This window comes from Nuphar pumila, chromosome 5 (assembly GCF_984573655.1).
Source record: "Nuphar pumila chromosome 5, dmNupPumi1.hap1.1, whole genome shotgun sequence".
Taxonomy (NCBI): Eukaryota; Viridiplantae; Streptophyta; class Magnoliopsida; order Nymphaeales; family Nymphaeaceae; genus Nuphar; species Nuphar pumila.
In genome coordinates, this window is record NC_143253.1 from 126,687,692 (window position 1) to 126,759,780 (window position 72,089).

The window sequence follows — 72,089 nt, forward strand, 5'->3', positions numbered from 1 at the left end:
ACTAATTAGCAAAGGATAAGTCGTGACAATATATATATATATATATAGGGGTGGGTGGGTGTGTGTGTGTGTGTGTTTATACTTTAGAAATTTGGTTTAATAAGTTTAAAAAAAAATCTAAGCATTAAACCAAGTTCTTGCGTACATGAGCTCTACGCACTTGGCTAGGTGAGTCGGCTTAAAGGATTCAAGTTGAAGGATGTCAAGAGTTCTATACCCGAGGTATGTGTCCTATGCCGCAAGGCCAAAGCCAAATGGAAAACTATCCCCAATAGGCAGGAGGGGAGTATTGGTGGAGTTTTATACTATAGACTTGACTCAGTTCCACAGTCAACCTGAAACCTCTCAACCTACGACGGGATATTCAAACCATAGTGGTGGTTTCTCCACATCAACAACAACAACTACTACGCCTTCATCCCAAAACAATTGGGGTCGGCGATATGAACCAAAAAAAGAAAATCATTCTGGGTCTTCCACATGAATCCTTCTCCTCCAATCATTTCTATCCAATGCCATGTCCTCGGTGAGGTTCAAAGCATTCATATCCTTTCCTATCATCTCCATCCAAGTCTTCTTAGGCCTACCCCGACCTCTTTTAACTAGTATATTTTCTCATTTCTCCATCCTTCTAACATGAGCATCATTAGGCATTCGCCGAATATGTCCAAACCACCGTAAACGATTCTCTCTCATCTTATTTTCAATGGATGCAACGCCTACCTTATGTATCTCCTCGTTTCGAATCTTATCTTTTATTGTATTTCTACACATTCATCTAAGCATACACATCTAAGCTACACTCATTTTTTAAATATGATGTCTCTTGGCAGCCCAACATTCCGTACCATATAGTAAAGTGGACCTAATTGTCGTCCTATAAAACTTTTTCTTCAACCGCAAAGACATTCTACGATCGGACAACACTCCAATTGCACTCTTTCATTTCATTCACCCAACCTTTATCCTATGATTTACATCTCCATCAATTTCTTCATACTTTTGAATGATAGATCTAAAATATTTGAAACAGTCATCCACCGGTATTTCTTGCTCACCAAGCTTCACTACACTCCCATCACTACTTTGTTGCTTACTAAACCGACATTCCATATATTCTGGTCTAAAAATGTCTATAGAATAAGTCGTACATGGTTTTGATCCATGGCATCAGGAAGAGCCCTTAGGATGTGGAATCAGCCTTCTCTACATTCTAGGGATGCATACTTGCAGCAATCCATCTTTGTCCAAGCAGGACAATATAGTGGTCAAACAAACATTAAAGTATGTCAACTAGCATTATATGCATAAGTTGGTAGATTTTCCTTGTCCCCTATTAAGGGTGAGTTGTACCAAGTACTACTTTTTCAACCATTCCAAGGAGTGAGATGAGATGTAAGTCCACCTAGACCTAGGCCTAGGCCTTTTACAAGCAATTGTGATGTTTTTGGATTTTTAAGGCAGACATACTTGCAGTACAAGGCTTGTTATGTATCTAACTGGACATCTGTATGTTGGTGTATCTACATGTGCCCATAGACAGAGGACCCCCGGTCATACGCATCTTGTGCATAGTGTTTTCAACATTGCATGACTTGCATCACGTGTGCATGTGCATCTGCACGGTGGCCTTGTACCCACTTCAGATTCAACTCCAAATATTCCACCATGCATCTCTATCGAATAAAAGAATCCATAATTGGGATCTTTAAATCTTGGAAAATGTTTGGGGTACAGTACTTTTGGCATAACAACAAAGGCTGTACATGGGTAAACGAGCCGAACGAACCAATTGCAGGTTGTTTGAGCTCAGCTCTTTCACAATTACACAATGTTTGGTGCTCACTCAAGCCCGAGCCAAACGAGCTGAACTTTAGCTAGCCCGTTTAAGATGAGAATGAAGCCCCTGACTTGTTGGTTACAAGGATGCCATCCCACTAATTGAGTTATGTTATTTTTGACATGGATACATACAAATATTATACGAGCTGAATCATGCCAAACATCCATTGTTCATGCTCAGCTTGATTATACTACACGAGCAGATTGTAGCTCAGCTCACATAGCTCACTTGACAAGCTCAGATGAGCTTCATGTGAGCCGAACTTCTCGGTTCATTTAGCAGCCCCACACATGGGCCATTGCCTATCTGACATACGATGCTTCAAATTGGAAGCATCGAGGACCAAAGTCTACAGCGGTTCCTTTTTAACAGACTAGATACTTTTGATGAAAGCAATAAAACAAGAGGGCATTTTTTATGTAGTGGTGCTGCATGAGCCGCTGACAGCTACCCATCTTGGCATTTCTTAAGACCACTCCCATCTCGAGAAAATGCCAAGATGGGTGGCTGTCAGTGCTGCTGCATATAATGTGAACACACAACAAACAGCTGCTAAATTACAAAAAGGAATGTACATTTTAGATCCACTCTTCAAAATTGCAGCACGTCTTGCTACAGCATACAAGGAGATGTTTCACTTGACACCAGCGAGGATAAATTTCTCCAGCTTATTACAACTTTCAAGCTATTTTAACAATCTGTACAATTGTATTGAACATTGATAAATACACATCGATAACATCTGGCCAGATTTGACCCCTTCAATCTGGCAGAACATAAGCATAATATACATATTAAACTGCTTTTCTTCTTCTTCTCAAGGATGGCATTGACCTTAAGCTTACATCAGATTGGAGAGTATGAACATCTGCTGCTTCGTTTCCCCCAATTTTGCAGTCAGAAGAATCTCCACCGAATTCACACTCTTCCTGTAACGCTTGTGGTTCAAGTTGCTTGGTATCCATAATGGGGCTGTTAGATGGTTCACCATCTGGCAATTCTTGGCGAGGACTCTCGTTTCTAACAGACGCATTTGAATCATCTTCATCCAGGCAAAATCCACCTCCTGAAAACAGGTAGTCCCTGGAGATGCTATTTTCATGAAGAGTTTCAGCAGAACCCTTCTTACTAATATCCTCACTGGGAAAGGGTTCTTGATCCATTTTATCTTGACAGTTTACATAACTTTGTTGTGAAGAATGAGGGCTCCCAGTATCCAAATCATCCACTGCATACACCACAGCCTTCCGAGGCCGTCCTGACTGTTACATAAGCAGAGATTAGGATGAAGGCAAGGATACAAAGCAACAAACTAACGGTAAAGTTTTAGATTCACATAATAGAAAATTGTTCTGGATGAGAAAAGACAAGAAAAAAAAATGCTTACTCTACGTAGTTGAAACTGATCTATCTCCATGCTTGATTGTTTCTCATTTTCATAATGATCATTATCAACATCGTCATCACTGGAGCTGGAATCCACCGCTTTCATTTCAGGGCATCCCTTTTGTCGCTTTCCCCTACCTCTCCCATGCCCTTTTTGTTGTTTTTGGAGATCCACCTGATAGCTTTCAAGCTCTTCACTCTCAATAAATGTTTCTGATCCCACTGAGCCAGCACTCGTGGGTTTCCTTTTGGTCCCACGTCCACTTGGTTGCTTCAAAGCTTGCCTGTCAGAGACCTTGCTTTTGTTTGCAACAGAATCACTCTTTCCCTTGGAAGCCACAGCAGATTCATCTTCCACAGATCCAGAAAGCACTGTCCTCCTTTTACCTGATTTGCTGGAACCAGAATCAACCATTATATCCAAGGATTGTTTCCCCGTTAAACCCTTAACCACCTTTTGAATCCTCTGACTACGAATTTTTGCAAATCTCTCATTGAATGTATAAAATGCCTCCAACCGTAATTGTGTCTGCATCAAAATGCAACCAAACCAAACACTTCTTCAGGGTTGGATTCGCGAAAATAAGTGTAGGAAATACCCAGATGGTTTGTAGGGTGTGTCATTTGTATAAATCCATATTGTGTCATTCAAAAAAAAGATCATTCTTTGTTCTTCCTTCAGAAAACTCCACACCACACTATTATGTATTATGATTGTGTTGACTGGATGAATCCACCTTTTAGGGAATGGGTCAAGGTTTCGGTCCATATAAGGAGTCAGGTCCTGTTGAGTTCTTACTCTTTCATATCTAGTCTGGTTTATCCGACTATTACAGGACTGATCCCAATCTGGAATATGAGACATAAAAGAAAATACTCATTAACCGATCACAAGAATGCCAGTTATAGTACTCATTAGCTAAAGAGGAATACTTCCAGTAGTATCGGCCATTTACTTCACTTCCCTCCCTATTTCATCAAGCGGTCATGCTAGAGACAAAAGTAGTAATGAATAGTTATGGGTATGATATCCTTTCGAATGAGATAAGAGAATTTCCTTTTTTTCTCTCGTTTGAAGAAATTATTGGAAAATAAAATTGCAAGTAAAAATGAGTAATAACCCTTAGTAGAGACTGGTATGATTCAATTCAGCTTTCTGTTCATTGGATTTGATTGTGTCTTAGCTCTATGGTTCAGATTAGATTTATTTACTTTTGGATGAATTGCATTGCTGATATTGACCCAAAAAAGAAATGGTAGGTACAGCTGGTCTGTGAACAGCCAACCATCTCACTGTGAAAATTGGATAGGACATTTGTGGAAACAAGCTGGATTCTGCCACTGATACCATACCTATTTAATCTTATTAGAGAATATAAAAAGAGTGGCCTATTTGATCCAATTTCTTTATCTGTGTTCTATCTTTATCTAACAATTATGAAATTATGATCAGGTTGAGTATCAAAAACTGGATTGATTCAGGATTTAATTTGCTCTCTCTCTCTCTCTCTCTCTCTCTCTCTCTCTCTCTCTCTCTCTCTCTCTCTCTCTATATATATATATATATATATATATATATATATATATATATATATGCCAAAAAACAATGAAGTATTTTTTTCATTTAATTCTAAGATCAATCAAAGAGAAAAACAAACTACATAAAAATATAGCCTGAACAAAAGGAAAAAGAAGAAAAAATAGGCAGCAATATGAACAAAAGAAGGAAAAAGATAGGAAATAAGCAGCAAAATGTAAAGGAAACAAATCCAGGAAAGGAGAGATCAACTTCTCCCGTTAAGAGAACAATGATGTAAAAATCAATTCCAATTTCAGTGGCAGATCTATGGATATTCATCCTGCTCCAATACTATAACAGAATGGTGGCAGATGTGCAACAAACTTGGACATAAAAAATGTGAATAACTGCAGTCAAATAATAACCTGCCTAAATCACTCGCATGCAATTAACAAATGAAAAAGACATCTGAAGATGATACATCTATGCAGAAAGTGTACTAATATCCATCCTTGAAGATAATCAGACATCAAATTTTGAACCAAATAGTTGTTCCTATCCTAACAGCATTAACAGCTTTAGTTATGGAAATTAATCAACTAATAACAGAACCATTCATCCAAACAAATACAAGGTTCCAAAACAACAAACTAATGGTCAAATCAATATCAATTTAAAAATAAGCTCAATTATAACCACCAATAATTAGAAGAGCAATTTCAAACCTCATGTCTGTTGTATTCCTTCAATACAGGAAGGAGCAATTCGTCGGACTTCTGGTTAGCCCACCCAAACTTTTCCCAACACAGCCTGAAAGCATACAAGTGTAGTCATCAAATTCATAGAATAACACAATTTCATGGATTTGATACAAGAGCCAAAAATCCTGACACATTTCTCAATTCATTCATGATCAACTACTGAAACAAATGCAATATTATAAGTATTTTTAGTATAATAGATTGCCAACTCTACAACTGGTCCTAAGTTCCTAACATATTTTTTAACATGGAATCTTGTACCCAACAACTATGAGTTGAAATTTGAACATTACAATCATGATGATTTATCTCACACAGACAACCTTGCCTTGCATGTTGCAAGTCCATGGCGACATGAAACAGATATCATATAGAATAGACATGGAACAAAAAGGGGGAGATAAAGATTATTAGTGTAGAATAGATTGCAAACTCTATAACTGGTCCTAAAATATTATTTTCACATGGAGTCTTGCACCAAAAACATGAGTAGAAATTTGGAAACATTACAATCACAGTCAAAATTTTGAAAATCAAAAAAAAAATTTATAGCTAACTGATGGCCATTACAACAAGCAACAATGGAACCAATGTCTGTAGTTATTTTCTTACCATCCTCTTCTAACTCTTAAGTTTAGCCTCGAGCAGAAGATCGGCACCCTAGTACTGAATTTCCCTTATAACATGGCAATGCAAAAGACGAATTGAGTTTCTCTTTTACTAAAGTTGAACCAAGGGTGATGGCCACCACTACCACAGATTAAATTTCTCTACCTCTTGACAGATATAGGTATCCAGTTATCATGTTCAACCCCACCATTAAGTTACAATACAATCGTCATCTATATTCAAGTCAGAATACATTTTATGAACACACAAAACATATAGAGATGGACAGTTTTTGGAAACCATAAATGCATAAAGAAGACAATATTGTGCTTTTAAATAGACCTTAGAATAAACACTGCTGATGAAAAAGACATGGCCAACCTAGATCAGCAAACTAGTCTAGATGGGTCCATTCAACTATGGATCACCTAGCGTGGCATTTGATTGCATAACTAATTAATCTAGAATTTTTCCTTTTGAAAGTCAATTTCATGCTCCATGTGATACTGACAATGGATGAAGTTATCGGCACAAAATCATCCTCTCATACCATCAAGTCTGGATAAAGATGTGACTAGTAGTTAACCAAGTTATTCCATGATCACCATGAACTTGTTGCCCTGATTGATCCTAAATCGGTTTTGAAAGGAAGATACCATATGGCTCAACCATATCTCATTCAATTTAGTTTTCCCATTTTTGTTCTCATATGAAGTATGGTTTTTTCAGCACTGAAGAATGTGACAAATACTAGGTTAGTAGGATATTTCATTTTTAGTTCCAAGCACAACTTTAGATGTTAATGGCAAACTGTTGTCAAGAATCAGCTGAGCCACGGATTAATTTACACTCCCCAAACATTGTCAGCTATGTTACATGGCCAGTTCACCTAAGCTAAAGTGTCGGTGTTGGACACTTCCCAACACGGACACTCCTGAACATGCATCGACACACCATTTTTCAAATTAGAAGTGTCCAAAATTGATGCAGAGCAGGATAGACCCAGGTCCATACAGCCTGACCCAGGCAGCGGACCCGATTTGCATGAAGGGATTGAGGATCGGACCCATGCAGTGGATCCGATCCAGAACACGGTACCGAGACGAGGGGAAGTGGCACCCCTGCGTACCTACTCCAGACAAGCATCAGGCACGCCGACCCGGACGACCCAGATCCAGCAGAAAGAAAGCCTGGATCCCGTCTCGGGCCCACGACTGGACCCGAGACCCGGATTCGCCAGCCGACTTTATAAAATCCTCTCCTAGGGTTTTGTGCGCGGAGAACTTTGAAGATTAGCAGCAGCTTATCTTTGTTTATTTTTCAAAAATGTCTTTTCCTTCCAGCCGTACCCCTTTTCCCTATTTTATTTTCATTTCGTTGTTCGTTCCCTGTCATTCTACATTTATTTACATTGTTCATTGGATTTTATTATCAAATAAAGTTTAAGGCCCATCATTCACGTTGGGCATTCTCTCCTTTTTTGCACAACGCACGACCGTGAGGGTCATGCCTTCATCAGTCGACAACAACACCGTAACAGCCAATCCTCCTGACTGCATCAAATGGTATCAGAGCACCGGGTATCCTCCGTCGCCGACAACATGCCTCCAGACGCGAGGAACGATTCGGTAACCGGAAAGGAGCAGGAGGACAACGGCAGCGAGGGTCCAATGTCGCGTATGATGGAAATGATGACTCGAATAGAAGAAAATTTGTTGCATGTCAGCCGGAATGTGGCCAGCATGTCGAAACGACTCGATGGGGTTGAAATTAGGATCGCGGTCATTGAGTCGTGGGTGGAACCACACACGGCGTCTACACAGCAAATGGATATAGGAGTGGGCGACGATGTTGTCGTCCTCGTCGAAGCTACGGCATTCGACCCAGCCCAACAAGCCCATCGGCCTGTTGTGCCACCGGAAAACACAAGAAGGGAATTGCGCAGGGGTGCCAGCCACGTGACACTCCAGCAGGGAGTACCGTCCTTTGGCGCGACTGCCACTCGGGTGGGGGAAGAAGGGCCTCCCAGCGGCAGCCTAGGTGCACAGGCCTAGCACCGACCCACGCAGCAGGGGCTGCAAGCCGGGCACGGCCTGCGTGACCCGAGTGTGATGCCGGATCAGGCAGCAGGTGTGCCAACACCAGCCCGAGCCGGGGTGGGTCTGTCGACCTTCCCAGCACCTGTGCACGGGAACTCTGTCGCAGCCCACTCGCAAGCTAGGGGGACTGATCCCCTTTGGATCGGGCATGACCCCTCAGGGTCTGGTCAAGGGCCCTCCTTAATTGGGCCCAGACCCGGCTACCGAGGACCATCCTTTGGGTTCCCGAGAGCGGGTCCGGGCCTAACAGCCCAATACCTGGTTGGGCTCAGTTCGCAGTTCGCTTCGAATCCTACCCAGCCCGTTACTTTTGAACCCCAAAATGGATCTTACACTGACCCAAACCGGTATTGGACCCGGACGGAGCTCCAGCTTGATTTTGAGTCGGGTCCAAACCAGACCCATAACCATATGGATCGTGGATCGAGTTCAAACCAAGTTTTTTATCCCCACAACTCGATCCCCGATCCAACCTACCCAAATCTGGGTCCGACGAGTAGTTTAGGATTAGGCCCGATCCATATCCCGTCGGGAGAATCACCCCAATCTTATACCAACCCGACCCGATACCCGAACCCGAACCAACTCATTAACCCTCTCCCGATCCAAAACCCAATACCTCACCCGATCCAACACCACTATCATAACCCAAACCCGTATTACCCCATTCCTACCCACTTAGAGCTCGAGACCCAACAAACCCGTCCACCTTTAGTAGGACCTCCTCACATACTGGTGCAACAACGCCAGCCACAGATGGCCTCCATCCGCGGGCAAGACAGACCGCAGCAGAATCAGCAGGGACCGACGCGACCTGAGTGTCAACCACACTTCAGTGGAGTTCGTCAGCACCAGCAGCCAGGCGAGCAGTACCGCGCGGAGAGCGATGAAGCAGTATGGGACGACGACGCTTTCTGGTATGAACATCCTGCAAGAATGGTGGAGACTCGTCAGCAGAGAGCACCAGAGCACTCCTCCACTTACGGGGTAAAGTTGGACCTTCCGGAATTCGTCGGACGATTTGATGCAGAGCAGTTCTTCGATTGGTCATATGTCGTACAGTTTTTCTTTGACTACCACACTGTTGTTGAGCATCGTCGTGTCTCTCTAGCGTCCACTCGGTTGAAAGGCCTAGCGCAGACATGGTGGGTTAAGCTGCAGAAGTCGAGGGAGCGGCAAAAACTAGGGCGCATCCAGACATGGGAGGAGATGCAGAGGTTGATGCAATCAAAGTTCGTGCTTTCGGACCATGCCGAGCGAGCCTACAAGGAGTACCTAACCCTGCGTCAAGGCACCCGAACTGTGGCAGAGTACACTACTGAGTTTCATCGTCTATCCCTGCGAGTGCAAGTCGAGGAGACCGCTCGCCAGCAGGTCGCAAGGTATATTTCTGGTCTATGTCCTGTTATTTCTGACAATTTTAGTTGTATCACAGTTGAGACATTAGATCAGGCAAGCAGTTATGCCATGAACGCCGAGGAAAAGTTGAAAAAGATGCAAGAATATAGGACCACCCGTAGTGAACAGTCCAGTCGGCCTAAGTCGAGTTTCCCAATCAGGGGAGCAAACTCCCCTCTCAAGAAGGACTCAAAGTTGACCCCTAGAGCAGACCCTAGCAAACCTCACCCGTCTGAACCCGCATACAATACCCTGTCCAAAGCCAAGCCTAGTGAGTCTACCATCCGTTGTTTTAGGTGTCAGGAATTAGGACATGTCGCATCTAAGTGCCCCACTGTGGGCAAAAATACCCATCTCGTCGAGGGTATTATGGAGTCAGCATCCGAGAGTGAGAGTGAGTCGTTGGTCGAGGACGAGGATGAGAGGGAAGTTGTAGAGTTCGACGGCAACGTCAAAAATTTATTGTCCATCCGTCATGTTTTGACCGCACCCCGTGAGTCGACTCCTGCAAAATGGTTGCGGAACGACATTTTTAGAACCCGATGCAACTGTGAAGGTCACGCGTGTGATGTTATTATCGACACTGGTGCTTGTGAGAATATGGTGTCCAAGAGTGTTGTGTCTACTTTGAACCTGAAAACCGAGAAGTTGTCCCACCCATACAAGATGGTGTGGTTCAAGAAAGGAAACGAAGTTCCCATAACCCAGCGTTGTTTAGTTCGGTTCTCCATGGGGGAGCATTACCACGATGAGGTATGGTGTGATGTAGCCCCTATGAGTGTGTGTCACATCCTTTTGGGTCGTCTTTGGCAGTTTGATCGCAAGACCATTCATGATGGCCGTAGGAACACGTACTCGTTCATATTTAAGGGTCATAAGATAGTCCTTCTCCCCATCAAGGAGACGGGGTTCACCACGATAGATAAGCCTGAGCGAGTTTCCCGGCTTGCAGGCCTATCCTACCGATCTTTCTTGAGCCATTGTCAGGAGGGTGGTTATTGTTATGCCCTGGTGGCTAAGCCGTCGACGAGTACAAAATTACCAGTTCCTACGGACATCGCGCCCCTTGTTAAGGAGTTTAGCGACATTATGCCAAATGACCTTCCAGATGGCCTTCATTTCACACGTGTTGTGCAGCATGCTATTGATTTCGTGCCAGGGTCGAGTCTCCCCAAACTCTTCGCGTATCGCATGAACCCATCCGAGCATGCCGAGTTGTTGAGGCAAGTCCAGGAGTTAATGCAAAAGGGGTTTATTCGTGAGAGTGTGAGCCCTTGCGCAGTACCCGCCTTGCTCACCCCTAAGAAAGATGGGTCCATGCGCATGTATGTAGACAGTCGAGCGATAAATCGCATCACTGTCAAATACCGCTTTCTCATCCCTCGCTTGGATGATATGTTTGATATGTTGGTTGGTGCTTCTATTTTCTCCAAAATCGATTTAAAAAGCGGGTATCACCAGATTCGTATCCGAGAAGGGGATGAGTGGAAGATAGCATTCAAGACACGTGATAGGTTGTATGAGTGGTTAGTCATGCCATTTGGGTTATCTAATGCCCCAAGTACTTTCATGAATATGATGACCCAAGTGTTTCGTCCTTGTATAGGGAAGTTTGTCGTTATATACCCTTATGATATTTTGATTTATAGTTCGTCTTTGTTTGATCATTTGAGTCACCTGCGTCAGGTCTTAGAGATTTTAAGGAGAGAAAAATTGTATGTCAATGCAAAAAAATGCGAGTTCATGACGTCCAGTGTCGTGTTAGGTTTTATTATGTCATCTGATGGAGTTAAGGCAGATCCCGAGAAAGTTGGTACGATTGGCCCACCCCAAAGACTATAGGAGAGATCCATAGTTTCCACAAGTAGGCCACTTTTTACCGACGTTTCGTGAGAAACTTCAGCACCCTCATGGCCCCCATCACGGAGTGCCTAAAGGGTACTAGTTTCCATTGGACGCCTGATGCGGGAAAGGCCTTTACGATCATCAAATAGAAAATGACTAGTGCCCCCTTGTTTTAGCCCTTATTGATTTTAGTGCAGTCTTTGAGGTTGAGTACGATGCCTCTAAAGTGGGAATTCGCGCAGTCTTGAGTCAGAACCGTAGACCGGTTGCCTTCTTCAGTAAGAAGCTGACCGAGGCCAGGTGCCAGTACTCCACTTATGATGTTGAGCTTTATGTCATGGTACAAGCCCTTCGTTATTGGAGACATTATCTTATTTATAAGGAGTTTGTCTTGTACACGGATCATGAGGCTTTGAAGTATCTGAATAGTCAAAAGAAGTTGAGTGTTCATCATGCCAAGTGAGTCAGTTTCTTGCAAGAGTACACCTTCACGATTCGCCATCAATCTGGTACTCTGAACAAGGTAGTTGATGTCCTTAGCAGAAAAGACAGCCTTCTGATGACTATGTCAGTGCAGGTTATTGGGTTCAAGTAGTGTAAGGAGTTGTACCCGACAGATCCGGATTTCCAACAACTCTGGGAAGGGTGCCACTCCTTTGGCCACACGGTCGACTCACGATTTAGTATACATAACAGTTACCTCTTTCGCGGTAACAAGTTATGTGTGTCTGACTTCTCTCTGAGACTTCTGTTGATTTTCGAGTTACATGAAGGGGGACTAACAGGGCATTTTGGCCATGATAAGACGTTCGCTCTGTTAAATGAATGCTACTTTTGGCCCAAAATGCGCAAAGATGTTGTCAAGTTTATTCAAAGTTGTTGAGCATATCAAGTGTCTAAGGGTCATCGTCAGAATAGTGGTCTTTATACTCCGTTACCCATCCCGGAATGTCCCTAGGAGCATGTGTCCATGGATTTTATTGTAGGTGTAAAACCCACGTTTTTCAAAAAAAAAAATTTATTTTATCGGACCCAGGCCGGGTCGGGTCCGGACCCGACCCGGGCCCGCCTATGATAGGGTTTTAATAACCCGACTCAGGAAGAGAATTTTAAATCCTCTTCCCGAGCGCCGCCCCCCTTCCACCTTCGTTTTCGGAAGATTAGGGAAACCCATCGGGGTTTCCCCATTCGTCGCCCCCCTGAGGCTTTTAAAAGCACTGCAGGGGGCGGGGGAAGGCACACAGCCCTTCGGCCCCCCTGTGCGTCTCCTCCTTCCCTGCGCACGCCGTCGATCGCCAGCCACCTCGCCTCCCAGGTACGCCCTCTATCTCAGTCTCCTCCTCCCTCTTCTCCCCCTCCCATCTCCCTCTCTGACACCTCGTCGGGATGCCGGCAGGCGGCGCACGGCCCCTGCCGCGCCCTCCCACCTTCCTCCTTGCCTTTGGAGACCCGACAGGAGGCCTACAGGGCCCCTGTCGTCCCCTTCCCTCTTTTGGGGGTTCGCCGGAGTGCCGGCAGGGGGCCAAGGGCCCCTGCGACACCCCTTCGCCCCGATCTCTCTCTCTCTCTCTTCGGCAGGGGTTTGTTCCCCTGCCATTGTCCTTTCGCCGGACGGCAGGGGCTCGGCCCCTGCCGATTCGCTGTCGTCGGCAGGGGTGCGACCCCCTACCGTCTCTGTGTTGTCGGCAGGGGAGCGACCCCTGCCGATTCGTGGTTGTCGGCAGGGGCTAGCCCCTTGCCGATTCGTAGTCGTCGGCAGGGGTGCGACCCCCTGCCGTTTCAGTGTGGTCGGCAGGGGAGCGACCCCTGCCGATTCATTTCTGTCAGCAGGGGCTAGCCCCCTGCCGATTCGCAGTCGTCGGCAGGGGTGCGACCCCCTGCCGTTTCAGTGTGGTCGGCAGGGGAGCGACCCCTGCCGATTCGTTGCTGTCGGCAGGGGCTAGCCCCCTGCCACTTCGCTGTCGTCGGCAGGGGTGCGACCCCTGCCGCTTTAGTATGGTCGGTAGGGGCTAGCCCCCCTGCCGATTCGTTGTTGTCGGCAGTGGCTAGCCCCTGCCACTTCAGTGCTGTCTGCAGGGGCTGACCCCCTGCCGCCCCTGCCACTTCAGTGCTGTCTGCAGGGGCTGACCCCCTGCCGCCTCGCTGTTTTTTTGACAGGCTCATTCCCTGTCGCTCCGTTGTCGTCGGTGCCGCCATTGCCTAATTCTACCCTTGCCCCGTTGCACCATTAATTATATTAACATAATTGAATATTTAACACTCTTGCCTATTTACGCAACAGGTTCCGATCGTGCTCCACGGCTCAACCCTCGTATTATCCTCTCGCGTAGGCGTACGCAGCTGCACGACATCCCAAGGTAGGGTAAAGTCGCACAAGGGGCAATAAGATCTAATTAAGTTGGAATAATTAAAATGTCTATGCTAGTTGTACTTAGATTTATACTGCTGTTGCGTGACTAATTATTCTTGTCTCCATGATTATGAGTCGAGGTACGGTTTTACTCTTCGAGTATTAATTTGTGTATTTGCTTACGTGTTGAAGGTGGTTTCGCACTTTTTGCAATACTTATACCCTAAATTGCTTGCATGTATACTTGCCCGTACCTTTCTATGGGTGGATGTACAATTTCATTATTCGATTATTATTTTGCGTAGTGTTTATGAATTTGAGGTGTGGTTTCATATTTCTTGAAATACATATGCCCTTGTTTGCTTGCATCCATTTTTGCCTGCACGTTTCCTTTGAGTGAGGTACGACCTTGTGTCTCGTGTATTACTTATGACCTTATGTGTTTGCCTGTCTAAGTGGTCAATGTATGGTGTTGGTACCTCATGTATTACTTATGTGCTTTTCCCTCGATGTGCGGCATCGCAAGTCGAGAGTTGTTTGTTGACATGTTATAACCTGCATATGCTCACACTCATGGTAAATATGTACTTACATAAATGTAGTCTTGTGCCTATCCTGTTATCACCTGTTTGCAAAACACCAGAAGTTGCACTTGTGCACTATAGTTCTTTTAAAGAGGATTTCCTTCTGCAAACCCAGGGCTCTTCAAAATGCACAACTTTTGCAAAGTATGATTAAGTCTTGCAGGATTGCGAAGTCACATTTGGCCCCTCCCAAGTCCACACACTTGGGAGAAATGTTTTATAACCTTGACTCAAGTTGCGGCTCATTTTGAATAACCCTGATCATGGGCATGAGCATATGAATGAGTGGGGTTCTGTTGAAGGACCCATTCCTTATGTATCAATCTAGTGTAACATGTCGATACTAAGATAAATTTTGGATGTAAGATTGATAGTGTTGTGTCTTGTGTGAATGACTTAATGTGCCATTATGGCTTTTAAGGATGAATCGTGCCAAATGAGCACTCCTATATTCTTTGAATTGTTTTGAAGTTGGGTGTTGGGTATTCCTTTTGAGAAGCCCACAGACCTCCCTGGTTCAGTATGGCGTACTTTTAGACATGCACAACATGTTAAGTACTTTGTTGATCGGACGAGAGATCCGAGATGACCTTGCATCATGAAATATGAAAAATGTTGTTGAAGTGAATTCAAGATTTATCTTGCCAGGCTGTGTTGTATTAATTCTTTTGCAGATAACATCTGTTGGGGTTTCTTTTGTGGAACCATATCCCTTTCATCGTAGTCGTACTTATGACATATACGACCGTACTTTTTGACAAGTACGTCTTCTTACGTTGCGATGATTGGATGAGTAGGTTGTGGCAACCTCGATGAGCGCAAATAACAAAATGTTGTGATCACCTAAATAAGTGATGTTTTCGCCTTCACCGGCAAGATACTCGAGTGGGTCGAAAGACCAGAGTATGTAGAATGAGTCTTCAGTTAACTACCCCTGATGTACTCATTCGAATCGCTGACTCCTGTCAGGAGAGAGGACAGGAAGGTACAAAACTTCGATGGACAGGCCATTAATGGCAGTTACGAGCAAAAGACTCGGCTTCCCCAGTCATCGGAGTTAGGGGAATGAGACTACCATAATTATCCTAGGTGGTAGCTCTCCATGTTTGGGATGCATCCATTGTTTATGCTGCTTTGGGGATTTCTCTCTTGGTCACCGACCGTCCCCTTAGGTGCGGACTCAGTCAGCTATCCGGGTTATCATAAAATACATAGCATAATAAACCCTCGGATCAGTCTAGGTTGTTTCTAGAGTCGTGCCTTGTGCGTACCCGCTTGGCCAGTTAATATCGAAACATAAGTTAAATCTGATCGCAATGTGTTCAGTTATGCACGTATGAAAGTTATAGGGTACAACAGGTTCAATACTTATGGAATTGTGTGTATGGTTGATGAAGCATTGTATTTTGCTAGTTAACTTTCTTGTGCAGTGCTTTGCTTGTAATAGTTAGCCTACTGGTGCCAGTAAAATGCGTGTAATAATTTTAACATTGTGTTCATGATAGTTGCTCTGTGAATCTGTTGAAATTAAATTGCTATATAATTGTCTGTCTACTTGACATATTAAATTATTCTGCTTAATTATGTTCAATATTGTCATGTCTGTGCACCTACCAGTTTTTAGTGAAACTGACCCATTTTATGGGCAGGTTTTGGATAGGTAATACAGTCTGCGATGGCACGATGGCGTGATGAGAGCAAGATAGAGCTTTTTCCTTGACGTTCCGCTCCTGAGGACATGTTGGTAAATTGGGTATAAAGGGTATTCCAAAATTTCTCTTTTTATTAAACCTTGAGTTACTAAAGCTGTTTTAGTAAACTTCTTTTCGGTTTCAACAAACAAATTCTCCATCATTGAAATTGCATTTCAAAACCATTTGATTTCAATAGTTGTGCCAGATTTGACAAAGGAAAGTTTACACTGTAATGCGCTCAAGGTCCATTGACTTGTGGTTTTAAAAATATTATTTTCCGCTGAAGTATTATTTAAACTCTGATAATTGTATGATTTCAAAGCTTTCTAAACTATTCTAAAAGTTACAAGTCCTGGATTTTTGGGGCGTTACAGTAAGTCTGCCCAAAACCCCGCGTCGTTTTGATTCCATTTTAGTCGTCGTTGACCGGTTCTCCAAAATGGTTATTTTTGTCCTATGCAAGCGAACCACTGATGCCTCATTAGTCACCTCATACTACTTCAAAGACGTGGCCCGCTTTCATGGGTTACCCCACACGATCACCTTAGATCGTGACACGCGTTTCATGAGTCATTTTTGGAAATCGTTATGGACCCTGTTGAGGACAAAGCTTCAGTTCAGTAGTGCTTACCACCCTCAAACAGATGGTCAAACCAAAGTTGTCAACCGCACCTTAGGAAACCTGTTGTGGAGTCTAATAGGGGGAAACGTCAAAACTTGGAACCTAGTTTTGCCTCAAGCCGAGTTCGCATATAACAGCTCCATCAACCGGTCTACAGGCAAATCCTTGTTCCAAGTGGTTTATGGTCGGTCGCTCACCCATGTAGTAGACCTAGCACCTGTATCTAGCATTCCAGACCCAGCCCTAGACGCATTTGATGCCATCGAGTACATGTGTGATATCCACAGACAGGTTCGAACCAAACTTGTTGAGAGCTACGAAGCCTACAAGACTTTCGTAAACCAAAGTCGTCGTGATGTCCAATTTCAAGTTGGTCAGTTAGTATGGGTTTACTTGCGTCCTGAGCGTTTTTCAGTAGGTACCTATAGCAAGTTGAGTCCTAAGAAGTACGACCCATTCAAGATTCTTCGACGATTGGGCCCGAATGCCTACCTCCTTGAGCTACCCGATGATTGACATATTTCGCCTATTTTCAGTGTCTGTCTTTATGATTACTGTGGAGACAACAAGTCGTCAGAGCCGACTTCTTCCCAACCAGGGAAGAATGATGCAGAGCAGGATGGACCCAGGTCCATACAGCTTGACCCAGGCAGCGGACACGATTTGCATGAAGGGATTGAGGATCGGACTCATGCAATGGATCCGATCCAAAACACGGTACCGAGACGCGGGGAAGTGGCACCCCTGCATACCTACTCCAGACGAGCACGAGGCACGCCGACCCGGACGACCCAGATCCAGCAGGAAGAAAGCCCGGATCCCGTCTCGGGCCCACGACTGGACCCGAGACCCGGATCCGCCAGCCAACTTTATAAAACCCTCTCCTAGGGTTTTGTGCGCGGAGAACTTTGAAGATTAGCGGCAACCTCTCTTTGTTTATTTTTCAGAATTGTCTTTTCCTTCCGGTCGTGCCCCTTTTCCCTATTTTATTTTCATTTCGTTGTTCATTCCATGTCATTCTACATTTATTTACATTGTTCATTGGATTTTATTATCAAATAAAGTTTAAGGCCCATCATTCACGTTGGGCATTCTCTCCTTTTTTGCACAACGCACGACCGTGAGGGTCGTGCCTTCATCAGTCGACAACAACAGCGTAACAGCCAATCCTCCTGACTGCATCAAATTTTGGACATGTGTGTCGGGTGCCCGACACCTTAAATTGTTTTGTGGACACACCATGTCCAAGGAGTGCCCATACGATTGTCCAGTTTCCTGCATAAAGAACAGAGGTGTCCAGCTTTATGGACACTTCCTTGTTAAACAAGGACTATTCTATGGTGCGGAAGAAGTATCCATCACACATTGACACTCTCATTAGTCTTGATGATTTGTTTTTGACTTTTACTTACAATCTTACATGTTCATAAAACTGTAAATTATCAAGCATCAAATTACAAATGGGAAAGAAATGTGCATTTTATGGTTTTGTTTGCATAATCTTTTAAATATCTCTTATATATATATATATATATATATATATATATATATATATATATATATATATATATATGTTGCTGTGTCCAAATATCTAGTTTTTTAAGACACGCCATGTCTGGCACTTCTTCCTGTGTCCGACACCGACACCCGTGTCAATGTCAAAGTAACATAGATTGACAGACACCATATACTAAGTCCAAAATATTTCATATCAGGCAGCATCAATTTAGTTGAGCTAACCTGGTTTTGAAAACATGCAAAAACCGATCAGGCATGAATACAGAGTTCAACTAGTGCATTTTAGAGATCGATTGGTCCATTCTTAGTGAGTCACCCCTTGAAATTGCATTAAAAGAATGCCAGTATGAAACCATACTTGATCAAATCATCATCAAGAAGAAACTGTCAGGGTCATTAAACCTCAAATATAAAAAGCAATACAGCAAAGAAAATATTAGTCATACCAGCAACATAGCAAAACATTGAATACATATACATAGCCAGTTAACTAATGAAGCACAGTTCAGGTAAGAACACTGTTATATTGACTAAAGAATGTGCAAACAGACAGACTTATAAAGAAATGACAAATATTTGGACAAACGTATACTATGTTGACAGAACTTACTTGCGAAGTAGTGATAAGTCTGGCTTTCCCCAGGAGAAAGGCTCTGATGACTTGTCAATTTGTGGGGATGTGTAAGCAGAGATGACTGATTCACTTGGAAAGGATGCTGGCATATGCCAGTTCTTGCTCACGTTCCTCTGTGTCCAGAAGAAATGATATCAAGACATAACCTTATAGGATGAATACAATGCATATATCAAGACTTCAGTCAAGATAGAATCACTGGGAGTACATGTTTTTCCATAAATATCTGCTTCAGCTTTGGGATATTATCCTGATGGAGTTCATTCTCATGGCTTCCAGGCACATTCTCCTTGACTGGAGAGATATCAGCATTGGTTTTGAAGTCATCATCATCATTACTGCCTTCCCTTGAAGGCCTTTTCCTTGAAGCCTTTCCATTTTGAGAATGGACCTTTTCTATAATTGCTGGATCTGGAGAATCAAACCATTCCCTAAATTTCTGAAGACCACCTTCCTCTGGGAATGCATGAACAACTTCAATTGCATTAACAATGCCAATGCCACTGTTCTCAGACCAAAACAGGAAATGCAAGAAACCGAAGTTAAAAATGTGCACTATCTAAATGCCAAGAATCAATGCATAGCAATCACACTTGTATCCAATTGATTGAAATCCAAGTGTTATAACAATAGGTGATAGGATTCTCAAACTAGAAATGATAAGTGCTTTGACAACAATTCTGTGGGAATCAGAAGAATGCATTACTTGGTTCAATCATTATTAAATAATTCCCATTCTAACCTGACACCTTCAGTATAATCACTTCCAAGAAGCAAGGCCATCCGAATCAGTTTTTCCCTTGTTAATCCCAGCTCAGTCTCTATGTCCTGAATAACATATATTGTCAATTTACAGCCAAATGCATCAAAATTTGCTCTTTAACTAAATAAGACAGACAACTAAGATCGCCATGCTACTTAAAGAGCATTTCCAAAAACTTTAAAATTCAGTGCAATCCACTAACCAATCAAAAGAAGTATCAGTTAAAAACTGCCAAATGGAAAGAACAGCCGAAAAGATAGAGAACTTTATAAGAATTATTAGACATGAAATGGAAGTTGAAAACTTTTTAACACAAATTAATTGAAACAAATGACAAACCTTCATGAAGTATGTCTCAACATATTTGCGATCATCAAATATATTCTTGTATACATTTCTAGCTCCAAATAAAAATGTGTCAGAGTCATCAGTTACAACACCATCAACAAGACCTATAAGCTCCATATAGGCACACTGTGCTTCTGCCTCCATAGGTGCAATGATATAGGGCAGGCCAAACATTTGGAGTAATTCCTATTAAGTAACAAACAACATTAGGCGAATACGCAATGAACCAGAATATAAGATATACATTGTACTTCCACATACACCAAGTGTTCAAAATTATCAAGCAGATATTTCAATACATAAAATTTCACTAAATTTTGAACTTTTGTTTTTTCTTTTTCTTTTTTTCTATTCAGACACCAAGATGAAAAACTTAGTTGACATGAACCAGAAATATAGTTACACACCCATGGCTTTTACAAACTACTGACATTCAGCCAACATATTGTTAAAATACAATGTGTATATATATGATATACATATATTTATAGAAATATATCAGGGGTATTTTGATCATTTTATGTCATGTAATAAATACAGTCCAACAGGGACTGTATAGTCCTTTTTGTTTTTACTTTATTTTTATTTTTTATTGTAATTCTAATATGACTGTTAGGAAGCAGTCCAAAGACTGTTGGATTGCCTCCCTTTTCCTCCTTTCTTTACTCAATGTAATGCTCTATAAATAGAGCTTCTTGTTGTATTGTAAGTATGCTTTTACAAGCATATTTGTTGTGGTTATAAAATCATTTTATTTTACATTGTGTTCTTGTGAAGTTTGTGCTTTTGTGTCTCTTTTGTGAGATTGTAATCGGTCCATATTGTATTTGTGCACTTGTGTAGCCCTTTGTTGGCATTGTGATTGTGCACATCTTGTTTCATTTCATGGTGTCATGAGCAAGGCTCTTTTAGTGTTGAAAATCATCTTGAGTGTGCTCTCTTTGTGGTGGTGGTCATCTTCAAGCTTTGCTCTTCAACTTTAAGTCAATCCCTTCACCGTGATTGTTAGTGTAAGATCCTCAATTTTTCAGTAAAATTCTGAATAAAAATAAGAGGTATTTTTATATAAATCTATCATATTAACCTGAAATGCGAAACAAAGAAATTTCGCAGAGCCAATTATACTTAGGATGTATATATCCTCAGAGATATACACTCAAACGATCAGGATGCCATATCTCACTCACTGGGTAAAATTGGATAATTTCGCTGAGTCAATCCGCTTCATCTCGTCGAGACGAAGAGAATGGTATACTCACTTTTTTCGTGAAAAATATCAGCAAAATCCCGAAAATGCGCCAGCCCCACAAAAATATCTAGCAGGCCCCACATAAATATCTTATGAAAATATCAAGTGGGCCCCAAAGAGATATGGATGTCATTATGTTACTTTAGCCTTAAGTTTGGATCTAAATCAGATAGGCTAGATGGATCAGATCCAGGCTATACACATCCAAAATCCAAAATTTTGGCTATAAATAAGAGACCCCTTTAAAAAAATTGCCCCCCCCCATCTCTCTACTTTCACTCTCTCAATCTCTCATCTTTCTCTCTCTTGGTTCTAGTTTAGACCAAGCCCACTTGAGGTGAGCTTGGACCTGCCTGACCTAGCCTGAGGCCCCCTAGTTCAAGTCCACCTGACTTACCAAGTTAGCATTTCTCTCTCTTCTTTTGTTTTTGGTCTTAGCCTAGGTCAAGCCCACTTGACCTAGACTGAACCCACTTGAAGTGAGCTTAGACCCACCTGACCTAGACTTAACCTAATTGAGTTAAAACCCCTTGGCCTTGACAGCTTGACCTCCTCTATCTTTTCCTTGACTAGGTCCAACCCATCTGACCTAGTTTAGCCACTTGAGGTAGGTTTGAACCCATTTGGACTTAAACTAGGTCCAATCTAGTTTTGGCTTATACCTCATCGTTTAACAGTGCCAACAAATTTTGCACAAGACGCTCTTTGTTGTGACCATACCAAACGTAAGGATGTCGGCCACAACCTAGGAACGCCTCTATGTTGCGTTGAGACACCGTTGCCAAATTTTGATAAGTTTGCATGTTGTTTTCTCTCTCTTTCAAGTTATTTGTTGGATTAATTGTCGTATACGGTAGGGTTTTCGTTACCGTACAGCTTTCTAAAACAATATTTGGTCCTAGTCATTGGTTTACGCCCTCTAGAGCACAACAAGCTTGCTTTGATATTCATGTGTGCATCCTTACGACTATCGCTCGATATTTACGGTGAATTAAGTGTCATACGGTCTTAGTTGTTGGTTTATGTCCTCTAGAGCACCGCAAGCTTGCTTGAATGTCCACGGGCGTATCTTTACGATTACTTCTCTATTTTTTTATTTATTTATTTATTATTATTATTATTATTATTATTATTATTATTATTATATACATATATGTTGCTTGATGCATTTTACTTAGCCCGATGTGTGGTTTCATTCACCAGGCTCAGCTTTACACACTTTACTTTGTTGTTACGCTGTTATGTGCACAGGTTTCTGCTTTACGCAATTTACTTTAGCCCGATGCATGGTTTCATTCACCAGGCCTATGCTTACGCACTTTACTTAGCCTAATGCGTGGTTTTATTTACTGGGCCTTACTTTACGCACTTTACATTGTCGTCGTATTGTTATGTGCACAGGCACCTGCTTTTACTAAATATAATTATGTTATAATAAGCGTACAAATGGTGACTAATCTCTATCGCTCAAAGCGATTACAAACGCCTTGTCTCGTTTAAAACATTGTTTGGCATAAAAACCCTTATTGGAAAGGTTTCGGATTTACACAAAACCGCATTTGCGTAAATATCTAAGTCACCAGTGTAAGGCCTAACTAAGGACTAGGTTTTCAATAAATCATGGAAGATAAAAAAAAGTACGCACAACGATGCGCATCTATCAAAAAATGAACGTAATAATTTTTCCGTTAAATATGAGAGATGCTGCCAAAATTTCTGACAAGATGCTCTTCGAGCTAAAAAGAACGTGTTTTCCCCATTAAACAGGGAAAATGTTGCCGAAATTTCTGACAAATATTCACCTAAGCTAGTATGGATGGCACGATGATGCCCTCATTGTTGAAACCCTGTCTGAATGGCTCGTTCCATTTCCGCCTTCAAGGGCTACTACGTCAGAGTAGTTGTTGCACCTTTTTAGGCCAGTGCTCGATGCGGCTAAATACATCGAGCAGTTGATCCAAAGTGATCATTGTTTATGCATGCCTCTGTACAATAATAACACTCGTAAGAGTCATTGTGTCAGAATTGGTTATCCACCCGCAAAGGGTGAAGCACTCGTGTAGGTCATAGACGCCAAGAGCGATATTTGCATGCACATAAACAAAACATAAAGGTAGTCCCTAACCACACAGGAACCGATCCATGCTTCAGAAAACTGATTGGGGTTAGGTTCATATTCCCTTAGTGCAGAATGCACTGGATTGCCTATATGCCACTTGACGTTCTAATAAGAAAGATTATACCGTCGAACTCCTTCAAGAATTTACGCTCATCGAGGCAGACGATGATGGTACCACCTCAAGTGACATACATTATCTTATGAACCAAAGACTTCAGGTGGTCTTCTGGTCACTCAAAGGTGAGGAAGCCGAGTTATCTTTAAGATCTAGGGATTCAACCTTGCTATTGCAGTAGAATGATGCATCTAAAACGGCCTAGTGGGGTTTATCCTGGCATAAAAATTGTCGCCCCACTACGTGTAGGGTCACTCAGGCCTCTGGGCATACAAAAATGCATAGCATAATAAACACCCTGATGGCTTCGTTTGACGTCGAAGTCAAGTTCTCCCACGTACCAGGGGGTGAACGGGTAATTATCGAAATAATGCATTAGCTATAGGCATACTGATGAATAAATGAATGTGTGTTAGTGTTACTCATGTATTACCTTATGTAAGGTATTGATCTCGGTACACTGTTAGACCGATCGAGCAAATGACTCAAAATTGTATATGCATGGCTAAGCTAAGCTTGAGGAGCTCTTGCTTCAATTCATGGGATACTGATACGCTAAGTCATGGAGACTTGAGCTATGATGTTTTCGATTGCGACCCTGAAGTAACTTTTCATGTCTTCAAAGTATTATACTTGTTAGAATTTGAATGCTTTTCTACCAAACCTGGAATGGTTCTGACCCTGTTTTATGGGAGATACAGGTATTGAACCTGCGGTATGATATGCGGAGCAGGGCGGCATTAAGATTGTGTTGGACATTTCATTTGCAAACCTAGTTCTATCTAGTACTGCTTGGGCAGTACTGTTTGTAATAAATAACTCATTTTGGTTTGCTTAAATGAAATATTTTAGTGGACAATGAGTTATTAGCTACCTGTGACTTGCCTGGCATCTTCTAAAACTGACGACTAACTATCTTTTATTTTTGTTGTTAAAGACTTTTTCAATTCTGATGCAAAAAAAAGATAATCCATGAAATTTGGACAAAGAGGCTATCAGTCGAGTTTTCAAAGACCTAACTATCCTCAAGCCCAGCCTTCCTTTAGTCAGCCCCAGTTTCAAGAGCCCACATCCAGTCAGTCCTTTGAGGACAAGATGCTTCAGGTTTTTGAAGATATCAAGGCAAACCTGAATTCTTATACCCAGTCCATTGCAAAGTTAGAAACACAGATGGAACAGTTTGTCGAGGCGCTAAGCAGTCGAAGCGATGGGACATTACCTAGCCAGCCTTTGGTCAACCCTAGAGGTAAGGAATCGATGCATGACCTGCATATGACAGATACACACCAAGAGCAGGCCCAGGTGATCACCACCCTTAGGAGCGGGAAGGAGTACCGTGAAACTAGAAAGACTGCAGAAGAAAGAGAGAGATAGAGTGATGAGCAGTCAGTCCCTATTAAGACATCTCAGGAAAGCGAGAGGGCTCCTCCACCTGAGCCTTTCAAGTCAGATATACCAAAGGCCCTGTTCCCTGAGGCATTAGAAAAATCAAAGTCGTTTGGCAAGCAAAGGGTGAAGATGCAGGAGATGCTTGAAATCTTCAAGCACATTCAGATTAACCTCCCCTTGCTTGATGTCATCCAGCAAGTCCCTGCATATGCAAAGTTCTTGAAAGAGCTTTGTACGCAGAAATGAAAGTTGAGGTCCAATGTGCCAAAAAGATCTATCTTACTAAGTAGGTGAATGCGGTGTAACAACATCAAACTCCTCCTAAGCTCAAGGACCCCGGGGCTCCGATTATCTCGTGCATCATAGGAGACATCACTGTCGAGCATGGCTTGCTCGACCTTGGGGCAAGTGTGAATATCTTGCCGGGTTTTTTTATGAAAAGTTCGGGTTAAAGGAGATGAAGCCTACACCGATGACCCTGCAGCTTGCAGACAAATCAATCAAGGTCTTGCGAGGGATTCTTGAAGATGTTCTGGTCAAGGTGGAGGACTTCTACTTCCCTATCGACTTCATTATCTTAGATATGGAGGGAGTGGATGAAGTGAGGCAGACGCTCATCATATTAGGTCGACCTTTCTTAGCTACTACCAATGTATGCATTAATTGCCGCACAGGTGCAATGGATGTTTTGTTTGTCAACAAAAAGATGAGGTTGAACATCTTCTACGCTGCGATGGGCCATGCAGGAGCGAATGCTTCTTTCTAGGTTGATTTAGTCCAGGACCTGGTAAAAGCAGAGCCGGTTTGGACGTTGAGTGATCCACCTCAGGAGGAAGAGGATGAATCACTCATGGAAAATAGCCCTGCATTGATCGATTTATCGTCAGGAGAATTGCAGTGGACCTGGCATTTTGACCCCCTCCCAGATTTGACAGAGAAGCCTGCCAAACCTTTGATTGAGAGCTCGCCAGAGCTTGAGCTAAAGCCCCTGCCCGCTTCGCTATGCCTTCCTAGGCAAGGTCGAACTCTATCGGTCATCATTTCAGCAGACCTAACTAGTACTCAGGAGTGTCAGCTTCTCCAGGTTCTGCACGAGCATAAAGAGGCCATCGGTTGGTCTGTGGCGGACCTCGAGGAGATAGACCCCTCCTTTTGTATGCATCGGATTATCATGGAATAGGATGCTAAACCCTCAAAAGAAATGCAAATGAGGTTAAATTCCCACATGAAGGAGGTGGTGAAAAATGAAGCAGGGATCATTTATCCCATCTTCGATAATCAGTTGGTGAGCCCAACCCAAGTTGTCCCCAAGAAGTTTGGGTTCACCGTTATGATTAATGAGAAAGGAGAGAGTGTCCCCACGAAGACTACCACGGGGTGGCAAGTGTGCATTGATTATCGAAAACTGAACAACGCAACGTAGAAGGATCACTTCTCGTTGTCGCTCATTAACCAGATCTTAGAGAGACTCGCAAGCCAGCATTATTTCTGTTTCTGAGATAGTTATTCAGGATATAATCAGGTGGTCGTTCACCCCGAGGACCAGGAGAAGACTACATTCACCTGTCCTTATGGCACCTTCCCATTCAGGAGAATGTCGTTTGGGCTCTGCAATGCCCCAGCAACATTTCAGAGATGCATAATGTCGATTTTCTCCCACAGGGTGGATGACATCCTTGAGATCTTCATAGATGATTTTTCGGTTTATGGCTCTTCGTTTGATGATTGTCTTGAGAAGTTAGCGAGATTGCTTAAACGATGTATGGAGACAAATCTGGTGTTCAATTGGGAAGAGAGTCATTTCATGGTTAAACAGAGGATTGTTCTTAGACACATTGTGTCCGAGAAAGCCAAAGTGGAATCCATAGCTAAACTTTCTCCACCGACCTCAGTGCCGCAAGTGCGTTCATTTTTAGGGCACGTAGGTTTCTATAGGCAGTTTATCAAGGATTTTAGCAAAATCTCTAGACCGTTATGTAACTTGCTCTCTAAAGATCAGCTATTTTGTTTTGACGATGCTTGTCTGAAGGCAGTTTTATCTCTAAAGGAAGCCCTGACCATAACTCTTATTATTAGATCTCTTGATTGGTAAGTGCCCTTCGAAATCATATGTGACGTGTCTGATTCGGTTGAAGTCATTCTTGACCAGAAGATTGAACGAAGATATCATGTGATTTACTACGCTAGCAGGACCCTTTTCGATGCTCAAATGAACTACACTACTACAGAAAAGGAATTGTTAGTTGTAGTGTTTGCATTAGAAAAATTTTGTTCTTATTTGTTGAGCTCCAAGGTTATCGTTTAGTCGGATCATGCCGCCCTGCGGTATTTGATAAGTAAAAAAGATACCAAGTCGTGTCTCATCCGTTGGATCCTTCTGTTACAAGAATTTGATTTTGAGATTCGAGACAAGAGTAGATGCGAGAATCTTGTAGCAGATCATTTATCGAGACTGACGGTGGAGACATGCACTGATCAGGGACAGATTGACGATTCATTCCTGGATGAGCAGCTTCTCCATGTTAAGCGTCTGCCCTAGTTTGCGGATATTATCAATTATTTAGTGACTGGAAGGTTCCCTATGCATTAGAACAAGAATGAGAGAGACCGTTTTATGGCACAGGTGAAACACTACTTCTGGGAGGATCCAAAGTTGTTCAAGCTATGTCTAGATCAGATGATTCAAAGGTGCATTTCCGAAGAGGAGTTCAATTCCATTTTAGCATTTTGTCATTCCTTGGCCTGTGGAGGCCACTTTTCCAATCGAAAGACCGCTGCAAAGGTCCTCCAATCTGGATTTTGGTGGCCGACACTGCATCGAGATTCACATGAGTTTTGTAGAAGATGCTTATGTTGTCAGCAAACAGGGAATATTTTCAAGTGTAATATGATGCCCCTGTTCCCCATTCTTGTAGTTGAGATTTTTTATGTTTGGGGCATCGATTTTATGGGTCCCTTTTTGCCTTCATTCGGCAATGTTTATATCCTGGTGGCGGTAGACTATGTGTCGAAGTGGGTCGAGGTCGTACCCACCCGAGCCAATGATCACAAAGAGGTGCTTAGATTCATCAAGCATAATATTTTTAACAGGTTCGGTGTTCAGAGAGCCATTATTAGCGATGAAGGTAAGCATTTCAATAATGTGCATGTTGCTTCTTTACTTAGGAAGTATTCAGTACAACATCGGATTGCTACACCATACCATCCACAGACGAGTGACCCGGTTGAGGTCTCCAACAGGGAGATCAAACGGATTCATGAAAAGACAGTCCGGCCAGACCGAAAGGATTGGTCGCAATGCTTGAACGATGAATTATGGGTGTACAGAACTGCTTTCAAGACTCTGATTGATATGTCCCCGTACCGATTGGTTTTTGGGAAGCCATGTTATCTCCCTATTGAATTGGAACACAAAGTCTATTGGGCGATTAAGAAATTTAATTTTGACATGGCCCAAGCTGGCGCAGAACGGAAGCTACAGTTGAGTGAACTCGAGGAGTTGCGAAACGATGCGTATGAGAGCACAAAAATCTATAAGGCTCGAACTAAGCATTTTCATGATAAGCATATTTTGAGAAAACAGTTTGAACCGGGTGAGAAGGTTTGGCTTTTCAATTCGCAACTCCAATTGTTTCCAGGGAAGCTGAAGTCGAGATGGGATGGCCCGTTCATAGTCTAGAAAGTATTTCCGCATAGTGTTGTTGATATTTTGGACCCTCGGACGGGCGAAAACTTCAAGGTCAACGGGCAACGGTTGAAACCCTGCATTTCAGATGTCGTCACCAGTCAGGACATCGAGGTCATTGACCTCGTGGATGTGAGGCTGTGCGTCGTGTATGTATGTTGTACCATTAGCATTTAGTTTTAGTTATTCTGTAGTTTTCGTATTCATTTGCATATTTCTTTCTTTTCAGTTCATGTGCGTGGAAAACAAATCATGTATGCATTGCATTTTATTTTTGTGAGTTGTTACGAGTTGCAGGTAGTAATACAGGTTGGAATCTTTTCAAGAGCCAGTACAGTGCAACAGTAGGTGAGGTTCCATAGTGCGGATCAGGTGACATCTATCACTTCCCTTGTGTGTCTTTTGTTTCTTAGTGTGCATTCATTTAGTTGCATATAAGCATGGGGAGTGTCACTAAAGACCGTGTCATTCAAGCATGAGGAAGGGTGTAGTTTGCACCCAAATTTTTGTTCTGTCCATGTATCTGCACGGATAAAAACTCATAAAAAATAGGCTTTTAAGGAATGAGTTTTAACCTTATATGAATGCTTTACATAATCTAACGTTTTAGAGAATTTTTTAAGCCCCACGAAAAAAAATATTTTTGACACTAATCTGGAAAAACGTGATCATTTATGTGAATTTCAAAGAAATAACGGTAGATGCATCCTAGAGTTTATTTTTGAATCACAAGTATAAATATCTGCAGCTTTATTTTTGAAAAACTAAGCAAATGAACAACATAAAAAATATCTTAAAAAGAAAAAGAACATGCGTTTAGTCGTTTGATGTCTTTGTTGTCCCTATTAGCTAGGCTCAGACACAAGTTGAAGTGTTTGATTCCCATGCTGAAAAGGACAATGAAGAAAATCACTTCTTTGTCTAAGTCAATATTTGTGTCCTATTTGGTTCGAGCAAGTAGACCCTGAAGGGTGTTTACACCTGGTGCCCTAAAGCCATCCGGTTTGGGAGTCACCGACCCGAAAGCCCGTTATATGGACTTTATAGAGATCCTAAGAGATGTTGACATTGCACATGACAAGAAGAAAGATATATGTAAAACTATAAAAATAAAAGGTCTAATGACTCGAGCAATTAAGTCTGAGGGATATTGTGTATCTGGTGCTCTAAGGTCATCTGGCCTACGAGTCACTGACCCAAAGCTCGTTATACGGGTCACAAAAACCTGAAAATTGGTATAATGTTCAACGAAAAAAAAGGAAAAAGTGTAAAAAATTAAAAATTGAAAAACAAAAAAAAAGAAAATCAAGAGCATAAAGACAAAGTTCACTGCTTAAAATTATTATAAAAAACCTGTGAAAAAAAATATATAAGTGAGGATAAGTAAGCAATGGCGTGAGTGTACTTGATTTTCTAAGAATAAAGCATAAACGATTGCAGATTTTTAGAAAAAGAAAAGAAAAAAAAATTCTTCTATGTCGGCATGTGAAAACTCTAAATATGTGTGAAAATGTAATGGCATGAAATATTTGTTTAGATGAACGTCTTAACTGCCTAATGCTTCTTAAATTTGAATCTTGATGTGTACATGACAGAAATGTTTGGGGTAGCATCACTGCAAACCCTCACGAGACCTTACTCGTCCACTGGGGTAACCTAGGAGTTTAAAGGGCCTGTTGCATACGCTAAATGCAACTGTAATTCTTACAAAAGTGAGTTAGGATTTGATGTGCATGCTTTGCTTTTACTTTATCTGTTAAGGATCAATTTGTTCGAAGACTAGCAAACGATAAGCATGGAAGAATTTGATCATACATAATTTATGCATATTAGACTCACGTTTTTATGCATGATTCGTCGTAAAAATGAATTAAATACCCATTTTTATCAATGTTTTCCAGGGTGTCTATTTAATTTCAAGTTGAAGAAAAATCGTACAAAAAACAAGGTTACATGCGTGTTTAGTGTTTTATTTTGTTTAGGAGTTTTAATTTTTGAAAATATGTTTTTGAGAAAATATAGTTTTTAGAATTTTCAAAAACTTAGATAGAGTTTTAGTAAGTTTATTTGCAGCAATAGTGTTTTTTATTTCATATTTTTGTTTTCTATATATTATATTAGAACACGTAAAATCCTATGTCACATGGGTGCGGGTGCGAGTGCGGGTGCGGATGCGGGGATGCGGCACTTCCAAAAAGCTCGGGTGCGGGGGTGCGACAAATAAATAAATATATAATATGTAAAACGAGCCTATACAAGTCAAGTTGAACCCAGCTTGTTCCCAGCCCTACGTGAACCCCGTTGAGTGTTATTTGTGCGAGAATGGGTAAACCCTCATCCCACACAAACCCAACCCGTTGCCAGTCAGTCCATGGACCACGACCAACCCGAAATTGTCCAAGTTGGATTTCCCTTCAACATGAAAGATACTCTTCAGATAACTATAAATCTGTGCAATGCTCCTACTCCTTTTCTGATACGCCCTCACGACCACACGATTTGTACCTTCGAATCATGGTCGTCAGATTAAGAGATGGCAAAAAGGGCATCGCTCCCCTGGCGGATTCGCTCGAAAATTCAAATCCCGTTTATTTTTTCCCTTACCAAACGTGCCCTATAAAAGGGGGAAGGGGCCCACTATTTTTCCACCTTTTTATTGCCTCTCTCGTTTACTTCGTCGTCGTCGTCCCTCACTCGTTTTCTTCTTCGGAATCTTTCTTTTGGCTTCAGAGGGAAGGGAAGGAAGGAGGAGCAGTCTAGGGTTTTTAGCCATGTCTGGAGCTGTCGTGACTCAGGAGGAAGACAAGAAGCCGATGGATCAATCGGCCCATATCAATCTCAGAGTGAAGGGTCAAGTTCGTCGTCGATCTTCCTTCCCTCGGTCTTTTAGCCTCTTTCTTTATGAATCGATCTATCATCTTGCCAAATATCTGATTAGATGGTGGACATTTTTGGGACGATCTTTTCCTTTCTTTTTTGTGGTTGACGCTAACTGATTGCTTGAATGATAGTTGTTTGCTATGATCGTGCTTTAGAAAAGAAGGAATCCTCTTCTCCATGTTGATGCATTAGGAAAAAGGGAATCCCGTAGAATTTGTTGTTTATTTTGGTGTAGCTTCGGTCTTGCTGTGTTTGTAGTTTGATCTTGGCAAAAAAAAAATTAAGTCTGAAAAATTGGACCAAAATGATCCTGGGTGCGTTGACTGCACCTAGGGTCGGGTTGACCGCACCCGGTGTTGCACCCGCACCCCCGTCGCGTCACGTCGACGCTGGTGCGGCACCTGCTAGCCGAATCCCTGTGACATAGGTTGCATCGTAGAATAGTTTTTGTATTTCATGTTTAATCTAGTTAATATTCATTTTTTTTAATACGCAACATAGTGTTTAATCTTTTTAACGGCCTCCAAACAAACCTGCGTGATTCGTATATTCATGCAGGGTTGTTTGATCTTGCGGAAAAAAAAGAGAGAGAGAGAAAAGACTGGCGTGAATTCTGGTTTCACGAAAATTTTGATCAGACGATAAACTGTGAATCTTTTTATCACACCGCATATATTTTTCTTTCTGAAAAACGTGATCAGCTTATCACGTCTTTTTGATCTGTTAGAATCTGGTCCACACGTTGGACGACTGAAACACAGATTTGGGTTGTGTTCACTCAGCTCACCGTGATTGCTAAATCACGTGGTTGAGCTTCAATTTGTTCTGCACTCCCGGTCTCTTGGAAACAGCATGAACACGCTGTGAAAAGATTATTTTTTTTAACCGCAGATTAACGTCGATCTGCAGTCCTGTGCATAAAAGGAATTTATTCTTTGGTAAAAACAAACCTAGCGTGTTTGACGGATTCGGCGTGGGTCCGAACGTTTTGATCTTCGTTGTTGATCAGCCAGACGCTGTTTAAAATAATTTTCTTTACGCTGGAACCAGTTGCGTATTTCCAACCATCCAGCATGATTGACATTGACCGATCCCCAGGCCTATATAGTTCTAATGTTCACTGTGTTATTTAATTAGCATATTTTATTTGTTTTTAGCATAAGCAGTTAGGCTGCATTGAGTTATCGTTATTTAGAGTTAGATTGTTTTAGTTTCATACTTAGTTAATTAGTTTGTTTCCGCATTTTTCGTAATTAATTAGTTCATTTCATATTTTAGCATTAGTTAATTAGAATTGTTCTGATTAGATTTAGATTAATTAAATTAGATCGGATTTGTTTTAATGTTTCACGTCATTTACTAGTTAGATTGATTTAATGTTTTCTTAAATTTATTTAGTTAGAGTTTGTTTTGATTGTTTTACAGTTAGTAGAATCTTGAATTTGTTAGTTTTTTGCAATTTAGTGAGTTTGTTAGATTCAGTTGGGTTTGTTTCTTGTTATAACTAACATTGGTTTTTAGAAATAGTTTTCTACTTTTGTTTTGTGTTTTGTTTTTTTTTGTATTTTGCGTGTTTTGCACGTAAGACTTCGTGTGCAAAAGGACCTCCATTAATTCCCTCAGGGACGTGCCCTTTGAGAAAGGGACCCTTGTTCCCTTGATTCCACAGTAGCACCCAAGCGAACAAGAAAGGCTAGACCACAAGAGAAGAAGACCTTGCAGAGTTTTATTTTTCTTATTTTTTATTTTTTATTTTGGGTCGTAGGGCCATTTATTTTAAGTTGAGTTGTAATAAGTCCTTTTTATTTTTTAGCCCTCCGTAGAGGGTAGTATATTTTATTTACTTTTCATTTTAGGCAATAAAGATTGTTTTGTGTGGGGTACAAAAGTTTTTTTAACCTGTGTTCGACCCGGACTTCACCACTAGTATGAACCGGAAATTTGAGATTTGATGCACGATTTGCACAAACGGGTTTTATTGAAAAATACCTTTTAAAATACTTTCACGAAAAGTTGCATCACCATTCAATAAGTTTGATGAATGTTGATGACATTGAGGAAGTGTTAGTTACATACCTGACACTCTGCAAACATTTCACCGCTAACAGATTCAGCGTTTCTCTCAAGCTTTCTCTGTTCATCTCCTAGATTCATCTGCTCCTGTCTTAAAAGTGCTATTTCCTCGCCTAGTCTTTCTTCCACAGCCCTTTCCTCAAGGACAAGATCATCCTGAACCTTTTCACTATAGTCAAAAGGGTCCATGTCATAACCATGAGCATCAAAATCATCTCCAGCAAGTGCCGCACAGTGCTTAGTCACCTGTGCCTCATTATGAGAATACTCATGCAACTTATCATGACAATTTTCTGATTCAGAAGGGCAAGAAAGAGGATCATGAGAATCCTTTTCCAAAGCACCCTCAATACAAGCATCAGGGACATCGCTTGCAAGATTCTTAGATTTATCTGAGCCAATCATAGAAGAATCACACACTGATAATGGCAAGACAGTTGTCCATCCCTTTATCTCAGCATCAAGATGATGCACTTTCTCTATTTGAATTTTCTGAGGTTCTGAGTGTGCAGCTGGACTGATGACCGGTTTGCCTATAGGACCATTTGACTCAACTTTATCATTTTCAAAGGACAACTGATGTCCAATTGAAACTTCAGACTGGTGACAACATTCAACTTGATCATCTGGCAGGAATGTTCTCCCATCCATTTTGTTTGCCAGTGCAATTGGTGATATTAACATCCTGTTGTGAGGATCTGAGATTTTTCCATTAAGCTCATGCGTACAATCCATTGATGTCAAATCTTTTGGCATATTCTTCTTGGATGTCTCAGTATTGTACACATTAGTGGAATTATCTAATGGAAGAATTACTCTCTCATCATCAACCAGGGTGCTTCGAAGTTCTGAATTTAAATCTTCAAGACCCTCAGAATTCTTTATGCTGTAGTCCTCTAGACTTCGCCTAATTGCTTCCCGGATATCAGCTTCTTCATCCTTGCCAGCCTCAGGAGCATCATTGATATTTTCGACTGAAATAGGCGGAGTGTGGAGAGGGGCATCCTCCCAGTACACCTCCCCGTCATCACTAGTACATTCAACTGTTGATTGTTTGTTGCCACCCTCCAACACATTGTCATCATTGAGACATTGGGCTTCCACACTGCAACATTCTTTCTCCATGCCTCTATTCCCTGAATCGACAGAAGCAGGATTCTGGAAATTGTTAGCCGGACAAACACTTTCCACATGATCATTTGAAGCTAAACTGTCAGCAACTAAATTTGTAAATAGATCATCGTCATCATTGCTCTGCTCAGTAAGTTCATCTTCAAAGAATGATATCTCAATAGCATTCTCTCCACCAACGGGAGTTTCTTCGTGATGATGATTTCTTCCTTCTTTAAGCTGTTCATCAACCTTGTCCAATCTAGCAGTTCCAGCTCCACTGTTTCCTTCCACAATTCTGCCTAACTGATGCATGTTTCCAGGAAAATCTCTTGTCATTTCAATTTGGTCATCATTCACAATGGAATTAACCGCTCCAGCTTTCTTTTTTTCAATTTCTTTCATCATATCTAAATTCCACTGTAGATCTCGTGTCATACGGATCCCCATGCTCCTATGCCTACTCACACGAACACGCCCCTGCTCATCAATATATGTCTCAACATTACCAAAATCCTGTTTAGGTTCATCAAGAGAAATGCCCTTAACTCCTTGTGCTTTGGATGAAACAGATTTTGCAGAAGTGGAAGTTGGTGGATTGTTCCCCTGAGTCAAGTTCCCAGTACCTCTTTCACTATCAACTCCAATCGATGTCAAAAGTCTGCCAAGAAAAGGAAAAGATGAAGGTGTTCAATTAACATAAAAAAGCTAGTGGAAAACATGCATTATTGAGATCACAAAACAGCCTCATTCAAAGTAGCAGGTGAAACTGAAGACCTAAAAAGTTATCTTATCACTAAAATTACTGGAACTTCCACATTGAGACATGTGCCAAGAATAGTTAGACGAGTCTAACCACCATACAAATCTGCACATACCAACTATTATTCTTAGAGATACTAAGGCAATTTATCACAATGACCTGTGACAAATTAAGAATAACAAATAAGCACATAAAAATTTACAAGAATATTTTTGACATACATATCCTAAAAAATTTATGGTCACTTTGTGCCCAATCGTCTAAACAAAGAGGACTCCAGGCATGGCCTGTATACCAAGATTCAATTGACTTACTGTTTATCACCAGTAAAGGATGACGAAAATATAAATTCTCTGTTGGGCTCAGAAGCAATCCGTGAAGATGAAATGCCTCCAACTCCTCTTCCAACAGCAGATTTTTGAACTTCATCTATCTCCCGGCGAAAAGCAACAGTTTTTAGATAAGCTTGGATCTGCATCTCAGAAAACTGTGCAGGTGCCTATGATACAAAAGGAAAACCATGATATCAGCAGATGAAAACTGCAAGCTCAAGGTAATTAACAATCTCATCCACAAATCACGAAGATTAGCCAAACTACAAATCAAAAAAGGGAGGAGAGGGTTGCTATCACCTCTTGGGCATGATAACAACCACCACTGCAGAAATGGCAAGGTAATTGTACGTTATAGCATCAGAAAACCAAAAAAAAAAAACTAAAGGCAACTCATAAAGCAACAGATTGACATTCTTAGCCCTCCCCATCAAATTGGCAAAATGGATCAAATGGCAGCAGCAACTTGAAGCTGGGGACTTTTCCTTTGATAACAAGCGGGCTGGCTAGGCTAAGCTCTGGCATCTGACAATAAAACAAGAAAATCTAGGCATACAACAAAGATTATAGAATCATTATCACAAGAAGCAGAAGGCGCATATAGAACATCTCCTGTGCCAGTAGAACAGCAGCAAGGCTATGGGAATCCTGAATAATTTTTGGCTGCCAAAAAATAGCCTTCCTTCACACTCACTACAGAGGCAATGGGAACTGAAGTTCATCAAGATTGGCTCCAGCATTTCATAAGGCATTCTAAGTTGGGGGAATCAACATGCTATTCTATTCTAGTTGAGGCAAGGAAATATATCGTAAATTTCCCATCAGTGACAAACATACAAATAAAGATAGCTGGAGCATGTTCTCTCCCTATAAGAGGTTGAAAACAAAATACCACTCCTAATGATTATAAATGTTTATCTAGTTCCAAAAATGCTTTTTGGTTCATATCGCCGACCCCAGTTGTTGTTGTTGTTGTTGTTGTTGTTGATAAAATATTCACATCTTCATAAAGCAACAATAACCACAGACACAGGTAGTCCAGAAAAACATGAATGAAATTCATCATCCATAAGTCATATCAGCCATACCTTCTTAACTTTTTCATACTTCTGTCTGTTTTCTGCTATCAGTCGTTCTCTCATCTGCTTGTCATAATGAGCAATATGAGAAACACCATACAACATTTGCCTTTTCGATGCAGTCTCAAGTTAACTCAAACCTGAACAAGAAGATCCAACTGCATTGAGGGAGGAAGAGCAGCCAAGACTGTTGGATCCACCTTGCCTTGAATTACAGGCTGCAAAAGACATTCAGTATTAGCTAAGATCATTAATCTTCCATCATATGCATACTGATTACCAGAAAAATAAATCTTTACCTGAACATGGAAAAAGAACCAAAGCATGATAGACATTTCTAAAAGAGCATGACATCCACTATAAACCAAGGAATAGGCGTGCTATTAACATTTTACAACTTTCAGATTTCCTCAATAAATGAGAACAAACATTAAAAAGAAAAAAAGGGAAGATCTGAACTCATTGTAAGATCAACAAATTTGAATCTGTTCATATAAATAAAATATGCATCTTAAGGCATATGCATTATGGATCATGATGATAAAGGGTAAACTTAAGCACATGTGAAACTAAAACAAACAATCACAAAAATAAAGCACTGATGGTTTGCAAATTCAAAATACAACATAATTTGCTAAAGAACTAGGTCAAATAAGATCAAAAAAATTAAAAAAAAGTCCATTTATGAACCAAATCACACAACAGTTTGACTGGATGCAGATTGGATATTTCACGATCGATCAATGCCTGCCTTTAATCATAGTCACCAATCTAGGTGATATTTCAAAAATATTGTGTTCTTTAACGGGTTTTTAACTCCAATCAGTAAAAATGTTAAAAATTTTATGATATTCCAAAAAGTATTGTCAGAATCTATAGTATCACGATAAATAACATGAATATTATTGAAATATTATCACAAGATACCCTACCACTGGGTTTTATGTTTTGGAGATTTCAAATAGGCTTAATGTTTAAAAATATGAAGCAAAGGATTCTGTAGATCCCCAAATCGAGCACTGTTGAGAATCGAATAGTTTTTTTTTCAAAATAGGGAATATTTCATTATTTTGAAAATGTTAAAAGCTTTTAAAAATATTAAAGGGAATCTGTGGAAAATTTTATACCAACTATGACTAGACCTATGGCTTTAGCAGTTTAATGTAGAGGGGGAGAAGGGTTTTTTTTTGGAAAAAAATTACACCAATTATAACTTTCCCTAGGGCTTTAGTGGTTTATGAGAGAGCGAGAGAGAAGAAGAAGAAGAATTGGAAGAAAGGAAAATTTCTTTCTATATTTTTTAATATTTTTAATCATTTTTTTTAAGATCCTGACATTTATCCAAGAAAACCCACATTTTGAAAATCTCTCAAAAAAAACCCTAGCTGAGAAATAGTCAAGAATGATACCGGTGACTATGCTTTTAACAGCAAGAATGGTGATTGTTCTCTTCTAGCAATGTAGGGTTTCCAAGAAAGCATAATTGGATTCTAATTCTCACTCCCCATAGATTCAAGGGACTCTGTGTTACCTCTTCCTGTAATAGAGGGACCAGGGGAGTGTGAACTGGGTTAGCAGGAACACCACTCAAGGAGGAATCCAGCTGTTACGACTTGATGCAACAAAGCAATGCCAGCATATAGCATTCCCGTTCCAAGTTGAGAGGCCTACGGTTTAGCATCCAAATAGAGCAGCTGACGAAGGGGCTGAATGAAAAGGGGAGTAAGTACTCTACCGGATGTGGTTCAACTGCAGAGACTCATGGAACAGCAGGAGTAAGGAGTCAGAACGTATTTATCATGAATTTGGCCCTGGAGGTGAAATTGTCACTTCCCAAAATCGAATATGCCATTAACATATGACAAGATGCTCATCATGCAAAGACATGTTGCCTTCCAACCACCACCATATATCGAAGACATTGACAATAATAAAGTAAACAACGGTCACAGGATCAGGCACAATAACACTAAACAGCTTTATATAAAGCTGTAACACCAAGTCACCAACACTATTAGGATTACATAATAGCCAAGAAAAAGGAACAAAAAAACATAATTCAGGCCTAGTACATACAAAGATCATCTCCTCATCATCACTTGTATCTTCATCTTCAACGCCTCTGCCAGCAGATGTCGATGCAATGCCATCAAACTGGCCATTCTCTTCTGCAGCAAGGGATGCTGCCAGCCTATATTAACACCAATAGAATAACTTTATCCATAAACAATGTAGTAGCAACATCCCAGTGTACAACAAGGGGAAATACAATATCTAACAGACAAGAATAACAAGAATAAACGCATGCAAGCACGTGAGTGCACACAGATCAAACTAGCATGCAAAGGAGCCCAAACCAATCAATTTACCAAATTCTCTAGATGTAACAATGCTGCAGTGTCAGAAGGTACATATAACCCTATATAGAAAGATTACCCAAATATTCAAAATCAAGATGTACAAAAACCCCTGTGAGTGTCTGTTGTTCCAATTGGATAATTCGTCTTAGAACATCCATTTCAAACCAAGTGCGAACATATATACACTTGAATGTGCAGCTTCCTACACAAACATGCTAGTGAAGGAAAATACTAATGGGTATGTTCCCCATGAAATCACTCGCAGTGCAAATTTTGCTCACATTGCATCTAGGGCTTCTTGGTATGGAGTGCTCGGGACTCCCACAGAACTCTCCGGCATCGACTTGTCCCCAACAATAACCCTTTTCCCCTTAGGATCGTCACCATTGCCCTTACCACTCTTGATCTCTTCAGCCAATTCTTCCAATTTCCGCGCCTTAAGCTACAATTCGACCCAAATTCCGAGCGAAAATATGATAAAAATGATCACAATTTCCTCGAGAAGAAGAAAGGAACAAAAAGAAAAGGGAGGGAGGAGGGGCGTGAGCGTACGTGAGTGAGGAGGAGCTTCTCGGCGGTCTTGCGGGTCTTGGCGTAGGCCTTCTCGCGGAGGCGCTTGCGGGCGATGACGGTGCGGCGCTTGAGGGCGGGGGTGCCTCCATCGAAGACGAAGACGGGCTTGGTGCGGAGGAAGAGCAGCTTGCAGATGCGGCGGAAGAAGCCCAGGATGTGGGCGTTCTTCACCATCTCGCCCCGCTCGTCCCTCATCGCCTTCATGAACTGGACCATCCATATGCTCGCATCTTCTCACGAAAAGCAAATAAACAAAGGATTTCGTGAGGAAGACAACGACGACGACGACTCGCCGGAGAAGAAGAATCGAGAGAAAGAGAGAAGGGATCAGTCGTTACCGATGGCAAGCTTTTTTCCGGTGAGGGTTTCGACGGAAACACGGCGACCCACCGGAGCAAGGAGCTCCCAGAGACCATGCACTCCCATTTCCAAAGAGAGAGAGAGAGAGAGAGAGACTCAGGCGATCCGTTTCATGGCGGCAAAAACGAACGAGGCCCCGCCGCACGCTCTCGCCAATTCTCTCTCTATTTTGGTGAATTGGGATTTATTAAATGAAGAAGGGTAATTTTGTCATTATACTATCTGATGAACATCCCAAACCACCGTGCTGCAAAACGGATAGGGTACGGGCCAGGACCCAATAACCGGTCTGTATTAAAACCTCGCATTGACGCATAAACCAGATATGCAACTGGGAAGGATGGGCAATTGGGTATGGATCACGTACTTGGATCCAAACACATCAGATTGACTATGTACTTTGATAATTAAGTGAATGATGTTAAGGGCACGTTTGAAAGCAAGAAAAATAAATTTTACTTAGGAGAAGTTTTGAAATTTCGGAATGAAAAGTTTTCACTCATCTTTTCTGAATGGAAAGTTTCCACTTGTTTGTATAGCATGAAAAAACTGAGTGAAAAACGTGAAAAATGAGATAGGAAGAGAGAGAATAAGCCCCCTTTAAAGTGAGAGAGAGAGAGAGATCTGAAAAATGATGGCCGGCAGTTCTTGGAAAAAGGTTCCCAAGAGAGATCTGAAAATGATGGTAGGCGATTCATAGAGAAAAAGTTGTTGGATCAGAAATACGCATAGAAAGAGAGACGGGATATCACACCCAAGCGAGAGAGATTTGAAAATGGTGGTCGGCTGGAGAAGGCTTTCTTGTGGCAAACCCATAGAATGAGGTGTGTTTAGGGATGGCAGTGGGGCGGGGCGGGGGACAAGGTCTCCACCCCCGCCCTGCCTCAAGATTTTATCCTCCACCCCCACCTCCATCCCCGACGGGGAATGGATTTTATCCTCCATCCCCGCCTTCATCCCCGTTTCATGTCCTCCATCCCCGGTTCAATCGGGGATGAGGCGGGGCGAGGCAGGGATTTTGCGGGGAAAAGTGGTCGGACCGGGGTTGGGGCGGGGATCGTGGTGGGGACGGGGCAGGGCGGGGAAAAGTGCACGTCCATACCCGCCTCAACCCCCGGACGGAGATGGATTTTAACCTTCGTTCCCGACTCCATCCCCGTTTCATACCCTTCATCCCCGGTCCAAATGGGGCGGGGCTCACTTTCCCCTGGTCCACTGCCATCCGTAGGTGTGTTGTGGGTGAATGGTTGCTTTAATGCAAAAATAATTTTTGAAACCGTTAGAATTTTTTTTCTACAGTTTTCTTGCTTTCAAACATGCCTAAATGTAAAGATAGGTCGATCTAGTTCAGTAAGTACTTGTAAGCATATGTTATACCTTATTTTATAAGGATGCGATTATGGATCAGTCGATGCCGATCCAGGCCAACCAATCAATCACACCATCAGTAAAAGTAAAACAGCATAGGCTACATACAAATGGGTCGATGCAGCTCAAACGATCAGTAATCTGAATCCGAATTTAATTTTGGACTACAGGTTTGCATCAAAACCTTAATTCATTCTATATGTGATGAGGTAGAGTTAAATCCGGATACACATTTTATATGGTGATCTCATTAAAAATAGTTGAAGACAAGCACTTTACATGAAAAAAAATTATATGAAATAACTCATCTCCAATCTACACCCAAATATAGATCTCAAAAACTATAATGCCCTAATTTTTTAAATCAAAAAATTAAGATTTTTTTACACGGTTTTCAAGAAATATAGCGAAAACTTATTTTAAATCAAACCACTAGTCTCTCTTAATCAGAGTTCAATAAAATATTCAAATCATGACTAATGAAAATAAATCAAGTATTCTCAAAAAACTAAAATGAATGTCTCTCTTGGGACCACACCGAGCCTCCCGTCATCACTTGTCAGCTTACTCGATACGAACATGTTAAAAGCAGGGACATGAACAATGGCCCCCACTAAAAAATATCACACAACATATGCATAGAAAGACTACAACACATATCTCATATATCTTTTTAAAATCCAATAACCTTTATAATACGATGGTTTCATGACATACAAACTTTCATAATAAAGATCAATATTTCACAATAAGCAATAGGTACACAGACATTCATAATTAACAAATCTTACCCACAAGTTAGAGCACCTGCAACCACAGCAGTTATAAATTCAGATCATAGGCAATTACAAAGTCAAGTATGTCAATACTCAACACCTATGCATGTAATCGTAAAATATGCATAGAATACAACATATAATATTGATGTGCTTATAAACATTTTTAATGCATTGTTATATTGTCTATCTTTTCATTCTTGGGGGTAGCAACCGTACTTAACTCATACTCAACAATCATTTGAGAATTTTATTATTATATGTATTTTAATTACCCTAAAAATTCGAAGAGTGTGCAAACTTTCACGGGGGTAGCCCGTAACCGTGAGAACCTAAAGTAAATCATGTGAAATCCAAAATCCTACTCTACAAGTGATATAGAACCCATGGAGATGTTTTTGCTCTCTGAAAACATTAACAATACATCCTTCGACTGTGTGTACCGACCATCTTCTACAGGGTAGTCATGGTTTGAATAAGCTATTAGGTGTTCTTTATTAAGGTTGTTTAAGTGTTTTCAACGTTAAGACTTTTTAATTTAGTCATTCTCCGAGGACAACATCACAACATGGGTCATTTGTAGTCATTCAAAATTGAGCTCGCGATCATACCTCATATAGGTACCTTTTAGCCAACAATGCCTCTTTAATGCTATGAGGATGTTAATCATATATTTAACTTGATGCTCACTAGCACTCATGATTTCACTAAACCTTATTTACTCATGAGGCCGGTGAATGCATGTCTTATATGCCTTACAACACATCACATGATACATACCACACTACATGATGCATGAAACTCATTTCAACATAACATAAACCATGAATAACATAAAATATCACATGTATGCCAATTCACACTACATTGTCCATCTATCATGCTCAAAACTCATACGTTAATATTCAATCTCACATGTCATCATGCATAAATCATCAACATGCTTGCATACAACATAAACATAAAACATCACAAATTAGAAAATACATGATTAATATTTTATATTATAAGCAAGCATAAGATTTAAAACAAAACAAGTTCACAAGACATGACATGTCCCACACTACATCTGGTTTTTTTTATTGTTCATGGGTCTATTAGACCATCATGTCAAGCATATCCAAACCCTAAAAAAATCATAACTATACTAAAGGGTGTTAACTCCTATATCTAAGTGATAGCTCAAAGAAAACCAATTTTATTTGCCTATAGAAATTCACAGACCATAAACTATTTTCCAGTTATGTCATAAGAGGACATAAATTTGCTTTACAAAGAAGCAATCAACATACCCAATTGGAAGGAATCTCAACCTCACAAATTTTTTTGTGATAGCTATACTTGTTAGCTTTCAAATAAATATGATTTCATAGAAAAACTTCATCATATGATTTTTTTTACCAAACTCTATCTGAGACAGTTACAAATTCAATTTTTCTATAGAATCCTAAATTTCAACAGACTTGTGTGAGACTCTAGGATTCTTAGACAACGAATCAATTTTTGTATTATTTTTCAAGTTTCATCCACATAACAACCATAACATAAACATCAAACCATTAATTTATTGATTTTTTTATAAAACCGCTTGTCAAAAATCACTCTCCACTGAGAATATAATTTCTATCTTGTGTTGAAGCAACCATAACCCTCGATTTTATACCACAACTATGACTAGATGTCTAGAAGGTTTCCATAAATGAATTTAAGGAGAAGTTATTCGGTTTAAGAGTTGTAAATTTTCTACCACAACAAATTGGTAAGAAAAATTATGATAATATGTGTATCATAATATAAAACAAGCTAAATATAAGAAAAATATAAGCATCAACGTGTAATATTGATTTTAAATCATGCATCAACCATACACACAATACTTACACAAGGAGTAGGTTCATAGAAAACATTATATGATCATAAAACATGCATGCGATCCTAAGTTGTCCATATAACTCATGATTTATGCATATAATACTTAGTTTAAGATGTTAACATGTTAAATCACAATAGAATACATGAAATAAATTTATGGAAACATGATTCATACTGTAAACACATGAAAGAAGATAAATATCCATTCGATCATGCTGAAAACGACATGCCAATCTTAAATTATGTAGGAACACGAAATGATGCATTTCACACAACCAAATTTTTCGGTTTGGCCGTTCAGGCATAGTTTTATCGAAAACATAAATTTCAATCATTTTTCAAAGCATGATATTGATTCAAAATAATTTTAAAATACTTTCTAACTTATTTCAGGCCTCATCCACCATGGACTGGCCTGCAGAATTGACAAGATGCACAATCTACAACTACGAGTAAGATGAATCTTGCCTTAACCATGTTTTCATATGTGCTAACACATTTGTCTTCTGTTTTAATACCTTTGAGCAACTTAAATGGCTGCTAAAAAAACTTCAAAACCGAGGAAAAAGCAAAAAGGAAAAAGAAGATGGTAGATAGAAAAGTTTACTAGGAATAGAAGAGAGAAAAAAGGCAGAGATAAGAAAGAGATTGAGATAATGAGAGGAGCGTGTGAAGGGTCTTTTTATGAACCCTCTCCACCCCACTCCATACCATATTGGGTCTCTCTCCCACTCAAAATCGTGTGGATGGGGAGAGAGTTCCCTCTTGTTTCAAACTCTCTCGTAACTTAGTCATTTAAAACCTCCTTACCTCACTTATAATTATCTTGGCCTTTTTATTTAAATTTGATTTCAACTAACTAATTTTTTTGACTTTGGGTGGAACATCCTAGCCTCGTTTAGACTCTTTCATATGGTTAAGAGTCTCGTTCACGTGGACTTTAGGGCTTTAAGTGGGTTCCACATGAGTCCAATCCAATAAGATTAGATCAAAAAAAAATTATGAACCATATCTAATCTCAATTGGGTTAGATCAAATGTCAGTAGTTAAATTAAAATCCATCCATTAAATAAATTCTAATTCACATTTAATCTAAATACTAATGTTTGGATCTATATATGACCCATAAAAAATTCATAAAAGTCCTTGGCTACTTCCACAACCCTTGTGCCTCTAAGTTGATACATGACGCTCTACTGGGCTGGGTTTGACCCTCTTGGCCTCATAAAAACTCTGGGTTAAGTCTAAAATCCAATCATTTAAAAAAATCTAATTTTGGATTCAATCCAAGTTTGAAAACCCAAAATAGATGATGATCATTTTGAAAAATATAATTTTTAAACTAACCAAAATCTAAAATCCTAAATCGAATCTTATACGAGATCTACGACTGGTAACAAATCTAACTAGAGTGTTACTTCAATTTAAACTCTTCAGTTTTGTTTGAATTTAACTTGATTTTTTCTTGAATTTATAAGTAAAAAAAAACAAAATTAATAGATATTATAAAAACATTGTTTGCGTGTATAAATGTCTAAATGAGAAAAAGCCTAACACGTTACATAACTTTGAAGGCAATTTGAGTACTTGTGGGGATTCATATTTAAGAAAAATATGCCCGGTTCGGATAAAAAGGTCGATCAACTACGATCCTTTGACCTGGTTGCTTCAGAAATTAAGAAAGCAAGAAAGGCTCCTGCTGAACAATTGCTTTCCATCGAGGGGCTGATTCGGTAATTCCTTCTGCCTATAAATACCCACACGTTGCGCTGATTAGGGTTTTGGGAGAAACGCCGTCTTCGTTGCTTCGTTCGGTCGCGGGGTTGGAGCATAACGCTGTCGCAGAGATGGTAGATCGCTTTTTTTCTAAAAAAATTTGTGCTTTTCTTGACTGTTCTCTCTCTCTCTCAATTTTGTTCGATATTTTAAGCCAATCAAAAGGAAAATTTTGAGCTTTTTCTTTGTCCCATTTGGCGTGGTGCAGCCTTCACACAAAACGTTCAAGATCAAGAAGAAGTTGGCGAAGAAAATGAGGCAAAATAGGCCCATCCCTCACTGGATCAGGATGAGGACAGATAACACCATCAGGCAAGAACTTAATCTTTTTCCTTTTAAGCGTTTTTCTATTTTTTGTCGATTTTAAACTGAGTTTTCAGAATGTTCGTGGTTTTCTCTGTAATTTCTGACGATCGGTTGTTGAATCGGTTCGATGCAGGTACAACGCAAAGCGCAGGCACTGGCGCAGGACGAAGTTAGGGTTTTGAGGTCATTCCTGAATGTTTTGGATCCATTGTTTAGGGTTTTTTTCTTTTTTCTTTTTGTTACATCAGCTTGATATGGAATCTGTAAGCTGATTCGAAGAGATGTGCGGCGGCAAGACTTGTTTCTTTGTTTTCTCATATTATTGTATTCTCGTTATGTAATGTGATGGATGGATTCGATTTGCTTTCTGTTAACTCCATACTCTGAGTAGTTGCATATTTTATCTTTTGGGAATTCTTCCATCTACGTTTCTTCTTCTTCTTGTACGTATTATGTGGATGGGCATTGCTTATGCTTGGTTGCGGCTGGTGTTTGAGTTCGTTCTGAGTCGGTTGGGATTCTGCGCAGACGGTCGATTATTTGGTTGTTGGTAGATAATGAGATGCGCAAATTGCCTAGTTTGCTTTTCTTTTGTTGGTTTTGTTATATGTTTGGTAACTTGATTTTTTTTTCGACTTAAAATATGCTTTGACTTCACTTTTCCACAGCACCACTTTGTTGTGGCTCATACATAGTATTGTTAAATGGCTCTTGACCTCATGAAAATGGTTTGCATTGTTAAGTTGGATTTTTGTCCCCAGAACTTCTGCAAAACTTTGCCATCTCGATAGAATTTTATGCTCTGGAGTGGATGTGAGAGATGCAGAACATCAGGGAACACTGGGGGTGCAGAGGTTTGGTTTATTGGTTGTGAACCATTTAGATTGATTGTTTTGATGGTTGAATCGTCTTTGTTTTTCATAGTTTGTAGCATTATTACAGTTTGGTCCCATCATGATTTTGTGGCAATGTTTCTAATGGTGGTTTCACTTCATTGAAAGTATTGATATCCTTTAAACAACATGGTCTGATGTGCTATATATGTCATGCTGAATATTTTTGTCTTATCATAAACACTTAGTTGTATCTACTAGATGCTGTATTTAGAATCTTCCTACTTCCTGGTGGATACGTGAAAAGTTTGCTTAGAATAATTCTAAAGCTTAACGATGATTTGTTATTGTTGTTTCATGGTGACTAATATGGCAAGAGCCTGTGGAACTCAGCATGAGAGTCTATGTTGTTTACTTGATTTTCACACATCGCTATACCACCACAGCCACTATGTGGTATCTATGGTCCTCCTTTTGGGCCTGATCTCAGAGAGCCTTTCCCACAGGTTGCTGACAGGTGGGAAGCTTGCTTCTCGGAAACTCGCTTCGCAAGCGTGATACTTCTTGATTTTGAAACTTAATGAGAATCTCGATTCTCCCATGTCTCTCCTATGCTTTCCACACGCCTCATTTATTCTTCTTATATGTTTTTTCACTCTACTTTTCATGTTTTTTATGTGTTTTTGTCTCACGCATCTCACTCACTTCCATGTGCTTTCTCTAAATTGTCATCTTGTTCAAGACATCTTATTGATCTAATACACTACTCTCATACACTGCTCTGGAGTTGTTTGGACACAAATAGGTGAGAAACAGGAAATCACAGCCTAGATGTGGATGTTTAAGACATCTTATTGATCTCATACACTGCTCTTAGTGGTCTCCATGCTATGGTGGTCATATTTTTGAATCAAGTCATATTATGTTTTAGCATGTACCTACTGCAGCTAGTCAGTTGCTTATTATATCAATGATTGCGCCACCAAACTATTATGGGTACATGAATGCCGAGACCGAGTACGAGAGGCACCTTCTGAGTGAGGATGATCTATGACAGTACTAATGCTGAAAGCAGTATATTTCAGATTTCTTATGAACCTCTTGTTGGGTACATGCATGGAGGCCGCAATCGTTGTGTTTAAGCTTGATGATATGAGAATAGCTTGTCTGAGACTGAAAGATAACTCGATTACCAATTGCATGCAACAAGGGGTAAAGTGTCTTTTTGATGATCAAAACACATTGTTTTTTTTTCTTTTGAAAGTTAAGCTGGGGTTCGGCAGACCCCTTCCAGTTATACAACTATACCATTGGGTTTTTGAACCTGCAACGTCCTAATGCAAGGTGACTTGCACTAGCTTCTCACAAGCAGGGCCCTTTTGGTTCGAAACACATTGTTTTAGGTTTCAATGTGGTTTCCTGCTTTCCCTTCTGTGTGCTTCTCTGCAAAAGCTGATTCACCTATCCATTATAAAGATGGAGTGCTGTTTAATCTGTGCTGTATTAAAGATAGCAAAGCTCTTTGACTTGCACAACGCACAAGTTTCAGACATGCATTATTCATGTCAGATTGGAGACCTTTATTTTTCTTTCTTTTGGTTGGAGACATTTGTTTTTCTATCTTTTGGTTGAGTATGTTCGAATACTTATTAAAATAAGGTCGTTTAGACAATGTTTGAAACTTGTGGTTGTTAGTGATGCAGAGGAACATGTCTATGAGAACAATGATTGGATGCTAAAGTTCAGGTAAGATTTTTTGGGGCGTGATTTTTAGAAAATTTGGCTAATTTATTTTTTGGATTGAGTATGGAGTATAAAGTTTGGATGAAACTCTGGAAAGATGTGTGGTAGTGTCTTGCACTTATAACATGGTAGATTAAGATAAATAGTTCCTTCTGAAACATTTGGTTGCAATTGACGGCGGCCAAGTGTGGTCTAATATTCTGACGTTAGGCTATCAAAAGAAATGGAGCTTGATATACTCTTATTCATATCTTCCATTCCAAATTCCTTTTTCCATAATATTTTGCATCTTTCAATACACATTAAAAATGTTTAAGGGGAAATGTTAAGCACTTGGGGACCTGGGTGCCGTTTAAAGACTAAAGTCCATGCTTGAACTTGTGGATGTGAAATCACATGAGAAAGTGATACGTGATCGTCGGCCACCGTTTTACCACCGAGGTGGTACCAGCCCTTCTGAATGAAAGATGGAGGAGAGAAACCGAAGTCAGGGGCGCTGCCCAGGCTCCCTCCTTCACCCTTTCTTCCCCATGTGGTAAGCCGGGTCCTGTGTCAAGCTGAAGGCTCATGATTGAACCCCGCTGTTACATGGGGCTGCTGTTGCTAGGCTGGGTGGTCGTATCCCCAATCCGGAGTTTTACCTGCAGAGAGGTGGGCACACTAGTGACCCGGTTCTTGGTGAGGGTTCCTACATAAAATAAAAAGATGGCAACCGTTTTGATTGGACCTTCCTGTGCAGAAACAAGACTTGTTAGCTGGGTTGAAGGGAGTCCTATATTTTTAAGTTTTGTTGGGTGGTTTCGGACTACCAATTGGGTAAATCTATGTGAGCCTAGGGTTTTTGGAGCTTATCTGGATCAAAATGAGGGAATGACCCTTCCTGAATGTAGGCTTAAACTTCATATCTTGGCCAACCTCTTCTTGAAGAGTGCAGCAGAAATGGTCCAAACATTCTTTTCTCAATAAGGCCAGGGCATTTAGCACCCACCTCCATGGGATCTTGGCTCCATCCCGCATGCACCAACGCACATAGAGTTTGGGAGAACCAATCCTACCACATGCTCAGAGAAAGGTCAAGAAGTTATGGCAACCTAGTTCAGGTTTGGTGCGTATTCTACCTCCAACAATTACACATTAATCATCCTTCGTTCCCATATTTTTTGTGAAGGTGGTCAGGTCTTGATCCATTTTTGCAAATAACTATTTGAAAAATATAAAAAAATAAAAAATAAAAAAATAGAAACTTAAAAAAATTCTAAAAAAAGTGAATAGTTTCAACACTAAAAAAATTTAAAAATCCCTAAAAATTGAAAATTTTCAAATTAAAAAAAAAATCTTGAAATTACAAAGAAATCTAAAATCCCATTTCTACAAAAAAATAGTAAATCTAAAAATTCCCCAAAAATTGAAAACTCAAAATAAAAAAATTGAAAATATCAAAAGCCTCTACAAAAGCTTTCTACAACTTGCTACGGGTTTTGCCACAAAGATGATTTTTGCAAAAAAAAAGTGTTGCACTTACGGAAAGTCCACGTGCACCATTTCTCACACTATTTCAAAATTAGCAATATTTTATCCCTTTTCATTATTGTGAAAATAAAGCAAGAAAGTAGATCCCTTCACGAGAAAGAAACATAAGATGAATAAATAAACTTGCACAGAAAACCAAGGATAAATCCCTAGGTTTGGCTTAAAAATAACAAAGTATAAATCATATAGGGACAAGTCCCATTTTATTTTCTTCAATATAAGACCATGCAGAAGAAAAACTCTTTTGATTGAAGGGTGGCAAAGCATCCTTCTTCTTTGATTTTGCTTCTTACCTCCTTTGGTCGGCCATGAGGGTTTATCTACCCTATGCGCTGACACCTTTTGCTTCTATCTTGTTTCAAGCATCCCTGAAAAGGACTAAGTTAATCATGACATGAATTATCCTGAGCATAGTCTCTTATCTTGTTAATGGGCCATGGTTAAAAAGAGAAAATGAAAGAGGCATTCTCTAGGATCAATATGTGAAAAAAGGGAAAAATAAAGGAAAAAATAAAATAAAAAATATCAAAAAAGGAAAAAAAGACAGAAAAAATGTTGAATTTTTTTCCAATGCCACTATCTGCAGTCAAATATGCGCAAGTCTCCTTTCTCCCCACTTTTTCTTGCTCAATCATAAATATCCAACTTTCATTACCCTCATTGAGGCTAACAATAATAAATTAAATATCCAATCTTCTTTGTCACCACCTTCTAGCCTCAATATACGAAAAAACATGATATCATTAAAAAACTTCCATCATCACCTCTCTCACCATTCACCCACATCCTATGCCTATCATTTTTTCTAAAAGTCTTTGGAAGATGGTTGACCCCTTGAAAATATTCATATGGAATAAGCTTGATGCAAATTTGAAACAAAAGGGTTATGACATATTGGGACTGGAAATCTCAGGCTTTTGAGTGCTTTTAGCTCTTATCTTTTCAGGCCTAAATGGCCAAAGGGGCTTGGACAATCTGGAAATCACTAGAGTTTCAATATCGATGTGATTAGATTGGCAACTATTGAACAAGGAGGTTGCACATGAATCTTTATCATTAAATACTTTTATATTTGGTGGCCATGCAAGAAATTTATCCTGGTGAAAAAGCGCAAGCTTATTCATTCCATTTCTTTTTATAATTAATTGTTATTCTTATTATTTGTTGTTAACCTTTTTGTTTTGCACACATCTCTTGATAGAACTATGATTTGTCGAACCCAAATTAGAACCTATTTAGGATAACCTGACCTACCCAACCCAAAGGTTACCTTCTTAGGGTCTACTTTAGGTTCCTTTCCATCCAGGTTGATGGAGCAACCCATTACCCAGGTGAGCACAAAAACAAGAACTTTCCCAAGAACCATAGATTTAGAACTTCTTCAAGAAAGATTGATTCAACAATAAAAGAAACTTAAAAAAAAAGGTCAAAATAATCTTTTGATGAAATAAGAACAATTTCAAAATTTTTGCAAAGAAAAGTCTTATCATCAAGTTCTCATAAAATTTTTGATCTTGAACAACTTTGGCCAAAAGGCATTTGTTATGTCTTGAGACCAATGAAAGTTTGTCAATAAGACCTTCTGCACCAAAAAAAAAACACAAGAGAGACCCCTCATGTGGAACAAAACATCATAACTTTGTATTAAAAACCCGCCCTCATTGAGCAATGGCCTGACCTCATTCGGAAAGACCTCCCACTCAAAAAAAGAGTAAGAGGGAGACCCTCACGTGAAGTTGGGTATCACCCTAGGCCTAGAATTTCTCTTAATATGAATTTCAATTTCAAAAGGCTTTTCATTTTTTTTTAAATTGACTTTTATTGGGTGTATCTACATCTTTCCTTTACACGCTTGACAACAAAGAAAGGCATATGTAAACACCCAATTTTTTTTTTAAATATTAAAAAAAAATTCTCAAACTTCTGAAACAATATTCTTAAGGATAAGAGGTGGCATTTGGGAACTTCAACCCCTGAATAGATGGTGGTAGCTGCTCACAAATGGTGCTGCCCTCAAGGGAGTTGCTCCACTAGGAGGATGTCTTGAATGGTAAAAAAAGGAAAAGGGTAGAAAAGAGGGATAAGTGTGGTGTCCAAGGTGGTAGGTGCTTGGGTTGGGTAAGGGATGGTAGGAAAGGCTTAATTAGGGGATGAAGTGTGGTCGTGGGTTGAGTGGAAGGAAAATAAAAAAAGAAGATAGGAAGGTGATAAAGCTGGCTAGAAGAGTGAAGAAGGGATTGGAAAAGAGAGGGAGATGAAGTTCATGTGAATTGGGGTCCAAGGTTAGAAGAAAGAATTGGAAAGTGTGAAGGAAGAGAGGAAGAAAATAAGTAAGGTATGGGGTATGTCTAGGATGATAGGTGATTTAGGGAAGGTGGCTATGCTGCAATTGAAATCTTTTCCTTGAAAAATCAAGTAGCCTTCTCCTTCCTAATAAGGAGACCTATCCTACTAATGTGGGTAGTAAGCCAGAAGGAAATTCTTCCTCACAAATTAAATTCTCCTTTCATAACAAGATTCACGATTTTACAATATTTATAGGCCAAAATTCAAATGGACCCTCCCTGACCGACCGTTTCACATTGAGAGGAGATATTTCCTCTCCTTTACAATGACCAAACTGCCATGGGTGTTGACATACAAAATGGACCAAAATGCCCCCGAGTTGGCATTTTGTATGGTCCTTTGCCCGAAATGCCTTTTTTAACACTCTTAATTACTCTCTTGACCCTCCTATGTGTTAAAGACCGATATATTCCTTATCCTAACCCATATTCCCCATACACTCATATGGATCATCAAATCCAGTTTCTATTAGGGATACATCCAGATCCAATTTCAACATAAAGACAATACATGCAAATGAACAACAAAAATGTCTTGGGTTGGGTCGCTATCATATGGCTATATGATTTGCAATTTCTCAATGGTATGGTTGTATTCCTGTTGCTTCTTAGAAGAACTCCCAATAAATCCTAGTACCATGGCCGACTTGAAGGGGGAGAACATCTACTTATGGGGATCCTGAGATATGAGCATCCTTTCCTCACCTCCCTTGAGTGTGATAATGATTCCCAAACCAAAAATTCATTTCATACATAAAGTTACCCAAACCAAACTGGTGGGAGCAACATGAGCAAGCTGCTCAATAAGTTCCACCCTAGCCCGCGGGAGGATGCCATCAACTCCCTCACCTATGAGGCCGACTCCCACCTCAACAATCCTGCCTACGACTGGGTCAGTGTCATCTCCATCTTCCATCACCAGCTCAAGCAGCTCTAGGCCGACCTAATCGCCGCTTGAACCGAGCTCTCCTGCTACATGGCTGCGACCAGCTCCCCCTTCTTACAAGCAGCCACAATCACTGCGCACCACCACCAACAGTATCAACAACAACACTACCACCACCATGAATCATCGACCTCGTTGACCATCAACATTGGCCTTAGATTGCTCAATGGCACCACTAGGGAGGAACTCTTCAAGGAGTAACAGCAACAACTACTACTTGAGTTGCAGTAGTTGGCGGTTACGGTGACAGCAAGCGAGAAGCAGTAGATGATGAGGAATTACGATCATGGCGATCTTTGGAGGTTCAGTGGTATAGTTTATGATTATGGAGTAGGTGCAGTTGTTTCAGGTGGTGGTGCTGGTTGATTGAGGTTCAATGCATTGGCTTTGTTGTCGCCATCATTGTCAAAAAGGTTTGCAAGCTTATTTTAGGCTCCTCTTCATCACCAACAAAGATCATGAGGTTGCGAGGAGTTGAGACACTTCTATAGCAGCAGTGGTGGTGGTGGTGGTGGCGACAAAAGTGTCAGACCATTCTCTTAAAGCTCTTGGATTCATCTTGTCGGTTGTCAATCAAAACAATCAATAGAATTCGTCACCCTGTCCATTATTTTCGGTAAGGATAAACTGAGTTCCTTGAAGGAGACTAGGGAGAAAAAAGTCTCTCTCTACACTATACACTTTTTAAAAGAGATGAAGGGCAGTCGATTGGGTATGCGACTTATCAGGACGTAGCCATACCTGTACAAGTAACTAGGTTGCAGGTCTCAACACACTTTGGGCTTTGTCAATTCAAAAAAAAAAAATCCAAAACCTAAATGCATATCATGATTTGATTACATATATATATATATATATATATATATATATATATATATATATATATATATATATATATATATATATATATATATATATATATATATATATATATATATATATATATATATGAGAACTGAAATATGATAACTAGAAATATGGGCATTTTCAACATTTTTTTTGCAAATCCAAAATGCTTGAATATTTATGAAGATTACAAGCACGATTCAAGAGCGGGTTCTTAAAAAACCAAGCATGCAGTGCACGGTTAGATTCAAGAGAAAAAAACAAAAAATCTATGAAAATCGTGGTTCACACATTAGTTCTCATCTTTTCACTTCTCATATTTTAGTGATTATATATAGGTTTTTTACTTCAATGAAGAAAAAGAAAAGCAACCATGCTAATAACACTAACTTGCACTCTGCTAGCCTTCTTTTCAATAAAAAAAAGAAAGAAAAAGGTCATATGTAGGTTGCACTAGGCCCTATCCAAGAGGCACTACATTAAGATCCATATATGACGGAAGCAGATCAGGTCATGCTGAAAATGAGCGTTTTTGCTCATGCGAGGCATCTTGGCCGTCTGTTTGCATTTTGGATGAATGCCACGTGGTTTTGTTGACTTTTGAGCTTTTTAAAATGCAAATCGGATGGCCACGATGTCAGCATGAGCAAAAACGCTCATTTTCAGCATGACCTGATCTGCTTCCATATATGACGGTCTATGCTTGGGGTACAAATGGGTTGAGTATACCTGAACCAACCCACAGTCACAAAATGATTAGACCTGATCTGACCCGATTTTAATAGACCCATGGGTTTGAGTCGAGTCCAAAATATAAACTCATTGAGAAAACGAGTCGGATCTTGTATAGTGAACATAGACCCATATCCCTTTAGACCCCTTCCAATTTTTATACCTAACCCAAAAGGTTCCATACAATTTTAAATCAAGCCGAACTAAACTAAAAACTCATTTCATATATAAAGTGACCCAACCCAAATTGGCGGGATCAACATAAGCAAGCTGCTCAACAAGTTCCACCCTAGCCGGCAGGAGGATGCCATCAACTCCCTTGCCTATGAGGCCGACTCCTACCTCAGCAACCCTGCCTACTACTGCGTTAGTGTCATCTCCATCCTCCTGCACCAGCTCAACCATCTCTTGGCCGACCTAATTGCCGCTTTGACCGAGCTCTCTTGCTACATGGCTGCAACCAGCTCCAACCTTCCTCCAAGCAGCCGTAGTCACTGCCCACCATCAACAACAATTCAACAACAACACTACCACCACCATGAAGCCTTGACCTCGTCGGCCATCAATATTGGCCTCAGATTTATCGGTGTCACCTCCAGGGAGCAGCTCTTCAAGGAGTAACAACAACAACTACTGGAATCGGAGTAGTTGACCATTGCGGTGATAACAAGCAAGAAGCAGTAGATGATGAGGAATTACGATCATGACGATGTAGGGAGGTTCAGTGGTATAGTTTATGATCATGGAGTAGGTGGAGTTGTTTCAGGTGGTGGTGTTTGTTGATTGGGGTTTAATGCATTGGCTTTGTTGTTTGCTATCATCGTCAAAAAGGTTTGCAAGCCCATTTCAGGCTCCTCATCATCACCAACAGAGATCATGAGGTTGTGAGGAGTTGAGGTGCTGTCATAGCAGCGGTACTGGCCATGGTGGTGGCGGAAAAAGTGTTAGACCGTCCACTTACTGCTCTTGGATTTATCTTGTCGGTTGTCAGCCAGGATACCCATTGGAATTCATCACCCTCATTATTCTTTCGGGTAAGGATAAATTGAGTTCCTAAAAGAAGAGTAGAGGGAACATAGTTTTCTTTTCTCTCTCTACACTATAACGCACTTTTTTAGAAACATAATTGTTAGTAGAGATGACGGGCAGTTAATGCGACTCATCGGGATGTATCCATACCCGTACCTGCTGCCAGGTCTCGAATCACTTTGGACTTTGTCAAGTCCAGAAAACAAAATCCAAAACCTAAATGCATATATATATATATATAGTTTTTTCACTTTAATAAAGAAAAAGAAAAGCAGCCATGCTAATAACAATAACCTGCACTCTGTTAACCTCCTCGTCAATAAAAAAGAAAAAGGTCATATGTAGGCATCTAGCACTAGGCCCTATCCAATAAGCACCACATTCATATCCATATCAGACGGTCTATACTAGGAGTATAATTGGTTTGAGAATATCCAAACCAACCTTCAGTTAAAAATTGATTTGACCTTATCTGTCCCGATCTTAATATAGACCCATGGGTTTATGTTGAGTCCAAAATATGGACATATAGAAAACCGATCAGATCTTCTATGGTGAATATATACCTGAATTCCTTTAGACCAGTTCCAATTTTTATACTCGATTAAAATGGTTTCACACAATTTAAAATCCAAGCAGAACTAAACTAAAAACTTGTTTCATACATAAAGTGACCCAACCCAAACTGATTAGGCACCCACATGAACATACCAGAACCCAAACTCATTGGGACCCAACCCACCATTATAACTGGTTCAAAGTCAAAGCCCTTCACACCATTTTTCTCATGAATTTCCTATTTCCAATGGGTTCGTTTTTGATGAATAACTTTCTTACCCAAATGAAAAGGTAAGAAGTTATTTATCAAAACAATGTTCAATTGACCTAATTATGCTTGATTTGCATTTAGTTAGATATCATTCGTGAGGTGGTATGCAATCATCTATAAGTCTTAGCATTTATACAAGTGTTGTGTTGCAAAGACGTTCAAGGATTTCCCTGCTTTAGCTTCATACTGAGACCTGAGTTGAAATTCAAACCTGTTTGTGGCCCGAATGGATCACACTCGAACTCTTTAACCCATATGGCACTTTATTTTTTAACTACATTTAAACTCAAACCTAAGGCCAACTCAAAATTGGTGGTTTCACAGTCCAGTTCTTAAATCTGATTAAAAAATGGGTCTATTCAAGACTGCCTGATTATACCCGAGCCAGAACTTACCTGAACCCATTATCTTATATTTTCAGCAATACTCAGACCCCGACCTAGATGCGCACCTGACTTAGAATTGGATCTGGCATAACCTGACCTAAAATTGACTTGAACTTGACCCAGTTATACCCCTGGTCTATGCCCCAGCACCACAATATGAAACATTAAAGAGGGACCATCTACATGAGCATGAGCTCAAGATATATAGTAGAAAGGAACCTATCAAAATGGAGGGAGAGAGAGAGAGAGAGAGAGAGAGAGAGAGAGAGAGAGAGAGAGAGAGAGAGAGAGAGAGAGAGAGAGAGAGAGAGAGAGAGAGAGAGAGCTTTTTCTTAATTTAGTGATGAGAAAGCATCAGTAGGTTTGCACAACCCTATTATACGTCAAGAGGTGCCACTTTTTCCATTTTGTTTTTTTAGCCCTAAGGGGATTGTACTAGGGTTGCCCTTTGGCTATCAGATGGTTACCCATGTGGTCAGCGGGGTCCTCTGTTAAGCTGAAGAACTGCTGGTGCATGTGGCTGCCATTGCCTTATCATGGTCGGGGCACATAAGGCTGGGTGGTTGCATTGTGTTCTCAACCCAGAGTTTTACCTAACAAGGGGAGACCATTAAGTAACCCGGTTCTCAGTGAGGGTTTTCCTTGTGATTAAAAAAAAAGGTAAAGGGCTGGTACGTGAAATTAAACTCATCTTATGTCATAAACAGCATGCATTAGAATAGGTCTGTCTTACAGCTCGAACATGATAATAATTGTAGCAATGCAGGATGAAGCCGAGACTCGCTAGACACACTCCAGAGTTTGTCAATCTCATTTAAAGATCGTATGAGCTAGCTTGGCGAAGCATGGAACTGCAAACCCAACTCGCCTCATCCAACCTCGTGAGCTCATGTTTGGATCAAACCATAATGTATGTATACAACGACAGAATAAACCCAGGAGGCATTTGCCATGAAGAATGTGGATAATATATTAAACATGCTAACATGGTTTGGCTTGGTACGTAATGGGTTAACTATTGCATTGATTGATTTTCATCCTTGATCATCTCTAAAGCTGCAGGCAAACAAATTATGAAGGCTTGGACCCATTCCCTAACTGACCTCCCGGAATTTTGTTGTGATTCATTGCGTGCGCTAATGTGGACAATCCTGAATCCCCTTCCGCAACAAATCTCAATCCATTGAGCCATCTCCAATGATTGACTCTTCTAAACTTGACAAGGCAAAATGAAGTCACTGATTCACGAAGTCCCTAGCATGGTTTCTCTTAGATCCACTCTACGTAGTTGTCCACAATTAGTGAACATCCATAGACTGGATTAAGACTGTATAGTTGGCATGGAAATCAAAAGCATAGTTTTAAGATCCAGTGACTTCACTTGGCTCATCCTTGAGTAACTCGTGACCAGGCCGGGTCAACTCGGTGACTCGGCCTTGTTACGTTAACTTTTTTTTATATAATATATAAATATATGTATATACCATGTATATTTTATAGTATGTTAACAATATATTTTATATAATATGCATTATATGATAAATTTTATAATATGTTTAATGTAAAATTTTATTATATATATATATATATATATATATATATATATATATATGATTCAGCTAAGTCATGGGCAACCTTGGTCAAGTCATGCTAAAACTCGGCTGAATCGTTCTAGTCAGTCCATGACTCGACCAAGTTTTGTACAAACCGAGTTTGTTAAGGTTTTTGACCCAGTAACGAAGCCGAGTCAACGAGTTGACCCATTCAGTTTTCTAACTATGATTGCAAGTATGAAGGGCTCATGAGGCCATAAATGTTCCAACATGAACACATTGTTTCTCTCTCTCAAACCACCGTGATGGTTACACATGTGGTCCCTGTAAACACCCCAATTTTTTCTCATCCATGCTCAGACAACCCTACTCGTGCAATGCCAACTCTGGTAGGTCAGTGTAGGAGTCCAACCATAAGTTTGTGTCAGAAAATCACCACTTTACCCATTTTAACTAGGAAAATTACCATTTTACCCTTAAGTCATCCCGGACCCCAGTCAATCGTAGTCAACCAAGCTCATTGGTCAGTTCAGAACAGTTAGAATGTCAGTCATTTCAAGCTCATCTGAGCTCACAATTAACAAACCATTTTTATTTCTAACCATTCCTGCCAAAATGGAATCATTTCTTCAGAAATGAGCTCATTTCTCACTCAAATCTAAGCCAATTGTCTCTAAGTCCGTCATTCACCGTCAGTCATGTTCTCCAGAGTCTAGCTTGAGCTCACCAGGAGTTTAAGTGCTCCAATTTCAGTTCAAAACCTTTTCCAAGTGTTCAGAAGCCCATTTAGCCCGTTTCAGCTCTTTCAGTTGAAATTGAGTTGAGTCTGGTCGATTGAGCTAGTGTTCGAGCTTCAATTTTAGTTCATCTAAGTATTACTGATCTTTGTTTCAGCTCAAACCCAGCTTTGGTTCGTAATTCGCTTCACTCTAGTGACCATTCCGTACCATTTCTCTAAAAATGATAGCTTTTCTTAAAAATTTAGTCGGAGAGGTCAGTTGAGTCAGTGTTTCATCAGTCTAGTTGAGTTCTGAGACCCTAGAACCCAGGTCAATCCAGCTCATTTCAGTTCAATCCAGCTCACACCCTAATTTTCAGTGTCACTCTGGCCCGGTAGAACCCAAAAACCATTTCTTGAATCATTTTGCAATTTTTATCAATTTTAACACTTTTTGAACTGGTACAACTGCCAATCAGGGTCTAACATCCAAAATTCTTCATTCAGTGTCTGCATTTCGCATATCATTTCATATCATTTCTCAGCAATTTATAGCATTTTATCAGATTTTATTTCATTTTTGAAGTCCAGAACTCCTGTTTTATAAATTTTAATCCAGATTGAGTTTTAAAAGTTTTCAGAAATCAATTTCAAACCTTCAGTTTTCAAAATTGACATTTTTACCTCTGAGATTCTAAATTTGGAAATATTTTCTCGAGAAAAACAATCTAGATTTCTTTTAAACTCAAATTTTCAAATTCTACACTGGATTTGCTTTGCAACGGGGTATTGAACTTCAAATTCCGAGCTTGTTTCAAAAACTGCCAAAAATAGCTCATTTCATCTGATTTTTTTTTTAAAAGAATATTTTTACCCCTCTAATCTTCAAAATGAATTTTAAAATTGGAATTTGGACCCGTTCTAAAATGGCCCATCCATTTGCAATTTCCTTTTAATATATATGTAAAAAAAATTATTTTATGTATTGTCTTTACTTTTCTTTTTATTTAGTTGTTTATTTATTTTATTTTTTTACCTAAAGTGGGACACACTAGGCGGTCGACCCCCCCCCCCCCCCCCCCCCAACCCCCTCTCTTTCCTTTCTTTCTGTACTTCTTCTTTCCTTTTCCTTTTCCTTTTCCTTTTCTTTTTCTTTTTTTTCTTCTTTTTTCTTTCCTTTCTTCTTTTTCTTTTTCTTCTTCCTTCTTCTTCTTTCCCTTTTGTTCTAATTCACGTAGGATTTCCTCTAGCCCTCTCCTTCTCTTCCTTTTCATCTTCTCTTCTCCTTCTTTTCTTTCCTTTTCCCTTCTTCCTTCTCTTTCCTTCCTTCACTTCCCTTTCTTTCCTTCTTTCTTTCCCTCCTTGCTTTCTTTCCCCTTTTCTTGGTCCAGCCACCATAAGACCCATCCACTTACCTATTTCCAAAGGCATTCATGCCAGCCCCTTGATCTCTCTCCTCTTGAGCTCCTCTCAGCCCCCAAAAGCTCCCTCCCTCTCTCTTGATTCCATTAACACCCAGCCACAAGGAGTGCTTTTGAGCCCACCTCCACGCTACTTCAGTCGGCGCCCTTTGGAGCTTCCTTCCTTCAACCATCCTTGGCAGCACCTCGATTCCAACACTGCAGTCCATCCTCAACCCTTGCTACCAGCCACAACCAACTTCAAGTGCAGCTGAACCAACATCTCTACAACTTCAGCCTCATCGGTTTCAGTCCTTCCAAGTGTAGTAGCAACCTCCAAGTCACTCCAACGCCAGCCACCATATCCTCCAACCTTGAAGTAGTTCCAGTTTTGCTTCAGCTTGCGTCCGGATACATCTCCTTTCAACCCCGCTGTTACCTTCACCGTTGGTGGTAGCCTCAGTCTTGATAGCAATTTCCTTCCATAGCCCTCAATTGCTGCAACGAAAATCAATTTCCACATAGCATCTGATCCAAGGTAAGACATGTTTGTTTTATTAGATTTATGCAAAATTTTGCCAAAGTCACGGGATTGAAGAGTAATATGTGAAGGTTAGGATTCTAAGGATGGTGTGCATCCAGTTTAAAAATTAGATCACGTGGAGTTTTCTTTTATGGTCTTTAGGATGTATAAAAAAAAATAAAGTATATTCCTTGTGCATGAGCAAAATAAACATGTAGATCCATCCATTTGATGGATTAGATCTCTCGTTTTGAAAGCTAACATCAAAATGAATCATATCCCCATTGATTTGTGTTTTAGTTTTATGATTTATGCTATTTTATGTTAGAAAATGCACTTAGAATAGTTCATTTTTGTTATTTATTTTATCTTATATAGGATTCATGTTTACTTAGTTTAAAATCTACAAAATTTCAGTTTTAGGTAACGTCCAGTTATCATTTTATGAATATATTTTCGTTCAAAAATCCAAAAAAAATCATGATATCTTTAGTTGCATGTATTTGTTTTCTTGCCGAAAGTTTGATTCAATTTGAGTTTCGAAACTATCTCAAATAAACCGAATCCCAAACTGAGATTTAACATTTCCAGAACTTCCAACTTCTGTTTTAGCAGACAAAAACCTTCAGGATCTCCTAAATAAATGATCCAAATTTCTCTTAAAAAAATACCATGATTCCCTATTAGAGTCTACTGTTTCCCAGTAAATTTTTAGGTTTTTCCAGCAAGATTTAGGTTCTGCCAAAAACCAATTTTCTCAAACCTCTAGGAAAATTTTACTTTTTCCTTGTGAGGGCATAGATAGACAATAATCGCCTCTGTCCATTCAATCCATAGGCTGTCTTTCAAAACTTCAAACATGGAAGTTGTTCCTAGCCTTTCCCTCTTTCATTTCCCAAAATTTGGGATTTTTTAAAAGAATCTAGGTATTTTCCTAGAATTAATTTTTCTGTCTGTTAGATTCTAATGTCCAAAAATTCTAGAGATCCAGGTCTTTGATAACAGTATGCTCATTTCCAAACCATAACCCGAATCCCAATGATGTAAAAAGAGGAAATTTTTCACTTTTTATCAGAGACATTTTCTCATAATTTCAGTGATTTTCCCTTCTGTCTGCTATTTTTCTTATAATTTTTCCCAAAACCTGTCTGTCTGTCCTAAATCCAAGAGTCGTCGAATTCTGATCCGACTTGCCGGAGCTGTCCAGCTTCGACCATAGGTCAAAACCAGAATCTGTAAAGGGCAACAATTTGAAATCTAATTTAGAATCAGCATTTTAGGCAAAATCTTGATTTTTTAGGATTTTTAGCTATTTTCCATATTAAGAAAATACAAAAAAATATATTTTCGAACTCCATTTTGTTTTTAGGGTTAGTCTAGGTGTTCATGACAAATTTGGCTGAAATATAAGTTCATTTGCTTTTTATGTTAGTTTATGTTTAAATTAAGAAGCGAAAATCATGCGAAAATCAAGTCAAATTTGATATTTTGTGATATTTTCGCTATTTTAGTGTTTTTATCATGTAAATAGGCATATCATGTCATATTAGGGTTAATTTCAACCTCATTTACATTTCAATTTCTTATTTTTGCAAAATTTATTTCAGAAAACCCTGGTTTCAAGGCCATAGTCTTGTTATTAGGGGCATTTTGGTCATTTTAACCTCAATTTCAAAATTCCAAGCTTTAATTCTCTAGATTTTCATGCATATCATAATATTTCATCATATTATGTTTGATTTTATTTCATTTGATTTTCAAATTTCCAAATTTTATAAAATTCTTTTAGAAAACCCTGATTTCAAAGTTATGAGGGGTATTTTGGTCATTTTGACCCCAATTTTGAATTTCCAAGTTCATTTTAGAATTTAATTACTTATTTATCATGTTTATATCAAAGGGGGTATGAATTTGGGTTTATATCTGAATAATATCTGATAATTTCCCATATTTTCAGATAAATTTAGAAAAACCTACGTCTATGTGCTAATATTGTTTTCTAGTTTTATAGGAACATTCAAGAAGAAGATTTAGTTAATTTATTTCTTTTCTTTATTTAATTCAATATAAAAAAGCAATGTAATATTTGGAATAAGAATTATTTTTTAGCTTAGAATAGGACTGCATTGCATATAGTTTAATTCCTGCGAATTTTTAATATCTGATGTATGATGCATATGCATATTTTCCAAAATCACTATGGTTGACACGAATGACACGTGCACAAGGTCTTATGAAGTTTATAAACTTGGTGGAGTTTGTATTTTTGGCCAGAGTCTGAATATGAATGAAACCTAGATTTATGATCTTCGTATTAGCCACATTCAGCCTACACTCTTAGGCTAACTTAAAAAATGCACTGCATTTGTCCAAATTTTAAAAGAATTTTCTCAATTCTTCAATGAAATATCTTTTAAATTTATTCATTCATTCAATTTGCATAATTTTCTAACTTATTTTCTCAATTCCATTTTAGAGAAATCAATTTTCCCAATTTTTTTTAAGTTTTTCTCAAGATTTGATTTTCTCAGAATTCTAAATTTTCAAATGAGATTTCAAAATATTTTCCAAGTTCAAATCAAGATTTCCCAAGGTTTCCACATTCTCAATTTTATTTTAAAATACCAAAATCGATTTTCTCAAAAACTTTGAATTATTTTGAAATTGATTTTCCTAGAATTCTCAAGTCATATTCAGAAATCGATTTTCTTAGAAAAAGCTATTCCAATTCCAAAAACCATTTTTTCAAAGTCTCCATTTTTCTGAGAATCCATTTTTCATTTCAAAAATCATTTTCCAATGAACCTCCTGATTTTCTCAAGATTCAGAAATCCATTTTCTTATAAAAGCAATCCAAATCTCAAAATCGATTTTTCCAAAGTTCAAATTTTCCTGAGAATTCATTTTCCAATGCAAATTTCTGATTTCCAATGAAATTCAATGATTTTCTCCAGAAATTTCATTTTTAAGCTCTTTTTTAAGCATTTTTCAAGTATATCTGAATTTTCCAAAGCAAACCTCATATTTTTCAAACTTGTATCTTTTCAAAAATCCATTGCACATGCCTGATTCTCTGTGCATTCTAGGAAAATAGAGCATGATTTAAATAATTTAACTTAGTCAAAGCACACATTTGATCCTTGGTTCGATTACCTCTGGTAAAGGCGCCAGGAATGGTTGAACCTCGTACCGACAGGCGGATCCCATTCCATAGAATTTTGCCACAAATTTTCAAAACGGAGACGAGTAATTTTCAAAAACCATTTTCAAAACTTTGGTCGAGTTTGACTCGCAGAATCGTTTCTCTCACTCTCGCAGAGGGAGGGAGAAATTTTTTACGATGATAACAGTCCCCAGGGTACTTTGTCAAGCTGAAGACCCATAATCAAATCCAGTTGTTGCATGGAGCTATCGTTGCTTTATCATAGTTAGGGAATTTAAGGTTGGGTGGTCATGAACTTAACCAAGAGTTATACTTTGTAGGGAGGTGGGGCCCATTAAATGATCGGGTTTTTGGTGAGGGTTTTTGATGCAGGAGTAGAACAAAAGACCCGAGTATATAAAGATTCATTTGGATTTATTTTAGATTTTAGAGTTTTTAGATATTTGTATTTGGATATTGGATCTATCCAAGATAAAAAAAGTAAGAATAGGGTTTTATTTTTCTATAAATACTTGTTAAGTAGAGAGTGAGTTCAAAATTGATAAATGATTTTTTTTTGAGTTTATGCATTATTTTTCAAGATTTTTTATTGTTGTTGCTTTCGTAGCATAATTTTGGTAGGAGTAGCGTAACATAGCATTTTGTTTTTTGTGAATCAAAGATTTGATTTGCATCAAAGTGGAATTAGAGCAGGGTTCTTTGCCTCGATTCCATTCGAGGGATGATCTTGTTAATTTCAAGATGCGCAAAATATTCAACCGGAGGAGAGGTGTTGGATACATGTCAGAAACATGGCATCCCATGCGAGGTATGATTATTCTACACATGAGGTAGTTCATAGCTCTCCGACCAATTTTCTATAAATACTTGTTATTTAGAAAGGGAGTTCATAGTTGATAAATGAAAACTATTATTTTTCTTGAGTTTAGGCATTATTTTTCATTGTTCCTGCTTTCTTAGCATAATTTCATCAGGAGTAACATAACATAGCATTCTTTTTGCGAATCAAAGATTTGATTTGTATCAAAGTGAAATTAGAGTAAGGTTCTTCAATTGGGGGTTGTAGCTGCTCCGATTGATAAGTTGCTCAGGGCCGATTTGGCCCGGTGCTCTTCCTTCAATGCATCCGATATGGAACGGGATCAAAACCACCGCTTCTGCCTGCGTAACAACTCCATCCACCTCGACGATCAACTTCCTTTTGAAGTTGGGGTCATCTGAGGTTTGTGGTGTACTGAATTGATGGTTGGATCCATTGTTGTGGCTTTCCTTTGGGGCTTTGGGGCGTGCAACAACTCGATCATAAACTCCCTCATATTTTGCATCAAATATTTTTCAAACGATTCCAGTATCATTGCAAAGTTTTGCTCAAGCATCTGCTCAAACGTCTTGAGGCCTCGACACACCTTATCTATTGTCTTGTTTGTTTTGTGGATATTGGGCTCCATATGATTGTCGCACTCTTTCATAGATTCTCCAGAATTGCTTGGCACAACAGGATCGTCTCTTCAATCGTCCGTTCGAACAAATCGAGGGCAGATCTTATTATGATACCAACTAATGCAAATTTATGATTATGTTAAAAAAATAATAAATTTAATAAATCAAAGAGAAATAATAATAACAAGAAAGTAAGAAGGAATAGGAAAAAGGAAAAGAGAAGTTTCAAAAGAATCACATAAGTCTAACACTTACAAAATCCCCAGGAAAAACAAAACCCTAATTATAAATTGGATATGAGATGAATCCATTATATAAGAACAATTTGATTCTAAATGAAAACCCAAATAAAAAAACTTAAACTAAAAACAGGATCCAAATGGATCCTTGAACCCAGAACTGTGTATCTCTGCATGCATATTCACAAGCACTTCTGTGAGATGATTGAGAAAATTAGGATGGAAATTGATTGTTGAATAAAAAAAAAAAAGCATGACGAAGGCACTCCATCTCTGAATGGAGTTGAAGCTGAAATCGAGTTGGCCCCAACCCTTTGCACTATCACCACACCAAACAATTGCTCAAGTCACCCGTCAGCTGCAAATACAACCCAAACGGCATTTGCTTGCATCTCACCTAGCTAACACAAAGGGTTTGGTCGACCTGAACTATCCCACATTTCATTGGTGCAACCAAGCAAAACAGCCAGTAACCCAACTTCTGTCAGTTAGGGAGTCGCCAATGATCACATACAAGATGCACCGTGCATGAGCCACCCTCTAAACTCGCCGATCAACAGCGGGGCTGTTCAGATTGTCACCGACCTTTTTCTTCACCTTCCGGCCACTTTCAGATGAGTGGGGCGGTCCGCCTCCGGTTGGAGCCTATCCAGTGGGCACCCACCGAACAGGGCTGGATGGCATGACCCATCCTTGCTGACGGCGTGCCCTCCTATGGCTTCTCCACATCCCATGATTTTCAGGATTTGGCAGTGGACTCGGGCAGGTGGGGGATATATAAGCGCTCCACCCTCACCCAGTCTCAAAATTTTGCCCTCCATTTCCGGTTCATACCTGTGGTGGGTTTTGATTTTCATTTTCAGGTTCATTCTTCGTTTCATGTCCTTTATCCCAGCTCCAAATGGGTTGGGTTCAAACGGATTTCCGTTTTCCTTGGTATAGGATTTGAATACTTTTTCTTTAGAGCTGTTAAAAGTAAAAGAGAAAGGAAACTGATTTAGGGTTAGGAAGTAGGAACTTAGGGTTATATATATATATATATATATATATATATATATATATATATATATATAAGATTTAAATGTTATTTTGTAATATAACAAGAGTATATTAATAATTTCATTAATGAGAATGGGAGGTGGAGCGGGGGCAAGAGTAAGTCCATCCTTATTCGGGTTTTTGATTTACACCTCCATTTCTTCATTCCTCGTCTCGTGTCTTCCATTCCCCGCCCCAAATGAGGCGGGTTCAAACATATCCCTATTTTTTCTTGTTCCACTGCCATCACTAATGATTTTTCCATCTCCCTCACCTTGTCCCTCTCCACCAGCCATCCATGATTGGTTGCCGGTCGGTGGAGACCTCGCCGGCCACCACAGGCCAGTTGGATACCTACCGGCGGCTCTCTAAATTGAAGACCCCCAAACACTAATCCTCTATAATCTTTCTCCAAACCCATCGAGGGTGAGAGGTTCTCTTCTACTCTCCCTTCTTTTCCTTTTGGTGAACCAAGCAATAGAACCGGTTATGTTGCACAGAACCGATTCCTGCTCCATCATTCCCATCTAGCCCAAGTAGTCCCATTTTGGACCTTATTTTGGCCCAGAACCTGTCAAAACTGATCCAATCAGTGCCAAGTCTAATTGTAAACCCTATAAACCCGACCCAGAACAACTTTGCTTTAAACCCAAATCTGTCGACCCAAAATCACCCAAACCTTACTCAAAGTCCACCGTGATTATTTCAACTCTAATTTGGACCCTTATCCACTTCCATTAGAACCAAATCATTATGATCCAAACCACTTATACCTCTTGTATGGTCTACAAAACGAATCTTATCGCCATTAGCTCCTCCGAACCAGTGCTTAGTCGATCTCCATATGTGAAAGGATGTGTTATTTTTGTAGTTCTCAAAGATGCAACTGAATTAGATCAAGCGAAAGCTGAAATAGACCCGAGGGTGAGTCTTTTTTAATCCGGAGAGAATGATGCAGGAGCAATTTAGTTATTTTCTATTTGGATTTTTGTTTAGAATTGAATATTTGGATCCATCTCAGATCAAATTTAGAATTATGGTTTTGTTTTCTCTATAAATGTTTATTATAGGGATTTTGTAAGGGTTAGACTTGATGTGACTCTTAAAAAAAAAAATCTCTTTTACTTTTCCCTATTGCCTCTTACTTTATTGTTACTGTTATTTCTCTTTGATTTATTGAATTTCCTGTTTCTTAGTGTAATCATAGTTTGATTTTGTGAAACGGGTGACAGATTTACATCACTCGTTCACAATAACAATACATTATTGACATTTGAAAATAATAGAATTTGGACTTAAATTTCGATGCAGACCAGAATTTTGTGCCAGATCTATGTTTTGGATTCATATCTAATCCGATCCTTTTGCAAATTTCACATGTAACAATAATAAAAACCTTGATTTTACCAGATCCAGTTTAGCCATATATATTTCAGACCCAGATTCCATCCTACCCTATTGGATCCTATTCAGATTCAAACTCAGACACGGATCAACTGCACAAGATCAAATTTTGAATTTGGATCGTGCAAGTTCAGGTCTTTGGTGTAATATGAGCCATGGATCTTCAATTAGTTTCAAAATACTTGTAAACATGTAAGCTATAAAAAATATATTTATAAGTTCGGATTAAGCAAATGCTCAAACTTTGTTTTTTTAAAACAGTTTAGTTTAGAGTGGTTCTTTCTGAAACCATCCAAACGGTTTACACTCCAAAGCAATGGCGTCTTTTCTTTAAAATGTACAATTATTTTTGAAGATATTATCATATTATATAGGTCTTTTGATTTGTAAAGCAAAATGTCAAAAAAATAAATAAATAAATCTAACATGGTCTCTTTTCATAATTTTATTTAAAATATAAAGATGGCAAAAAAAAAGTGACTTTTTTAATCCAAAAAGTGATTTTACCGATGCCACCATTCTTCAAGGTAGGTAAAATAAAAAAAAAGGAACCATGATTGGGTTTGAGTTTTTGAAAAAATTGACAGCCCACTGGACCGATATTGTTTTCGTACTGGTTCGCCCACAGATTTTTTGGGCTAAGAGCATACCTGAAGACAAGACAGTAGTTTGTACTTTGTGTGTGTGAGAGAGAGAGAGCTCCTGAAATAAACCAAAGGCATACTAACGGGTACGTGTTAAATGAAATATGCGAAATGAAACGTGTTAAATGGGTATTTTCAGTATTTTTTTTTTGCAGTTTGGACCTCATTTACGACAAATTCAGACCTGGATCATATGTTTTTTATGAAAAAAATGATATTTGGAGCTTCCAAATTTCACAAAGATCTTGAACAGTTGATTTTTAAACTTTATGAAAACCCACCTACGTGTCCAAATCTAACACTTCAAGAGCTGATTCTTATAAAATCAAGAAGATAGATCACATCTGTACAGTCAGAATTTAAAAATAAAACTAAAAAAACTTGAAAAACTCATTTAGCAGATACCCATTACTCGACAAAGGCATTGTCCAAACTTCTTTTATGGTTCTTGTTTATTTTAATTTGTAAAAAGATAAGTTTGGTTGTTATTTTATCAATTCTTTTGCACATGGGCAAGTTTGAAAGAAAGAAAAACTCTCATATGAAAAATTTGCCTATGAAAAGTTTTGATAAATGATAAATTTTTTAAAATGAAAATTTTTCACTTGTTAGAGTAGCATGGGAAAAATAAAATAAAAAATCTTAAAAAAAAATAAGAGAGGAGGAGGTGATGACGGTGTGGAGTATCTGCGACACAATTTTTTGAGTGGTGGATGGTGGTGGAGCTTCTTTGGGGACGTTTTTTGGGAAGTAGGTAATGGTGGGTGGTGATGGTGAGATGGATAGTGGTGATGAAAAATTATCATGAGAGGTGGCGGCGATAGTGGTGGAGCTTATTTGGTGCGTGATAGTAGTGATGGTAAGATGAATGAGAAAAAATCGTGAGAATGACTTTTTTTGGGAGGTGAGTGGTGGTGGTAGTGAGATAGATGGTGATGGTGATGGTTAGAAGTGAGAAATGTTAATCATTATTTTTCTTGGTAGAAAACGTTTCTTCACCCTTATTTATGAACGAATGTTTCGTATCAAAAAGTGTTTTTTTTTTAGAAAAACTCTTTCGTTTGAAAGGGTAAAAAAAAATTATACTAAGTTTTTTTATTTTGCACTACTTTTTCTGTCTTTCTCACTACCAAACCCCCGTAACTCAAGTTTTTCACTTGGAATTGAATGAAATCTTTTGTCTCCATCTAGATCAATTACCAAATAAACAATAAAATAAATCAAATTTCATCGGAAATGAAAGTTGAAGTAACATGTCTCTCTCTCTCTCTCTTTAGTTTGGAAGGGTAAAAAAATGCTACACATTTTTTTATTTTGTATTACTTTTTCAAAGTCTTGGTCACTTTCAAATGTTCCCCGTAAGTCAATTTTTCACCTGGAATTGAATGAATTCTTTTATCTCCTTATACATCGATTACCAAATAAACAAATAAAATAAATCAAGTGCCATCTGAAAATAAAATTAAAGTAACGTATGTGCATCTCTGACCTTTTTTTTGGTTTATTTATGATAAAAAACTCTCACCAAAACCTTGAATGGAGCCTTACAACCACCCTACCTTACATAGCCCACCTCTGAAAGTTACGGACACGTAAATGCATCAGTGGGGTTTGATCCGAGGCTGAATTGGAGGTGGACGAAGGGCGGAACAAAGGTGGGCAACATTAGAAAGACGGACAGGACATGACAAGGGGTGTCCGTGCTTCTGAGAAGGCATCGTGTCCTGTGAGGACTTGACCCATCTCTACGGGGAAGTGTGCAGACGGCTAGCAGCTACTCGATAGGGGTAGGTAAACTTGGGTCAGATGAGGGCCAATTGAGGGTGGGTAGCATAGCATTCCGGACAAAATAACATATCCTTCATGACTTTCCCAACGGGTACTCGGATCCCAACTTTCCCTCTCACCTAACCTAACTAGAAACTAATTGTATTTCAAATGTGTGGAATGCGGATTCTGAGGATATCCCACCCGGCTCCACATTTCAATCAAGTGGAGCCATACTAGGTAGGCATGCACATGAGTTTGGGCCTAACTTTGTCTGTTCAAACTAGAACTCTTTTGAAAATGCATGCGTTCAAACTCTGCTCGGTTTTGTGCTTGAGTCGAGCTGGGCTTTACCCAAGTTAAAAATAGAACTTATTTTTCACTTTTGAAGAGGTGGAATTTGAACGTCAACCTCTTGAAAATGTGTACAAAAGCCTCATCGTTAGACCAAGTTGGTCATTTTTTACTATTATGATAAAAAAAATAATACATATTCTAAAACATAAAACATGGGCTATATTATTGTAAAACGTGAAAAGTTATACTGGACCTTTAGATAAAAAGTCCAAAGCCTGTCCGTTAGAAAAACAGTAACTATTGTTTATACTTTTGCAAACGTATTTTATATATATTATTTTTACGAGCTTCAAGTTTTATCGAGTTGAGTAGCTTGATCAAGCTCGGCTTGTTTATATAGATCGGGCATGAAATTGTGTTCAAGCTCAGCTCATTTATTTTCATGGATGACCTCGGCTGATCTTAAAGGGGTCAAGCAGAAGCTAGCTCGGCTCGTTGTGTATCCCTATTACAAGGGAAAGTGAGC

At 39.5% G+C, this 72,089-nt stretch overlaps 2 protein-coding genes across 2 annotated transcripts; one reads left to right on the forward strand and one right to left on the reverse strand.

Annotated features, from left to right (window-relative positions):
- Window positions 1–2,396: 2,396 nt before the first annotated feature.
- Window positions 2,397–40,198, reverse strand: UVH3 (5'-3' exonuclease family protein). The gene is made up of 15 exons (XM_090006684.1): window positions 40,039–40,198; window positions 39,680–39,930; window positions 39,409–39,569; window positions 38,844–38,958; window positions 36,908–36,985; window positions 36,777–36,830; window positions 35,671–35,855; window positions 33,487–35,254; window positions 19,965–20,159; window positions 19,605–19,690; window positions 19,071–19,365; window positions 18,839–18,975; window positions 5,474–5,558; window positions 3,231–3,758; window positions 2,397–3,105 (listed from the first exon to the last, which is right to left on the reverse strand). Exons 1-15 carry the CDS (start codon window positions 40,124–40,126, stop codon window positions 2,638–2,640), a joined length of 4,494 nt encoding a protein of 1,497 aa, XP_089862810.1. The 5' UTR covers window positions 40,127–40,198; the 3' UTR covers window positions 2,397–2,637.
- A 5,619-nt stretch (window positions 40,199–45,817) lies between these two features.
- On the forward strand, window positions 45,818–46,572 carry LOC149838600 (large ribosomal subunit protein eL39). The gene is made up of 3 exons (XM_090007746.1): window positions 45,818–45,926; window positions 46,061–46,164; window positions 46,292–46,572. The coding sequence occupies exons 1-3, from the start codon at window positions 45,924–45,926 to the stop codon at window positions 46,338–46,340; spliced, it is 156 nt and encodes a 51-aa protein (XP_089863872.1). The 5' UTR covers window positions 45,818–45,923; the 3' UTR covers window positions 46,341–46,572.
- Window positions 46,573–72,089: the final 25,517 nt, after the last annotated feature.

Excerpts from the sequence above, each read along its gene's own strand:
- UVH3 (XM_090006684.1), bottom strand. The coding sequence starts at position 40,126 with ATGGGAGTGCATGGTCTCTGGGAGCTCCTTGCTCCGGTGGGTCGCCGT. Across the intron at positions 38,959-39,408 it reads CAAGAAGCCCTAGATGCAAT|GCTGGCAGCATCCCTTGCTG; the intron begins GTGAGCAAAATT and ends GTGTTAATATAG. Across the intron at positions 19,691-19,964 it reads TTGAGACATACTTCATGAAG|GACATAGAGACTGAGCTGGG; the intron begins GTTTGTCATTTG and ends TATGTTATTCAG.
- LOC149838600 (XM_090007746.1), top strand. Across the intron at positions 46,165-46,291 it reads AGGACAGATAACACCATCAG|GTACAACGCAAAGCGCAGGC; the intron begins GCAAGAACTTAA and ends GGTTCGATGCAG.